The following is a 72,089-nucleotide window of genomic DNA, read 5'->3' on the forward strand; positions in this document are numbered from 1 at the left end:
CAGATTCGGACTTTGACTCGACATATATTTTATATCTAGTTGTATATAAGATATATTTTGTTATTGTGGTTTTGTATGTCCATATTTGCTATATATTAAATTGTTTGATATTTCGTATTTGTTATAAACGTGTGTATTCCTATCGTTCCATTCCTTTTTCCTTTCCTTTGAATTATTCATGATGTTATGGCGAGATTTGATTAAATTTTCGAATTGTAGGTTATCCTGATTGAATATAGTATTATGTCGTGATTTATTAATTAATTTGGGGGTAACTTAGGTTAATTAGTTCTTCATAGTTTATCCTTAGTGGAATTATGAAATTATAGGTTATGTTGTACTTTTTATATTTACTATTTCGTTAGAGTACCTATTTTAACTTTATTATCTCTTATTTGCCCTCGTACACTAATTCTCTATATATGACTACATTTAATTAATCTTTTATTAAACAGTTTCCATTTTTGTTGTATCGTGCGTCCGTTTTTAATATTCAAATTCTTACTGGCGTATCGTCTTTTCGTTACGGCACGTGCGTAGTGCGGGACGTAACAGTATGATGGCATTTTGCGCACGATTCGGCTTGTTCCGACAATGAAACAGGAGTGCATTACATTCGGCGCTAAAAATGGAGTGAAAAGAGCGCTTGCACATCGAAATATCTCAAACGGGATCGAAATAACAGCGTTTCATAGGCAAAATCACGGTATGATGGCATTTTGCGCACGATTCGGCTTGTTCCGACAATGAAACAGGCGTGCATTACATTTGCCATGTAAAATAGAGTGAAATGAGCACTTATGCGTCGAAATATCTCCAACGGGAAGGAAATGACGCTTAGTTTTCGTCTAAATCGACGATATTATCGCGATTTACGATCTGTTGGGCTTGATTCGACACTGAAATCTGAGTACATTACTTTTGGCGTGTAGAATGGAGTGAAATGAGCCCCTAAACGTCGAAATATCTCCAACGGGAAGGAAATGACGGCTAATTTTCGTCAATATCGATGAAATTGTCGCGATTTGCGAGCTGTTGTGCTTGTTTCAACGCTGAAACCGGCGTGCAGTACATTTGGCGCGTAAAATGGAAAGAAAAGAGCGTTTGGACGACGAAATATCCGAAACGGGAAGGAAATAACGCTTAGTTTTCGTCAAAATCGACGATATCATATCGATTTGCGAGCTGTTGGGATTGTTTCGACGCTGAAACTGGCGTGCAATAATTTTGGCTTGTAAAATGGAGTGAAATGAGCGCCTAAACGTCGAAATATCTCGAACGGGAAGAAAATGACGGTTAGTTTTCGTCAAAATCGACGAAATCATCATAATGTGCGAGCTGTTGTGCTTGTTTCGACGCTGAAGCTGGCGTCCATTACTCTTGGCTTGTAAAATAGAGTGAAATGAGCTCTAAAACATCGAAATATCTCCAACAGGAAGGAAATGACGGCTAGTTTTCGTCAAAATCGACGAAAGCATCGCGATGTGCGAGCTGTTGGGCGCGTTTCTACGCTAAAGCTGGCGTGCAGTACATTCGGCGTGTGAAATCGAGTGAAATGAGCGCTTAAATGTCGAAATATCTCCAATGGGAAGGAAATGACCGTTGGTTACCGTCAAAGTGGAAGAAATCGTCGCGATTTGCGAGCTGTTGTGCTTGTTTCTACGCTGAAATCAGCACGCAGCGCATTCGGCGTGTAAAATGGAGTGGAATGAGCGCTTAAACGTCGAAATATCTCCAACGGGAAGGAAATGACGGCTAGTTTTCGTCAAAATCGACGAAATCTTCGCGATTTGCGAGCTATTTTGCTTGTTTCGACGCTTAAACGGTAGTGCATTACATTTGCAGTGTAAAGCGGAGTTCAACAAGCACTGAAACGTCGAAATATCTCCAACGGGAAGGAAATGACAGTTAGTTTTCGTCAAAATCGACGAAATCATCGCGATTTGCGAGCTGTTGGGCTTGTTTCGACGGTGAAACGGGAGTTACGTATTCGTTTGTTTAATTCAAATTAAATGTAATATTTTGTTTAATTTATTTTCCGTTTGATTTTGAATTTAATCGGAAGGGAAATATTGAAATGATATTATTGTGTATGAAATATTGATTTAGATTTCTGATTAATACGGTAGTTGCTGCCACCAGAAATAGTTTAAGCACTATTTCAAAAAATTTTTTTTTATTACTATTATTATTATTATTTTCCACAAGTTAAGAGTATTAGTGTGTGATGGGTATTGTTCGCCTATAGTGTCTTTGGTAAATAGATTGAATTCCCAGTCTGGAAGTGCCTCTGTAAGCACCTTCTTGGCTGTAGGAAGACAAATCTTTGTACCTTCGTCTGTCGTGTATTTTCGGTAACTACTAGATTGAATTCCCAGTTTGGAAGTGCCTCTGTAAGCACCTTCTTGGCTGTAGGAAAACAAATCTTTGTACCTTCGTCTGTCGTGTTTTTGTTACTTCGTAAGTGATTATCCAATAGTTTACGTTTAATGGGTACCGTTAACTAACGTTTAATGCAACTGGCAAACGAATTCCACTTTTCGGCTAACTTGCTATGTGCAGGGTTACTGGCACGGGAAAGGATTAAAGCTGGGTACAATAAATATTTGTCCTCGTTGAACGGATTTTTATTTGAATGTAGAATTGCTTAGATTATTACCTATATATATATGTGTGTGTGTGTAGATGTATATTTTAGTGTTAGAGGAGGTAGAACAAGAATTTTTTGCCTTGCTGGATTGGATAGGAATGTGAAATTTTTCGTTGTTTGATATAAATTTATTTTTACATTTGCCTTCTTCTTCTCTTTTAATTTCGCTATAGTAGTTTGTCGTTAGAACCGAAGCTCAGTTCATTTGCTACGATGGATTCTATTGCCACGATTTTCTTGCCTTTTGAGTTTAATAATCGAGGATGATTCTAACGATCCTCTCTGTGTGGGACTCGTGTGATTTCGCAAGCCTTGCCCAAAGACGAGCAATATTCTGCCAACAATGGGAGGAGGAATGCGAACATCAGTGGGTGTTTCAGTAGCTGAAAACACCGTTTGCACGAGCCAACCCAGCGGACAACCCCATAGTCGCGACTCTCTTTTCTTGCCTGAACAACTAAAGACCCCGAAACGCAAAATGCTATACAAAATTTGTAAACGTAATGATGAGCGCAATAACGAACGTAATAATGAGCACGATATGGTACGTAAATAATAATGAGCCGTAATAAGAATGAGCGCTGCTCTATGTTGCTACGCTTATTTATAATGCCATCCCCCACGGGGTGGTGGTCCACTGGGGGTACGCTTCCGTGGGAATCGGGATGTTGCAGTTTGGGTTTCTTGAAATCGTACGTGAGAGAATGTAAGTTCCATATTTCGACTAAGTTCCCATCGGTCCTAGGAAGCTTGAGGCATTCCATGCTGATATAGTCTTTTCTCGAGAAACTTCCACGTTGGTGCCGTGGGAATTACCTGTGTTTCTTCGGCGCGTGCAAGGGCTGGCGGCTGCAGCATTATTATCATTTCGATGTTTGCTCGGGCAACACGCGCAATTCCGCTGCTCTCCCACAACAAGGACCTCCTCCTTCGAGTTATTTTGCGTAAGATTGGATATTTGCATATTATGGTTGTTTTTGTGATTTTGATCCTTTTCCCTTTTTTTTTGTTGTTTCCCTAGGCTTCGGTGATAGACGTTTGAACAATGTTTGCGGAGTCATTTCCATCAGAGTTTCCTATCCAGACTTCTCTGGTGCGTATTTAATCTTGTTTTTAGTCCGCTTGATTCGTCCTGTTTCGTTTTATTTAAACTATACTGTGCTGTTTTCAGCGCAAGCGAAAGAGGGATTCCGAAGAACCCATGGGCGACTCGGGAAGACCCATCAAACGCATGCGGCCCTGTGATGAACCACAAGTACCAGAGTGGTTGGAGGAACTATTCGACATTGGTGCCGAGGCCGTGGATTTCCCGTCGGAATTGAGCTTTGACGATTTTGTTACTGTCGATGAGAGTTTCTTCGATGCAGAGACCGTAGTATTGGAGTGGGAACCCCCTCTGGTTGAAGTAGTTGATACCGATCGTTGTGTAAAAGTTCGTTTTGCAAATGAAATTCCCGGAGAGGTTTTGGAGGCACATCTTCGTCACCATGCTTCTGGGAGAGAGGGATATATATATAGGGATATATATATATATATATATATATATATATATATATATATATATATATATATATATGTCGGGTTGTCATTAGAATTTGTATTACGAAATGTTTCTTCATTTGAATTAGCCATCGTTTTACAAAACAGAGAATATATTTACACGAACAAACAGGGTTTTACAAAATATTATGAATAATGAATTTTTGTAAATGATATGATTAATTAACAAATGATAAATTAATTATTAATTATATTAAAGAATAATAAGTTTTATCGAACAATAATAGGAACGAATAATATATCTTACGAATTACTAATTTAACGAATAATGAAAGTTAACGATTGATAAATTTACAAATATTAAATTTAATTTATGCTTTAAACAAAGATCCGGGGTTCAAACGAATCCACGGTCAACGGGAAAACTTTAAACAATTTTATAACACAAAAATACGTTTGCTGAATCACTCGGTAAATTACTCGATGTATCACTTTTCAAGGCAATCTCACGAATGAATATCTGATTAAAATCTTTTTCGTTATACGACTGCATTTGTTTGTTATGTTCTCGCTGGAAACATCGAGAAGGTTCCAAACGTTGTTGCTAAGCAATATCTGTCAAAAGTTTGTTGTATACTCTTTGGAAACATCGAGAAAGATCCAAACGCCGATACTAGGCAATTTCTGTCTTCATGAAGCAAAACGTTTATCCCGTGACCGTGGCTACGTTCAGCGACCAGTTGTCACCTCGAACCCACTTTCACTTTTCACAAATGTCAAACAATTGCAGATGACAATTACTTAATTACAGTTACGATAAAATCTAAACTAAAGCATTAAAAGGCTTCCTCAAAATTGCATAGGGAAGACTCCGGTTTTTTCATTTCATCTCCGACATATATATATATATATATATGTCGGGTTTACATTAGAATTAGGGTTAGGGGCGTGAAACGAATCTTCGTTTGGGTTACACGGTGTCGTTATGCAATAGAGGAGACATTGACTAGTGCAAATACGATTATTATAGAACCGGACAAGTAACCGTGGTAGTTAGGTACTCGACAAACTAATGACAATGATCCTAGGTTCAATAACGAATCCGCGGTCGACGGGATGATAGATGAACGTACTCACAAAATCTAAGTCGGACGCGTAATATTCACTGGTCGTAAAGGGTTACTCCTTTCATCAATGCGATCGCGAGCGAGAATGTCTTTCCCGTCCCGATCATGCCACAGAGGAAAACTATAATGGGGTGTGTCTAAGGACACGAGATCATCGGATTCGTCGAGAAAAGCCTTCGTTCAGAAAGTAAGGGAAATTAGCGTTGCTGCTAATTGGTCAATCTCCATATCGGTGGTTAGAAAAAGATGCTAGCCGCCTTCGAGAGAAAGTTGCTAGTGGGAGACGCCGCTCGTTGAAAAATATGTCTCCCCTATCTTCCCGTAGTTGGGACAAAGACCGTTTGTCTGTTTGAAGGTCTTTAGTTGACTAAATCTTAAGATTTATAACGGGCCCTCGAGCTAGCCGAACATGTACTGCGGAGACGCATCGACATCTGGCAATCATCTTACTCGAAGAATAGGGTCTGCGTGTGGCGAGCCACGGGACAGAAACCGTTGGAATGTTTACTGTCGCATGCCGCCACGAATACTTCTTCTAAGGAGAGCTATAGAATTACTCCATACCTTTGTTAGACAAAGCGTTCAATCCCGTGACCGCGGCTACGTTCGGCGACTGACTGTCGCCTCGAGCCCAAGCTCATTATCACAACTCTCGAACAATTACAATCGGATTGAATAACTACAATTGTTCAATTACAGCTATAGTAGACTCTAGGTTACAATGTTGCGGGATTATCCAAAATTCCAAAGGCTCCGGTGTTCTTTCATCTCCGACATATATGTATATATGAAATCAAATGATTTTTTTTTATTTATTTGTTGAAATTACAATCAATTCTCGCGTTGAGAATTTTCAGTAATTTTTCTGGCGTGGCGCAGTGACATGGCTGTTTATTTACAATAAGTTAATACTTATTATAGATAGGTATAATTTATAATCTATAAGTATTATAAGTAAGTGCATATGCTTAATTTGTATAATTAAATGAATCTAACGTTTAAGTCTAGCGGGTAGTGCCTCTTCAGCCTGCGAATCTGGTCCGTCGTATCGAGTAGTCCAGTGATTAGGGGGTTTCGGTGTTTGTTGATTCTTTTGCTGTATCTGTCGCTATATTTTGCTATTTCCTCTTTGACGGTGGGTATCTTGAGGTCGCGGTGTATTGTTTCATTGGTTACATACCAAGGTGCGTCAATTAGGGATCTTAGCGTTTTCGATTGAAAGCGTTGGAGTATTTCAATGTTGGAGTTACTTGCTGTTCCCCATAGTTGGATTCCGTAGGTCCAGACAGGTTTTATTACGGTCTTGTAGAGAGTAATTTTATTCTGTAGATTTAGTTTGGAGCGTCGGCCCGTGAGCCAATAGAGTTTTTTTAGTTTGTCCTTTAGTTGCTTCCTTTTATCTGAGATGTGTGTCTTCCACGTTAGTCTCCTGTCCAGGGTCATGCCCAGGTATCGGACTGTGTCCCTGCTAGGAACTGTTGCATTGTTGATGGTGACCTGGGGGCAGGTTTGTTTTCGGAGCGTGAAGGTTACATGTGAGGATTTCTTTTCGTTGACTTTGAAGCCCCATTTGTGAAACCACTTTTCCATGGAGTCGAGACTTCGCTGGAGAGTGGATGAGGCTATTACCGGGTCTGCGTGGGAAGCTAATAGCGCTGTGTCGTCTGCAAATGTCGCTATTGTTATATCGTTTGATATAGGTAGGTCGGCAGTGTAGATGGAGTACAGTAGGGGTCCGAGGACACTACCTTGGGGTATGCCGGCTTCTATTGGGAATGTTGCGGAAGTGGCGTCTAGGTATTTAACCATGAATTGTCTATTGGTCAGGTAAGATTTTAGGATGGAGTAGTAGGGGTGGGGTAGGATCTTTTTAAGTTTGTATAGTAGCCCTTCATGCCATACTTTATCGAATGCCTGTTGGATGTCTAGGAAAACCGCTGAGCAATATTTTTTCTTTTCGAGTGTTTGGCTGATCGTATGAGTTAAGCGGTGGATTTGCTCTACTGTAGAATGATGTTTTCGGAAGCCGAATTGGTGATCTGGGAGTGTTTTCAAGTTCTCTAGGATTGGAAGGAGTCGGTTCGTGAGCATCTTCTCGAATAGTTTGGACAGGGTAGGTAAAAGACTGATTGGGCGATAGGAGCAGGTTTCGTGTATCGGTTTACCGGGTTTAGGGATGAGGGTAATCAATGAGATTTTCCAAGCCTTAGGATAGTGTTCCAGGCGAAGGATAGCATTAAAAATCGATGTGATGAGTGCTATCCCTTTTGAGGGAAGTTCCTTGATTGCTCTATTGCCTATTAGGTCGTGTCCTGCTGCTTTCTTGGGGTTTAGGCGACTGATTGTTTCTATAGTCTCAGCAGAGGAGAAGGGTTCGATAGGAGGGGACATTTGGAAGGGGGTGTGTAGGTATTCAGTAACGTCCGCGGCGGCTTGGGGGGAATGGGGTTTGAATACTTTTGACAAGTGTTTTGCAAACAGGTCGGCTTTTTCTATAGGGCTTCGCGCCCATCCACCTTGCGGACGGCGGATAGGTGGGATTATTTGTGGGGGGCGTGTGAGTTTCCTGGAGGCCTTCCATAGTGAGTAGTTGGTGTCGGCTGTGGGCGATAAGCTGGCGAGGTATTTATGGAAGCAGTCGTTTTTATAGTTTGTTAAGGTTCTGGTTAGCTTTCTAGTTGCGTTGTTAAGTTTGCGTTTGTCCTCCGGTGTTCTGTGGGTCTGCCATACTCTTCTTAGTCTACGTTTTTCTGCTATTTTTTTTAGTATGTATTGTGGATATTCTTGTTTGCTGTTAGTTGGCTTTGTCGGTGTGGAGAGGCGGATTGCGTTTATTATGCTCGTGTTTAAGTATTCCGTGGCTGCTTCGATATCTTCCTTTGTTTTTAGTGGGGTGAAGGCTGAGGTTGAGTGTGTAAAGACTTCTCTGAAGAGCTGCCAGTTGGTGTGTTGGTTGTGAATGGAGCCATAGGTGTATTCTCGATAATTGTTGAACTGACTGTTGCTAGCACGGGGGAATGATCAGAAGAGAGATCAGCCGAGGAGTTGTTTCGACGTGTCTTGATGAAATATTTTTAGTTACGAAGAAGTCGAGAAGGTCGGGTATTTTGTTGGTGTCAGTGGGCCAGTATGTGGGTTCGCATGTGGTGAGGTAGTTGAGGTTGTTGGTTATTATGCTGTTTAAGAGGTTTTTGCCTCTTGCTGTAACCAGTCTGCTGCCCCATTGGATGTGCTTGGCGTTATAGTCTCCTCTAACTATGAATCTGTTGCCCAGGGTGTCCAGGAAGTTATCAAAGTCTTCTTTGGCGATTGAGTGTCTGGGAGGGCAGTATACTGCTGAGGTGGTGATTGAGCCATGACAGTCTTCTATTGCTACGTTTGTTGCTTGGAGGTAGTCTTTCTGGAATGGTGGGAGTTCGTAGTGCTTAATACTTGCTTTGATTATTATTCCGGTGCCACCGTGGGCCTTTCCGCTGGGGTGTTGGGTATGGTAGAATTTGTAACCATTTATTTTCAGGTAGCTCTTCTCGGTGAAGTGGGTTTCCGATACGAGCATTACGTCGATTTGCTGGTGTTTTAAGAAGAGTTCTAGTTCACGTTTGTGTTGCGCTAGACCGTTGGCGTTCCAGAGAGCTATGCGCTTTGGTTTTATTTTGAGTCGGGGCGTGCTAATTTTTCCACGATGAGTGTTAGTAGCGATAGCAAGTGATTTATTTGCTCCGATTGTTTCTCTATTAGCTTTTCGAGCCTTGAGGAGTTGTCTGCGTTTGGTGGGTTGGGGACACTGTTTTGGGGAAGGTTCCTTTGGCTGTTCGGGTTATTTTGGATGCCTTGTACTGCTTGGGCATAGGAGGTTGAGGTGGCGATGAATTTGGTAGGACTGGGTGTTTGGTTGGTTGAGGGGGTTGGGGTAGTCGTGAATTTCGGCGGGCTGGGTGTTTGGTTGGATACCTCTTTTGCTCTGAGCTTAGGGTACCTGTTCGTGTATAGTGTTTTATATGCTGGGCAGCCTTTGTAGTTGGCAGGGTGGTCCCCTTGGCAGTGGATGCATTTCGCTGGGGTTTCCGGTGATTTGGCGCACTGATCTGTGGAGTGAGAGCCTGCGCATTTAACGCAGCGGAAAGTATGGTTGCAGTATTTCTGCGTATGACCGTACCTTTGGCACCTTTTGCACTGCACTATTTCTTTTTTCACGAGCGGTGGTTCGATCTTTACTATCGCGTTCATTACGCGACTGATGTTGTATATTTCCTTGTTGTTCGGTTTTTGTTTAATGTCTAGGAAGAATAAGGATAACGGGTCTTTCGAGACTCTATGCCTTATATTACTTACGTTGATGACTTCGTGGCCGAGTTTTGAGAGTTCGTATTTTAGTTCGTCTATGTCTGCTGAGTGGTGTGTGTTTCGTAGGACCACCCGGAAAGGCCTTTCCTGTTTGAGTTGGTAGGTGTGGAAGTTGGCGTTCAGGGTCCTGAGTGTCTTGGTGAGTTTTCTGTAAGCTTCTGGGTTCGTCGGTAGTATTTTCACCTTGTTGTTGCTTATCTTAAGGTTATATTCCTCCTTGCTGGTATCTCTCTCTAGGGACTTGATCATTGTCTGTATGTCAATGACGTCGTCCAGAAATATTGGTGGGGGAGGGGGGATTCTCTGTGAGTGTTGGTATGGTGGCGGTTCTACGATTTCCATGGCGTCGTTTGAGGATTCCAATACGGCGAACCTGTTGTGTGTGTTTATTTGCGTTGCTGTTTCTATTTTCCTTTTCTTTGTAGTGTTAGCGTCGTTAGTGCGGAGAGTTCTGCTACACTTCTGCCACGGGGGGGGGGGGGGGGGGGGGGGGGGTAGCACGGGATAGCTGCGAGTCTGCTCCGGAGAGCCTGGTCGCGGTTACTGGGCCATCATCGAGCTAGTTAATTCGGAATGAACAACTAGTCGTGAGGCTGTGAGGCTAGTATTCGGGTTGGGGTTAGGTGCGTGGGATTTTCTTCTCCCTAGAGGGACACTTAGCTGCGTTCTCTTTCGACGGTTGGGCGACACGTGTTGTTTTCGAACTACGCTGGGCACTAGAGACACGTCTGCACGCTTCGGCACTCCACAGCGAACTGAAATCAAATGATTGACACATAACCTCAAATACACAACACTATATCGCTAAAGAATCTAAATGAAAATCACTTTGCCAGAAACATATACATATATACGTGTGCGTGTGCGTGTTCTATCTTATTAAAAGAAGTTAATATAGAATAAATAATTGACATTTCATTTCGTATAAATACTACATGGCCAGGACCACCCCGTGGGGGATGGCATTATAAATAAGCGAAGCAACATAGAGCAGTGTGCATTATTCTTGGTTCATCATTATAGTGATCATTGTTATTGCCGTTCACGTTCGCTCACTATTACATTCAAAGATTTGTATAAGTATTTTGCGTTTCTGGGTCTTTAGTTTTCGGTAAAGAAAAGAGAGTCGCGATTAAGTAAAAGAAAATTTTAAGTCCTCATTGCGGTATTAATTCAGTTAGCGAGTTGTTCAGTCTGTATCGAAATAGGTAAATAAAGTAAAGGTTGATAGAAAACTATATTCGAGTTCAAATAATAAACCCAACAAACTTCGACGATCACCGGAGCAGCTGAAGTAATGGCACCCGACAGCACCTTCTCCTCAAGGTAAGAAAATTAATTTTGAAAATTTCGTCTTCTCTGATAATTTCGTTGCACTCGAGAATCAATCCAGAACTTCCTATCATCAATCTCGTTTTATTTCCGTGAAGGGTTTTGAGAATAGAATCATTGTTTAAACTTTAAACAAACGTAAAAATAAATTTATATAAAACAACGAAAAATCTCACATTCCTATCCAATCCAGCAACGCTAAAATATATATATCCAGCTAATCAAATATATATATAGGTAATAATCTAAGCAATTCTACATTCAAATAAAAATCCGTTCAACGAGGAAAAATATTTATTGTACACAGCTTTAATCCTCTCCCGTGCCAGTATCCCTGCGCATAGCAGGTTAGCCGAAAAGTGGAATTCGTTTACCAGTTGCATTAAGCGTCAGTTAACGCTACCCGTTAAATGTAAAAAAAAAAAAAAAAAAAATAATAAAAATAAAATATTTTGAAATAGTCCTTAGACTATTTCTGGTTGCAGCAACTACCGTATTAATTAGAAATTTAAATCAGTATTACATACACAATAATATCATTTCAATTTATTTCGCTTCCGATTAAATTCAAACTCAAACACAAAAAAATTTTCAGTAAAATTTAAACTTAAGACTTGATCGATTTAAACAAATTGATACGTAACAGACGGCTATTTTTCGTCAAAATCAACGAAATCTTCGCGATTTGCGAGCTATTTTGCTTGTTTCGAAGCTGAAACGGTAGTGCATTACATTTGCAATGTAAAACGGAGTGAAATGAACGCATAAACGTCGAAATACCTCCAACGGGAAGGAAATGACAGTCAATTTTCGTCAAAATCGACGAAATCTTCGCGATTTGCGAGCCAATTTGCTTGTTTCAACGCTTAAACGGTAGTGCATTGAATTTGCACTGTAAAACGGAGTGAAATGAGCGCTTAAACGTCGAAATACCTCCAACGGGAAGGAAATGACAGTTAATTTTCGTCGAAATCGACGGAATCTTCGCGATTTGCGAGCTGTTTTGATTGTTTCGACGCTTAAACGGTAGTGCATTGCATTTGCACTGTAAAATGGAGTTCAACGAGCGCTTAAACGTCGAAATATCTCCAACGGGAAGGAAATGACGGCTATTTTTCGTCAAAATCGCGATTTGCGAGATATTTTGATTGTTTCGACGCTGAAACGGAAGTGCATTGCATTTGCAGTGTAAAACGGAGTTCAACGAGCGCTTAAACATCGAAATATCTCCAACGGGAAGGAAATGACGGCTAGTTTTCGTCAAAATCGACCAAATCATCGCGATTTGCGAGCTATTTTGCTTGTTTCGACTCTTAAACGGTAGTGCATTATATTTGCAGTGCAAAATGGAGTGAAATGAGCGCTTAAACATCGAAATATCTACAAGCGGATAGAAATGACGGCTAGTTTTCGTCAAAATCGACGAAATTGTCACAGACGAAATTCGAGCAGCAGTATATAACAAACTGAAATTCCGAATGCCTTATCGCGTGTGACCGTCCGGTCAGCATCCGTTCTCAGCCGCCTGAGTGGCATTCGATCACTCCAGCCGTTCTCCGAATTTTACATTAAGCATAAACAAAATCTTCTCTCACTCCAACGAATGGAAGAATATAAATGCTCCCTTCAAAATCATCCAGTCAGTCTAAAAAATTCTTAACTAATCCAAGTATCGAAAGTGTATCATCGCGAACCGAAAAATTGTATAAATTGAGTAAAAAATAAAAAGAACTTTATCTCCTTTTCGGAAATTAACAAGTTCCTTATTTTTACCTTAATTTTACACGACGAAATCATCGCGGTTTGCGACCTGTTTCGCTTGCTTCGACGCTGAAACGGAAGTGCATTGCATTTGTAGTGTAAAACGGTGTGAAATGAGCGCTTAAACGTCGAAATATCTCCAACGGGAAGGAAATGACGGCTATTTTTCGTCAAAATCGACGAAATCATCGCGATTTGCGAGTGTCACGTCCCGCGCTCCGCACGCGTCGTAACGAGAACAAGAAAACTATTCTATACAAAACGCGCGAATAAAGATTTGAATACACAAACGAACACACGGCGCTACGAATCTAAAGGAAGGATTAACAAAGCGAGGGCGACTAATAAATCCAATCGGTATAAAATAAAATAAATAAAACCAGCTAACGGATTGAACGAGTTACGAACCAAACAAATAAATCAGGAAATAAGAATAACTACAAAAGGGGAAATAATTGAAACGCCAGAAATACAAGTATATATAAATATATTTTAATCAATCAACTTGGAGAGTTACATACAAGTATAAACATATATGCTAGGCATGTAATAAATTAGTAAATATTAGAGTTAGCGCTTATAATACTATGCAATAAATACAATATTATCAATTTATGAAATATAAGTATATACAAAGTTAAAAACTAATAGTCTAACGAATACATAAAACATACAATATTGTATTATTAAAGAAATAAAAGTTACATTGTCAGAAACATATATATATGTGTGCGCATTCTATTAAACAGATACATATTTGAAACTAGCCTACGTTCCGGTAAAGAATTATAAAATAAGAACTACATTACGAAACATGCATGTCTATATATAAATATATAAATTATATTCTAAACTAAACTACTATTAATGTATGATCTTTCTACATTATTGATTCAAATCGATAATCTAAGATACATACTTAAAACTAGCCTACGTTCCGGTAAAGAGTTATAAAATAAGAACTACGCTACGAAACATGCATGTCTCTATACAAACATATAAAAATCTATATTCTAAACTACTACTAATCTATGTGCATTCTACAATCTAAAATACATACTTAAAACTAGCCTACATGCCGGTAAAGCATTATAAAATAAGAACTACATTATGAAACATGCATGTCTCTATATAAACATATAAATAATCTATTTTCTAAACTAAAACTACTATTAATAATCTACAAAAGAAATAGAACACACAACGCAACACTTGGGACTAAGCGACAATGTCGATAGCCCAAACGCTCAAAATAATTAACACCGCAACGACCTGAGTAATTGCATACAGAAATTCTATCATCAAACACAAATATGTAAACACACACTAAACGCACAATAATCTAGAAACAAAACCTTCAATACTATGTTGTCACAATACAAGATATATATGTATATATGAAATCAAATGATTGACACATAACCTCAAATACACAACACTATATCACTAAAGAATCTGAATGAAAATCACTTTGCTAGAAATATATACATATATACGTGTGCGTGTGCGTGTTCTATCTTATTAAAAGAAATTAATATAAAATAAATAATTAACATTTCATTTCGTATGAACATTACATGGGCAAGAGAAATGTGCATATAAATACGTATATATATATATATATATATATATATATATGTATGTGTGAGTGCATATGTTTTATATTATCGAATACCCTATAAAGTGGACTAATCAAAACAATAAATAACGCAATCGAGGAATTGCAAAGCATTGGCCATACTGAAGTGACACACGACATAAACATATATATATGTACGTATATTCACACGAGTTATACTATTGTCACTTTAAAACAATATTAATAAGTGAATGTTCTGATTGCGGTAGAATAAGGAAAAACGAGCGACAGACAAAAATTACTTCAATATCAAACAAAACTAAAGACCCGTCACTAAAAACTTTACTGATGACATTTATGAGCGGCCATGTTGGATTTACACGCATCATGGCGACAGGAATATTAGGGATTAATGGAAGTCAGGCGCGAGAAACAAATCATGAAAACACATTGTTAACACTTTTCTTTAATAAATTTTATGCGCAACTACAAATGTAAAAATATATATATATATAATTAATTAAAAAGGGGGGCAATATAACATTAAAAAAAAAAAAATAGATAATCTAACACTATCACATTTAAAATATATATATATATATTGAACACAAAACAAAATATATCAAAAAATTAATAATAATAAGGAACATCAAACAGCGAACCAACGAAATTGAAGCAGCTACACTAAATCAAAATCGAAGCAAGGAGCTCCGGGATAAAGTTCGCTGAACTCACGCATACACCAATAGCCCACAACAGGGGAAATTCCCTTTCTCCCAGAAGCATGGTGACGATGATGTGCCTCCAAAACCTCTTCGGGAATTTCATTAGCAAAACGAACTTTCACGCAACGATCGGTATCAACGATTTCAACCAGAGGGGGTTCCCTCTCCAATACGACGGTCTCTGCATCGAAGAAATTCTCGTCGAAAGTAACCAAATCGTCAAAGCCCAATTTCGACACGGTCTCGGCATCAATGTTGAATAGTTCCTCCAACCACTCTGATACTCGTGGTTTATCACAGGGCCGCATGCGTTTGATGGATCCTCCCGAGTCGCCCATGGGTTCTTCGGAATCCCTCTTTCGCTTGGGCTGAGAACAACACGGTATATTCTAAATAAAACGAAACAGAACGAATCAAGCAGACTAAAAACAAGACTAAATACGTACCAGGGAAGTCTGGAAAGGAACCTCTGATGGAAATGCCTCCGCAAACATTGTCCGAACGTCGATCACCGAAGCCTAGGGGAACAACAAAAAAGGGAAAAAACATTAAGATCACAAAACAACCATAATATGCGAATATCCAAACTTACGAAAAATAACTCAACGAAGGAGGTCCTTGTTGTGGGAGAGCAGCGGAGTTGCGCGTGTTGCCCGAGCAAACATTGAAATGATAATGATGCTGCAGCCACCAGCCCTTCCACGCGCCGAAGAAACACCGGTAATTCCCACGGTACAGCACGTGGAAGTTTCTCGCGGAACGGACTAGATTAGCGTGGAATGCTTCAAATCTCCTAGACGCTAGCTCAGCAGAAACACCGGACTGATAGAAACTAAGTCGAAATACGGAATTTACATTTTGTCACGTACGATTCCAAGAAGCCCAAACTGCAACATCCCGATTCCCACGGAAGCGTACCCCCAGCGGACCACCACCCCGTGGGGGATGGCATTATAAATAAGCGTAGCAACATAGCGCAGCGTTCATTAGTTTGTTCATAATTCTTGCGATCGTTTGTTATTACGGCTCATTATTCTTTGCGTTCGTTATTGCGCTCATCACTGCGTTTAGAAATTTTGTATTGTATTTTGCGTTTCGGGGTCTTTAGTTTTTTCGGTAAAGAAAAGAGAGTCGCGACTAAGTAAAAGAAAATTTTATCTTTGAAGTCCTCATTTCATCGTTTAGACACAAACGCGCATTGTAATTGCGGTATTAATCCAGTTAGTAAATTGCTCAGTCTGTATTAAAATAGATAAATAAAGTAAGAGTTGATAATAAACTACATTCGAGTTCAAATAATAAACCCAACAAAAACTTCGACGACCACCGGAGCGGCTGAGGTAATGGCACCAGACAGCACCTACTCCTCAAGGTAAGAAAATTAATTTTGAAAATTTCCTTCTTCTCTGATAATCTCGTTGTCCTCGAGAACTGAATTAGAACTTCCTATCATTGATCTCGTTTTATTTTCGTGAACGGTTTTGAAGATAGAATCATTGTTTAAACTGTAAACAAAGGAGTTGTCCGCTGTGTCGGCTTGTGCGAACGGTGTTTTCAGCTACTGAAACATCCGCTGATCTTCGCATTCCTCCTCCCACTGTTGGTAAAATATTACCCGTCTTTGAGCAAGGCTTGCGAAATCACACAAGTCCCGCACAGAAAGGACTATTAAATACATCGTCGGAATCGATCGAAAATTAAGAACAATACCGGCATTGCTATTAACCGATATTCTTGCCATCATTGCATGCGACTGTAAGAGAGAAATAACAGAACAATTTCCCTTCGAAAATTTAACCAAGAGATCGTTCGCTGCGTTGGCTTGTGCAAACGGTGTTTTCGATTATCGAAAACAGCCATCGATCTTCGCATTCCTCCTCCCACTGTTGGTAAAATATTACCCGTCTTTGGGCAAGGCTTGCGAAATCACACGAGTTCCACGCAGAGAGGATCGTTAGAATCATCCTCGATTATTAAACTCAAAAGGCAAGAAAATCGTGGTAACAGAATCCATCGTAGTAAATGAATTGAGTTTCGGTTCTAACGGCAAACTACTACAGCGAAATTAAAAAAGAAGAAGAAGTCAAACGTAAAAATAAATTTATATAAAACAACGAAAAATCTTACGTTCCTATCCAATCCAGCAACGCTAAAATATAAATATCCAGCTAATAAAATATATATACAATAACCTAAGCAATTCTACGTCGAAATAAAAATCCGTTCAACGAGGAAAAATATCCATTGTACCCAGCTTTAATCCTCTCCCGTGCTAGTATCCCTGCGCATAGCAGGTTAGCCGAAAAGTGAAATTCATTTACCAGTTGCATTAAGCGTCAGTTAACGCTACCCATTAAACGTAAAAGAAAATAATAAAAAAAAATATATATATAAAATATTTTGAAATAGTCCTTAGACTATTTCTGGTGGCAGCAACTACCGTATTAATTAGACATCTAAATCAGTATTAAATACACAGAAATATCATTTCAATTTATTTCCCTTCAGATTAAATTCAAACTCAAACTATAAAAAAAAAAAAATTTTCAGTAAAATTTAAACTTAAGATTTGATCGATTTAAACAAATAGATACGTAACACGAGCTATCTTGCTTGTTTCGACGCTCAAACGATAGTGCATTGCATTTGCACTGTAAAACGAAGTGAAATGAGCGCTTAAACGTCGAAATACCTCCAACGGGAAGGAAATGACAGCCAATTTTTGTCAAAATCGACGAAATCTTCGCGATTTGCGAGATATTTTGATTGTTTCGACGCTTAAACGGTAGTGCATTGAGTTTGCACTGTAAAACGGAGTTCAACGAGCGCTTAAACGTCGAAATACCTCCAACGGGAAGGAAATGACAGTCAATTTTCGTCAAAATCGACGAAATCTTCGCGATTTGCGAGCCAATTTGCGTGTTTAAACGCTTAAACGGTAGTGCATTGAATTTGCACTGTAAAACGGAGTGAAATGAGCGCTTATACGTCGAAATACCTCCAACGGGAAGGAAATGACAGGCAATTTTCGTCAAAATCGACGAAATCTTCGCGATTTGCGAGCTATTTTGATTGTTTCGATGCTTAAACGGTGGTGCATTGCATTTGCACTATAAAATGGAGTTCAACGAGAGCTTAAACGTCAAAATATCTCTAACGGGAAGGAAATGACAGTCAATTTTCGTCAAAATCGACGAAATCTTCGCGATTTGCGAGCTGTTTTGATTGTTTCGATGCTTAAACGGTAGTGCATTGCATTTGCACTGTAAAATGGAGTTCAACGAGCGCTTAAACGTCGAAATATCTCCAACGGGAAGGAAATGACTGTCAATTTTCGTCAAAATCGACGGAATCGTAGCGATTTACGAGCTATTTTGATTGTTCCGACGCTTAAACGGTAGTGCATTGCATTTGCACTGTAAAATGGAGTTCAACGAGCGCTTAAACGTCGAAAAATCTCCAACGGGAAGGAAATGACGGCTATTTTTCGTCAAAATCGACAAGATCATCGCGATTTGCGAGCTATTTTGCTTGTTTCGACGCTTAAACGGTAGTGCATTACATTTGCAGTGTAAAACGGAGTGAAATGAGCGCTTAAACGTCGAAATACCTCCAACGGGAAGGAAATGACAGCCAATTTTCGTCAAAATCGACGAAATCTTCGCGATTTGCGAGCCAATTTGCTTGTTTCAACGCTTAAACGGTAGTGCATTGCATTTGCACTGTAAAATGGAGTTCAACGAGTGCTTAAACGTCGAAAAATCTCCAACGGGAAGGAAATGACAGTTAATTTTCGTCGAAATCGACGGAATCTTAGCGATTTGCGAGCTATTTTGATTGTTTCGACGCTTAAACGGTAGTGCATTGAATTTGCACTGTAAAGCGGAGTGAAATGAGCGCTTAAACTTCGAAATATCTCCAACGGGAAGGAAATCAAGGCTATTTTTCGTCAAAATCGACGAAATCTTCGCGATTTGCGAGCTATTTTGCTTGTTTCAACGCTTAAACGGTAGTGCATTGAATTTGCACTGTAAAACGGAGTTCAACGAGCGCTTAAACGTCGAAATACCTCCAACGGGAAGGAAATGACAGCCAATTTTCGTCAAAATCGACGAAATCTTCGCGATTTGCGAGCTATTTTGATTGTTTCAACGCTTAAACGGTAGTGCATTGAATTTGCACTGTAAAACGGAGTTCAACGAGCGCTTAAACGTCGAAATACCTCCAACGGGAAGGAAATGACAGTCAATTTTCGTCAAAATCTACGAAATCTTCGCGATTTGCGAGATATTTTGATTATTTCGACGCTTATGTCACAGACGAAATTCGAGCAACTGTATATAACAAACCGAAATTCCGAACGCCTTATCGCGTGTGACCGTCCGGTCAGCACCCGTTCTCAGCCGCCTGAGTGGCATTCGATCACTCCAGCCATTCTCCGAATTTTACACTAAGTATAAACAAAACCTTCTCCCACTCCAACGAATGGAAGAATATAAATGCTCCCTTCAAAATCATCCAGTCAGTCTAATAAAAAAATTCTTAACTAATCCAAGTATCGGAAGTGTATCATCGCGAACCGAAAAAATTGTATAAATTGAGTAAAAAAATAAAAAGAACTTAATCTCCTTTTCGGAAATTAACAAGTTCCTTATTTTACCTTAATTTTACACGACACTTAAATGGTTGTGCATTGCATTAGCACTGTGAAATGGAGTTCAACGAGTGCTTAAACGTCGAAATATCTCCAACGGGAAGGAAATGACGGCTATTTTTCGTCAAAATCTACGAAATCTTCGCGATTTGCGAGATATTTTGATTGTTTCGACGCTTAAACGTTGTGCATTGCATTAGCACTGTGAAATGGAGTTCAACGAGTGCTTAAACGTCGAAATATCTCCAACGGGAAGGAAATGACGGCTATTGTTACGTATCAATTTGTTTGTTTAAATCGATCAAATCTAAGGTTGAATTTTACTGAAAAAAATTTTTTTTTTTTTTTTTATAGTTGAGTTTGAGTTTTGAATTTAATCGGAAAGGAATTAAATTAAAATGATATTATTGTGTATTTAATTCCGATTTAGGTTATTAATTAATACGGTATTTGCTGCCACCAGAAATAGTCCAAAGACTATTTCAAAAATATTTTATATATATATTTTTTTTTATTATTTTCTTTTGCGTTTAATGGGTAGCGTTAACTGACGCTTGATGCAACTGGTAAACGAATTTCACTTTTCGGCTAACCTGCTATGCGCAGGGATACTAGCACGGGAGAGGATTAAAGCTGGGTACAATGAATATTTTTCCTCGTTGAACGGATTTTTATTTCGACGTAGAATTGCTTAGGTTATTGTATATATATTTTATTAGCTGGATATTTATATTTTAGCGTTGCTGGATTGGATAGGAACGTAAGATTTTTCGTTGTTTTATATAAATTTATTTTTACGTTTGACTTCTTCTTCTTTTTTAATTTCGCTGTAGTAGTTTGCCGTTAGAACCGAAACTCAATTCATTTACTACGATGGATTCTGTTACCACGATTTTCTTGCCTTTTGAGTTTAATAATCGAGGATGATTCTAACGATCCTCTCTGCGTGGAACTCGTGTGATTTCGCAAGCCTTGCCCAAAGACGGGTAATATTTTACCAACAGTGGGAGGAGGAAGGCGAAGATCGATGGGTGTTTTCGATAATCGAGAACACCGTTTGCACAAGCCAACGCAGCGAACGATCTTTTGGTTAATTTCCCGAAGGGGGGATTGTTTTGTTATATCTTTCTTATAATCGCATGCAAGAATGGCAAGAATATCGGTTAATAGCAATACCGGTATCGTTCTTGATTTTCAATTGACCCCGACGATATATTTATTAGTCCTTTCTGAGCGGGACTTGTGTGATTTCGCAAGCCTTGCCCAAAGATGGGTAATATTTTACCAACAATGGGAGGAGGAATGCGAAGATCAGTGGGTGTTTCAGTAGCTGAAAACACCGTTCGCACAAACCGACACAACGGACAACTCCTTTGTTTAAAATTTAAGCAATGTTTCTATCTTAAAAACCGTAAATGAAATCGATGATAGGAGGTTTTGATTCAATTCTCGAGGACAACGAGATTGCCAGAGAAGAAGAAAGTTTTTTAAATTTAATTTGCTTACCTTGAGGAAAAGGTGCTATCGGGTGCCATCACTCCAGCTGTCCCGGTGATCGTCGAAGGTTGTTGGGTTTATTATTTAATCTCGAATATAGTTTTCTATCAACCTTTACTTTATTAAACTATTTCGATACAAATTGAGTGACTTGCTAACTGAATTGATATCGTAATGAAGACTTAAAATTTTACTTTATTTAATCGCGACTCTCTTTTCTTTATCGAAAAACTAAAGACCCCGAAACGCAAAATACTTATACAAATTTCTAGACGCAAAGAATAATGAGCCGTAGTAACAAACGATCGCAAACTAATGAACGAATAATGAACTGAAGAACGAAAAAAGAATTAAAGAACGAATAATGCACGAATAAAGAACGCCGCGCTATGTTGCATCGCTTATTTATAATGCCATCCCCCACGGGGTGGTAGTCCGCTGGGGGTACGCTTCCGTGGGAATCGGGATGTTGCAGTTTGGGCTTCTTGGAATCGTACGTGACAAAATGTAAATTCCATATTTCGACTTAGTTTTTTATCAGTCCTGTGTTTCCGCTGAGCTAGCGTCTAGGAGATTTGAAGCATTCCACGCTGATCTAGTCCTTTCCGCGAGAAACTTCCACGTGCTGTACCGTGGGAATTACCGGTGTTTCTTCGGCGCGTGGAAGGGCTGGTGGCTGCAGCATCATTATCATTTTAAAGTTTGCTCGGGCAACACGCGCAACTCCGCTGCTCTCCCATAACAAAGACCTCCTCCTTCGAATTGTTTTGCGTAAGTTTGGATGTTTGCATATTAAGATTGTTTTGTGATTTTGATTGTTTTTCCCTTTTTTGCTATTTCCTTAGGCTTCGGTGATCGACGTTCGAACCATGTTTGCTGAGTCGTTTCTATCAGAGGTTCCTTTCCAGACTTCCCTGGTACGTATTTAGTCTTATTTTTAGTTCGTTTGGTTCGTCCTGTTTCGTTTTATTTAAAATATACCGTGTTGTTTCCAGCCCAAGCGAAAGAGGGATTCCGAAGAGCCCATGGGCGACTCGGGGGAACCCATCAAGCGCATGCGGCCTTGTGATGGACCACGAGTGTCGGGGAGTTTGGAGGAACTGTTTTACATTGGTGCCGAGGCTGTGTCGAAATTGGGTTTTGACGATTTGGTTACTTTCGACGAGAATTTCTTTGATGCGGAGACCGTCATATTGGAGAGGGAACCCCCTCTGGTTGAAATCGTCGATACCGAGCGTTGCGTGAAAGTTCGTTTTGCGAATGAAATTCCCGAAGAGGTTTTGGAGGCGCATCTTCGTCACCATGCTTCTGGGAGAAAGGGAATTTCCCCTGTTGTGCGCTATTGGTGTATGTGTGAGTTCAGCGAACTTTATCCCGGAGCTCCTTGCTTCGATTTTGATTTATTGTAGCTGCCTCAATTTTGTTGGTTCGCTGTTTTGATGTTCCTTATTATTATTAATTTTGTGTTCAATATGTGTATATATATATATATATATATATATTTTAGTCTGATAGTGTTAGGTTATCTATTTTACATTTGTTAATTTTTTAATTTTTATATTTCCCCCCTTTTATTTAAATATATATATATATTTTTTTATATTTGTAGTTGCCCATAAAATTTATTAAAGAAAAGTGTTAACAATGTGTTTTCATGATTTGTTTCTCGCGCCTGACTTCCATTAATCCCTAATATTCCTGTCGTGTAAATCCAACATGGCCGCTCATAAATGTCATCAGTAAAGTTTTTAGTGACGGGTCTTTAGTTTTGTTTGATATCGAAGTAATTTTCGTCTGTCGCTCGTTTTTCCTTATTCTACCGCAATTAGAACATTTATTTATTAATATTATTAAATAGTATAACTCGTGTGAATATACGTATATATATGTCGGAGATGAAATGAAAACCGGAGCCTTCCCTATGCAATTTTGAGGAAGCCTTTTAATGCTTTAGCCTAGATTTTATCATAACTGTAATTAAGTAATTGTCATCTGTAATTGTTTGACATTTGTGAAAAGCGAAAGTGGGTTCGAGGTGACAACTGGTCGCTGAACGTAGCCACGGTCACGGGATAAACGTTTGCTTGATGAAGACAGAAATTGCCTAGTATCGGCGTTTGGATCTTTCTCGATGTTTCCAAAGAGTATACAACAAACTTTTGACAGATATTGCCTAACAACAACGATTGGAACCTTCTCGATGTTTCCAGCGAGAATATAACAAACAAATGCAGTCGTATAACGAAAAAGATTTTAATCAGATATTCATTCGTGTGATTGCCTTGGAAAGTGATACATCGAGTAATTTACCGAGTGATTCAGCAAACGTATTTTTGTGTTATAAAATTGTTTAAAGTTTTCCCGTTGACCGTGGATTCGTTTGAACCCCGGATCATTGTTTAAAGCGTAAATTAAATTCAATATTTGTAAATTTATCAATCGTTAATTTTCATTATTCGTTAAATTAGTAATTCGTAAGATATATTATTCGTTCCTTTTATTGTTCGATAAAACTTATTATTCTTTAATCTAATTACTAATTTAATTTATCATTTGTTAATCAATCATATCATTAACAAAATTCATTATTTATAATATTTTGTAAAACCTTGTTTATTCGTGTAAATATATTCTCTGTTTTGTAAAACAATGGCTAATTCAAATGAAGAAACATTACGTGATTCAAATCCTAATGACAACCCGACATCAGAAGTGGGATAAAGCCCAAGTGTCACTTTGGAACAACTCATGAAAATCATGAACCAGATGACTCAGCCTAGGGAGCAAAAGTCGAGTATGGAACCTAAGGATGTAATGTTACCACGTTTTGATCCTGAAGGCACGGGCGCTGATCCATCCGCGTGGTGCTCATATACAGATGTGATTTTGAAAGACTATCCGATGCAAGATAGTGTGTTACTTTCTGTTTTAAATCGTGCCCTAAAGAGATCTGCTGCACATTGACTTTCACAAATAGTGCGCGGTGGAAAGCTTTCCTGGCCAACGTTTAAGGAACAATTCCTTTCGCGTTTTGGTGGCAGAGAGACAGCCGCCTCGGCATTAATAAGGGTGTCCAGAGAACGACCGTCGGAGACCGAAACTCTAGGAGCTTATGGTAGTCGCCTCCGTTCCATGTTGCAGATGAAGATGCAAGATTTAACGATGCCCGAAGTATTCAATGCCTTTACTCTTTATATGCTAAACTCACAAGATCAACGCTTTCATCGATTAACGCTCGCAAATAATATCAAGACGGAGGAACAATTTTATGATGAAATGAGAGCTCATCCTTACAACGATCTGCCGGCAACTTTGTTAGGAAACACATCGGAGGAACCTGAAGTTAAACGACGCAAGTTATCGCATTACCGGGTGAAGTGTCATTATTGTGGTACTCTTGGACACAAAATAACGGAGTGTCGCAAGAGGATGCGTAGTGAACAGCGGAAGGATACAAAGGATACAAAGGATACACTACACCAGGAAAGAAACCGTCCAGCTTCATCGTCCAAGGTGGTTTGCTTCAAGTGTCATGCGGAGGGCCATATCGCACCTGATTGTCCACAACTGCAGAACAGAAAATCCGGCTTCAAGAATGAACGTCGAGTCGACTCCTGTGTGGTAGAGCCTCCAGCTGGTAAATTAAGTCATCTGGGTGAGTCGTACCCATTTTATTTCGATTCCGGAGCCGAATGCTCATTAATCAAAGAATCCGTAGCTTTGAAATTTTCTGGCAAACGAACGACTGATGTAGTAATAATGCGAGGCATAGGGAATACTTGTGTTAACAGTACATCTCAGATTTTATCCACTGTATGTATTAACGGTTTTACATTGGAGATAACTTTTCATGCCCTTGCTGATAATTACTTAAAATACGATATCATGATTGGTCGTGAAATTTTGAGCCAAGGTTTTGACGTGAATGTTACACGAAACAGTGTCGATATTTGTAAGACAAAAATAGTTAACGCTTGTAGCAGAGTCGTGGAAGATGTGATCAACATTAATGAGGTCGACACTGATGTAGTTGGTAACGATAAAGATCGATTGATTTCTGTTCTCGAGAAATACAAAGAGTCATTTATTACGGGTTTTCCGCGGAATCGTGTAAATACGGGTCAATTAGAAATTCGTTTAATTGATCCCAACGTTACCGTGCAACGAAGTCCTTATAGACTCAGTGAGGAGGAGCGGGGAATAGTTCGAGAGAGGATAGGTGAACTGATCCGAGCAAAAATCATAAGACCGAGTAATTCACCATTCGCAAGCCCTATATTACTTGTTAAAAAAAAGAACGGTTCAGATAGATTATGTGTAGATTACCGAGCTTTAAATAAAAACACCGTCGCGGATCGGTACCCTCTTCCTCTCATAGCTGACCAGATCGCGAGACTGAGAAGGGCGAAATACTTTATAAGCCTGGATATGGCCAGCGGGTTTCATCAAATTCCTATTCACCCGAATTCGACTGAATATACCGCGTTCGTTACTCCCGATGGTCAATATGAATACATGACGATGCCGTTTGGATTGAAGAATGCACCGTCTGTTTTTCAGAGGGCCATTTTCAATGCCTTAGGTGATCTTGCTTATTCATATGTTGTCGTTTATTTGGATGATGTTTTAATTATTGCCGATACGATAGATCAGGCGTTAGAAAGATTAAACACCGTCCTAGATACCCTTGTAAACGCCGGATTCTCTTTTAACTTTTCTAAATGTTCTTTCTTGAAGACGTCAGTACTTTATCTGGGTTATGTGATTCATAACAGAGAAGTCAGACCAAACCCAGGTAAAGTACAAGCCTTGAACTCTTTGCCCGCACCAACGACTGTTACACAGCTCCGGCAATTCATTGGTTTAGCTTCTTACTTTCGAAAATTTGTTCCTAAATTCTCACAGGTAATGAAATCTTTGTATGCTCTCACTTCCGGTAGCAAGAACATAAATTGGACGGATAAACATGAAAAAATTAGGCAAAAAGTAATTTCTATTCTGATCAATGAGCCGGTGCTAATGATTTTTGACCCCAAATATCCAATAGAACTACATACGGATGCTAGTTCCGAAGGATTTGGGGCTATCTTAATGCATAGGGTCGAAGGTAAAAATAGAGTAGTTGAGTATTATAGCAAGCGGACTAGCCCTGCGGAATCTAGATATCATTCTTATGAGTTAGAAACGCTGGCAGTGGTAAACGCCATCAAGCATTTTCGTCACTATCTGCACGGTCGGGAATTTCTTGTTGTCACTGATTGTAATTCTCTGAAGGCATCCAGTGACAAGGTACATTTAAATGACAGGGTTTACAGATGGTGGGCTTACCTGCAAACTTTTACCTTTGACATTATGTATCGGGAAGGCAAACGAATGGCTCATGTAGATTTCTTTTCGAGAAACCCCGTAGATCTGGATCATCGTACGATCAACAAAATTGTAGAGAAAGAAATCAATCTATCTGAAATCTCCGATGATTGGTTGTTAGCAGAACAACGTCGCGACCCACAAATCTCTGAGATCGTCCGTAAGCTGCAAAATGAAGAGCTCGCGGAAGATATTGCGAATACGTATGAATTACGGTCCGGTACACTCCATCGTAAAATACAGAGAAAAGAAAGAACTCTTTGCTTGCCCATTGTCCCAAGGGGTTTCAGGTGGTCCGTCATTAATCATGTGCATCAGTCCATTATGCACTTAGGTTGGGATAAAACGCTTGAGAAACTATACGAGTATTACTGGTTTGAGGGAATGGCGAAATATGTTCGCAAATTTGTTGAGAACTGTCATGCTTGTCGAGTTTCGAAGGCTAGTTCAGGTAAAGTTCAAGCTGAACTACATCCCATACCTAAGATCAGCATACCCTGGCATACGGTACACATGGATATAACGGGTAAATTAAGTGGTAAGAGTGACTCGAAGGAGTATATCATTGTTTTGGTTGATGCTTTCACAAAATTTGTATATCTGCATCATACTCGTAAATTAGATTCCTTTAATACCATTATAGCACTTAAGTCCGCTATATTTTTATTCGGCAATCCCTGCCGGGTAATAGCAGATCAAGGAAGGTGTTTTACGGGTAAAGATTTCCAAAATTTCTGCCAGAATAGACATATTAGACTTCACTTAATAGCAACCGGTTCGAGTAGGGCCAACGGTCAGGTAGAGCGTGTTATGAGTACGCTGAAAAATATGTTAACGACGGTGGAAACGACTGGGCGATCTTGGCAAGACGCGATTGGGGAGATACAATTAGCTTTGAATTGCACTACCAATCGTGTAACCAAATCAAGTCCTCTGGAATTATTAATTGGGAAGGCAGCTAGGCCCTATGGTTTATTGTTGCCTGATAATATTGAGGAAAAGGAAGTAGACATCTTCAATGTAAGGCAACAAGCGATACGGAACATAGAGACTTGCGCCAGTTATGATAAAGACAGGTTTGACAAAACGAAAGCGAAGATAGTTAAGTTTAATCTCGGTGACTTTGTGTTACGTAAGAACGAGGAGAGAAACCAAACAAAGCTAGATCCGAAATTCAAGGGTCCATTCGTGATAACGGAAGTTTTAGAGGGGGATAGATATACTTTAAAAACTCTAGATGGCAAACGGTCATATAAGGATAGACACGACAAGTTGAGAAAGATGCCAGATGGTTGTATTCCTGCTGAGTTGGATGTCTGCGGTGATGACAGCGACGGTGATAATAACGATGCGAGCACATTGATCTCTGGGAATCATTAACGCCGCATTGTGGTCATAGTAATATACCCAGTGTAGTGTATGCGCCTTTTATAATTCTCCCAGTGTAGTGTATGCGCCTTTTATAATACTCCCAGTGTAGTGTATGCGCCTTTTATAATTCTCCCAGTGTAGTGTATGCGCCTTTTATAATACTCCCAGTGTACTGCTTGTATTTTTATAATATCCTCACTGGTGCCCTGCGCTTTCTATAATATCCTCACTGGTGCCCTGCGCTTATTATAATATCCTCACTGGTGCCCTGCGCTTTCTATAATATCCTCACTGGTGTCTTGTGCTTTTTGTTATGCATCCAACGTGGTTATGTGATTCAACAAACTGAGATCTTTGTGTGGAGTCGAAAATGATCTGTTGTGTCATTGCGGTCTGACTGGTGACTTACGGAGTGCAACTGGCACTTTGAATACAAACTATAACACTAATTTGAGTTCTTTTTCATTTCCTTGCTTGTCAAATTTTCGAACAGAGCTTTGTTGCTGAATTGGACCCTTGACTTATTTGGAACATCTAATCGAATGGTAAATAATATCAGTTACACCGAGTCTAATGTTAAAAACTCTGTATTTTAGCTGCACACGAGGACGTGTGATAGTCAGTATGGCTGTGTCGGAGATGAAATGAAAACCGGAGCCTTCCCTATGCAATTTTGAGGAAGCCTTTTAATGCTTTAGCCTAGATTTTATCATAACTGTAATTAAGTAATTGTCATCTGTAATTGTTTGACATTTGTGAAAAGCGAAAGTGGGTTCGAGGTGACAACTGGTCGCTGAACGTAGCCACGGTCACGGGATAAACGTTTGCTTGATGAAGACAGAAATTGCCTAGTATCGGCGTTTGGATCTTTCTCGATGTTTCCAAAGAGTATACAACAAACTTTTGACAGATATTGCCTAACAACAACGATTGGAACCTTCTCGATGTTTCCAGCGAGAATATAACAAACAAATGCAGTCGTATAACGAAAAAGATTTTAATCAGATATTCATTCGTGTGATTGCCTTGGAAAGTGATACATCGAGTAATTTACCGAGTGATTCAGCAAACGTATTTTTGTGTTATAAAATTGTTTAAAGTTTTCCCGTTGACCGTGGATTCATTTGAACCCCGGATCATTGTTTAAAGCGTAAATTAAATTCAATATTTGTAAATTTATCAATCGTTAATTTTCATTATTCGTTAAATTAGTAATTCGTAAGATATATTATTCGTTCCTTTTATTGTTCGATAAAACTTATTATTCTTTAATCTAATTACTAATTTAATTTATCATTTGTTAATCAATCATATCATTAACAAAATTCATTATTTATAATATTTTGTAAAACCTTGTTTATTCGTGTAAATATATTCTCTGTTTTGTAAAACAATGTGTTGTGTGTCACTTCAGTATAACTGATGTTTTGTAATTCTTCGATTGCATTATTTATTGTTTCGAGTAGTTTATTTTATAGAGTATTCGATAATGTAAAACATATGCACTCACACATACATACATATATATATATACATATATATATATATATATATATATATATATATAAACGTATTTATATGCATATTTCTCTTGCCCATATAGTGTTCATACGAAATGAAATGTTAATTATTTATTTTATATTAATTTCTTTTAATAAGATAGAACACATACACGCACGCGTATATATGTATATATTTCTGGCAAAGTGATTTTCATTCAGATTCTTTAGTGATATAGTGTTGTGTATTTGAGGTTATGTGTCAATCATTTGATTTCATATATACATATATATCTTGTAGTGTGACAACATAGTATTGAAGGTTTTGTTTCTAGATTATTGTGCGTTTAGTGTGTGTTTACATATTTGTGTTTGATGATAGAATTTCTGTATGCAATTACTCAGGTCGTTGCGGTGTTAATTACTTTGAGCGTTTGGGCTATCGACAGGTTGTCGCTTAGTCCCAAGTGTTGCGTTGTGTGTTCTATTTCTTTTGTAGATTATTAATAGTAGTTTTAGTTTAGAAAAATAAATTATTTATATGTTTATATAGAGACATGCATGTTTCATAATGTAATTCTTATATTATAATGCTCTACCGGCATCTAGGCTAGTTTTAAGTATGTATTTTAGATTGTAGAATGCACATAGATTAGTAGTAGTTTAGAATATAGATTTTTATAAGTTTGTATAGAGACATGCATGTTTCGTAATGTAATTCTTATATTATAATGCTCTACCGGCATGTAGGCTAGTTTTAAGTATGTATTTTAGATTGCAGAATTTACATAGATTAGTAGTAGTTTAGAATATAAATTTTTATAAGTTTGTATAGAGACATGCATGTAATTCTTGTATTATAACTCTTTACCGGAGCGTAGCCTGTATCTTAGATTGTCGATTCGAGCGTACATTAATAGTAATTTAGTTTATAATATAATATATATATAGACATGCATGTTTCGTAATGTAGTTCTTATTTTATAATTCTTTACCGGAACGTAGGCTAGTTTCAAATATGTATCTGTTTAATAGAATGCGCACACATATATATATATATATGTTTCTGACAATGTAACTTTTATTTCTTTAATAATACAATATTGTATGTATTAGTTTTTAACTTTGTATATACTTATATTTCATAAATTGATAATATTGTATTTATTGCATAGTATTATAAGCGCTAACTCTAATATATACTAATTTATTACGTGCCTAGCATATATGTTTATACTTATATGTAACTCTTCAAGTTGATTGATTAAAATATATTTATATATATACTCGTATTTCTGGCGTCTCAATTATTTCCCTTTCTGCAGTTATTCTTATTTCCTGATTTGTTTGGTTCGTAACTCGTTCAATCCGTTAGCTGGTTTTATTTATTTTATTTTATTTTATACTGATTGGATTTATTAGTCGCCCCTCACTTTGTTAATCCTTCCTTTAGTTTCGTGGCGCCGTGTGTTCGTTTGTGTATTCAAATCTTTATTCGCGCGTTTTGTATAGAATAGTTTTCTTGTTCTCGTTATGCGCGTGCGGAGCGCGGGACGTGACACCCCCGCCCTTGGAGTTCAAATTTCCAAAGGAAATTTGACTGATGGTGTCTCTGAGTTCGCTCAAGGCGGATGTAGATGGCGTTGGTTGTTGAGTGACTACTGGTGTTATCGATATTCCTCTAGGTTGTGCCGTTTGATCATCGATATTTCGTTTTCCTTTGAGGTATAGTAGCAGGTGGGTAACTGAGCCGCATATTGCTCCTAATAGGGCGATTCCACATCCGTAAGTTTCACGTAACTGGTATCCGTGTATGGCTATATCTATTATCGTCTTGATTAATTTAAATATTACAAGTATTCCAAATATTGCTGCACTGACAGTTCCAAATTCCATAAAACCATTCCATAAGCTTGATACGGTATTTTTTGCTATTGTCGTTAATGTGTTTTCGTCCATTATTCCCAGAATGTTTACTGTTCCAGGGACGATTGTTTTTCCTGTTGCTCCTCTGGCCAATGTGTTCAAAACTGCAGATTTTTCTGCCGGGAACATGACGTGGTCCCGAAGTGCATCAAGGTCCTTTTGGGTGTATATTCCGCTCGTGGCCAACGACGATGGTGCTGAATATTGCCACGTTTGACGTACGTCCGGGCGGAGTTCCTGTGGTGCAATTGTTTCCGTGGGTTTTGGTACGAATTTGTGCCAGAGTCCGTCAATATTGTATAGTGTAGGTAGTACCGCGCTACATTCTCTGTGGTTTCCGTGTTGCGTTAGAATGTGTGTTTTTGGCGTTAAAAATGCGGTGCGATTCCCTTGCCAAACAGGTAGTTCCGAGTAGCATTCTGTTGTATGTCGTACTTTTACTTGTACCGGAATGCATTTGACTATGTGGACTGCTTCTCCTGCGATCAGAGCCATGTGTCCTGGGGTTTTGGTTATGGTGTATGCAAATTCATCGGGCAGTAAGATTGCTAAGCTTAAAGCATTCTCTATTAGTTTCTTTTGCGTGGTACATCTTTGTGTCAGTATATCATGGTATAATGTTGTCATTTGTCGTTTAATATGTTTCTCTACGTAAATGAATTTTGAGTTGACGTATGCGAATATGTCCAAGTTTTCGACTGCTGTCTTTCTTTTGGAGACGAACGTATTTCCTCTTGTTGTTTCTAATAGGAACAATTTGGGGTGTTCGGTGGATAGTAGGGTATATCCACACAGTGGCTGTTCTCCGGTTTTAGTCAGTGCAAATGTTACTTCCTGCGTTGTTAGCGCGTAAACTGGTTGTGCTGATTCTCTGTTGGTTTTTATTTCCTGGATCCTTGTAGCAATTCCTTCATATAGTACATCGTACTGATCAAATTTGCATGGTGAGGGTGGTTGTGGTTGCCAATAAGTGTATCCGTCTTCAGCGTCTAGACAGTTTCCTTCGCTAAAGGTACATACCGTTCCTGATTTCAGTAGAATTTTGTTCGCCTCGATCCGTACTGGCACGACTGCTGATTTTAAACTTATCCTCACTGTTGCTTGTACAATGACCTTTTCCCAGCTCCCGTATGGGTCTACATACTGTGTTCCCTGGCAGCTGCCGTCGTCTGTTAGCTTGCCGGCTAGGACAAGCGACCTTGTTTCTGTTGCATTATCCTTTAGACCAACTATAAGGTTTTGTGGTCCGAGTGAAAACGTGCCGTCTTGGTGCATCCTTGCACATTGTTGGGCGGTTGTTTCATGGAGGTATTCGGCGAATCCGTTATACACTGCCGACGTGTGAGAATGCATGCCACAGTAATATACAATTCGAGTTATTTGCACCTTGCATTGCCTTACGTTGGTAAATTCAAATTCTGAGAGTTGAAGTAATTGTATATAAATATCTTGGGTTTCAGTCAATGTAGGCTGTATGCTGCAATCCCCGATGGAGTTTAGAGAGATAGTGGTAACATTGAGGTGGTTGCCGTTGCAGTCATATCCTACCAGGCCGTATGTTATTTTGATGAGGGTGAGTATGATGACTAGGTGGTTCATCTTCCTATCAACAATTTATTAAATTGTTTCTTACTCTCGGGTTTATTAGAAATAAGAATAACCTTTTATTATTATTATTAATTTATATATATAAAAAGTTTATATTTATATATATTTTTTTTCCTCTCCCCCTTTTTTTTTTTTTTTTTTTACAATTATAGCTTGCTTTGAATATATATATATATATATATATATATATGTGCGTGTAATGGTAAATATAACGACTTGTTTTACGAGTCACTTGGATTATCAATAGATATCGCCTACTTTACAACATGCATGTATATATATATTGGTAAACATTAAGTGAAAGTTATGTGCATAGTTATAAATGTCATTTGTTTACAGGTGGATAGCATCAGTGTTTGGTCTTGTGCGTAGCATACAAGTACTTCACAGTTCTACGGCGCGGATCACTGTTCCTTGAACTAAAAAGTTTCTTTCAAGGTGAGTTAGATTAGTGTAAACGATCATGCATTGGAGGCATGATATAGCGGGTTGTAGGTCCGCTAGGTTTATATCACACATGCGACAGTATGATATTCGTGTTCTTGCAGGTACTCCGCATATGAAATGAGTGGGTGGGTCATCACATAGGTCCTGGTCGTCTGGATCTAGGTTATCGAAACAGTCTTGACAAAGATGTCCGTTATCTAAATGGTAGACAGAACGTATCAACCGAACACAGAGGCAAGATTGGACATCCTCCGTCGCTTCCAGATCAAATGCGGGTACAAGCCCGTCTGAGTCTTCTATGTTAGGGTTGATGAACTCGCCACCTGCTCTGTACATAGATATGAGAACAGTTTATATATATATTTTATAAATTTTATAAGTTTTGTTCGGACCTATCCTGTATGTGGTATAATATAATATGTTATGGTTATGTTAGTTGTTATTATATATATTTTCCTTATCTCTCTCCCCTTCTTTTTTTTCTCTTTTTTTTATATTTTTTTGTTCAGTACCTAGCATTACCATTATAATGCTGTATTACATTGTATTGGCTATTATATGTATTGGGGTGCGTATGTGTGGGGTGCGCGTGACGAATTTTCAACATGGTCGCTTGCGTGTATCGTTTGTTTAATGTCGACAATAGCGTGTTGTTGAAATAGTGAATTTGTTATTATAATTTATTTTATAGTGTTTCTGTAATATTGTTTTGTGTTTCATGATATTGTGTGTGTCGATATCGTGTGCTACCTTAATACGATAGCATGGATTGTGTTGTTTTCGAATTTCGATAGTTATTGTTTTGATTATACGTGACTCGCATTTATATAAATCTCATTTAATTTACTTAATGTTTTTTTTTTTTTTGTATTGCGTATTGTGTTACTAGATATTTTGTGTAACGCAACTTTATTCTTTTGCACCGAGTTCAGTTATGTTGTTAATATTTAGTTAGTCTATCTTGATTAATTTCTAACCTATTCCTGTGTTTATTAACCTCTCTTATTTTTCCTATTAATTTATTATTGCATGTACTTGCTATTTGCTATTATTTTGTGTATGATATGAGTTAGTTCCCTTATTAGTGATTAAAATCTACTTGTTAGATTAACATTGTCTGTAATTCTTCAGGTTCTACTCTTTCGATGCTGCATCACTTACCTAGAGCATTCCCACAACATCATCTGATTCTTCGATATGCCTTAAATACTTACTACGGTTGGCTTCAATCGTCTTATATCTGTGGCCATAAAGGTACTGTTTAGTTTATTTAATTTAATATGTGTATAATGCATTGTGTGTGCGGCCGCTATTGTGCATTACAAAATCCGCTTCTACATATTAGATATAATAATATAACAATACTACGTAGATTAATACATAATAAAATATCCTTTTACTTTCAATTAATCTATCTTAATTATTTTCTAACCTCTTTCTACACTTATCAGCTACTTTATTTCTTCTTGTTAATCTGCAAAATTCATGCATGTACACTTCCTTGTATGGTGATTAATTGCTCACGAGGTAAGTAGCACCTTCACTGTTTTGGTCACTCGTTGAACTAACACGTTTTACATTCAAACAGTAGTCGGAGCATTTGTAATAAACTTCTTTTTCTTTTCAGGTTTCCGCTATCTGTGTTGTTCGACGAACAGTGCCATGCTTCCATAGTATTATTATAACATTTAGTAATGTTGTATTTTGCATTAAGGCAATTGAAGTTAATTTGTTCATTTATTTTCAGCTGGCTGTCGTACATGGTGTTCCGCAAACAGAGATCCATAACCTATTTTGCACGTAAACCTTCTCGTGTGATGATTACTTGTTCACAAGGTAACTTTCACTTCCACTCTTTTAATTATTTATTGAATCAACACGGTGTATATTCAAACAATAATTGGAGTACACATAATAATTTTCCCTTTTTTTTCTTTTAGGTTTTCGCTATCTGTATTATTCGACAAATGGAGTCGCACTTCCTTTTAATTTATCCACAATATAGTTATAACACTTGGTAACCTTGTATTTTGCACTGAGACAATTGAAACTAATTTATTCACTTATTTTAGGTAGCTGTCATACATTATGTTCCACGAACAACGATCCATAACCTGTACTTGCACGTACACTTCCTTATTTGTTGATCACTTGTTCTTAAGGTAACTTTCACTTTCACTCATTTAGTTATTTATTAAATCAACATGTTTTATATTCGAACAATAATTAGAGTATACATAATAATTTTTTCCTTTTCTTTTAGGTGTTCGATATCTGTATCGATGAACAGCACTACAACATACACTACTGCACTACGTTGCCCACTGAAATCACTTTACTCATTGCTTATTTTGGTTATGCGCTAGTTTTAGTTTGTTTAAGTGCACCGTTCGCGGAATCCCTTTTACTTCAATCTTGACGTTTTGGTTCTGCAAGATTTCTAGCACTTTATATGGTCCAGTATATTGGTCGGAGAATTTTCCTTTACTGGGTTCTTTTAGTAAATATATCGAATCTCCTACCTTAAAATCCTGGGGGTTGATTCGTCGGTCGTAATATTCTTTTGATCTTAGTTTGGATTTTATTAAATTTTCTCTTGCCATTCGTTGTACGGTGTTAATTTTATCGAACAGGTCTTCGAGATATTCTGCGTATGTCGGTTCTAAGTTCTCTTCGATTATCACTTCACCTGTAGGTTCTCTGGCTAAATGTCCAAAAACTAATTCGTGCGGGGAGAATTTCGTTCCTTCGTGTACAGAGGTATTATAGGAAAACATAGCTAACTCTACCCATTCGTCCCAATTTCTGGAATTTTCAATATATAGTTTGAGATATTCAATCAGTACGTGGTGAGATCTTTCAATTGAACCGTTACTTTGTGGGTGATATGCCGTCGTGGTATATTGTTTGATGCGGAATCTCTTTGCTACTTTCTTCATTAGTGAGGATGTAAAATTCGTTCCTTGATCAGTGAGAATAGCTCTCGGTGACCCGAAACGACAAATAAATCGCTTTACAAAAACGTCCGCTATCTCGGCTGAAGAGATTCCTCCTAGTGGAATCCCAATTGAGTATTTTGTTAATAAGTCTTGGATAGTTAATATATATTCGTTTCCCTTTTGGGTTTTTGGTAATGGACCTACAATATCCATACTAACCTTATCGAACGCTTTACCTGGTGTGTCTGTAAGTACCATTGGTTGTTTTGCTTTTATTCTTGTGAGTTTCTTCAATTGACATTCCTTACATGTTCTTACGTAATCTTGAATTTCCCTTTTCATATTTTCCCAATAGTAGTGTTGTCGTATTCTTTGATAAGTTTTGGTAATTCCTTTGTGTCCTGTTACGCTTGATTCATGTTTTTCTCGTATTATGTTGTTCCGCGTTTCCACAGGTGGAGTAATTACTTGCCCAGTGCAAATGGTGATGGTTAAGGTTTTTTCCATAAATATTTCTTTTAATTTTCTGATTGTATATCGCCAGGGTATTTCCTCCAAGTTTCCTTTGCTAATGCTAAACGAAGTTAACTGTTTTTCATTCACTACGTCTAATAGAGATCTTAGCGAGTTTAATAAATTTTCTGGTGTTATTGGAATATTTCTATTTTCCTTTATCGGTAGGGATATAATGTATTTTCCAGAATCGTAATTCAATCTTGCTTTCTCTAACATTAAATCTTCGTAACGAGGCAATTTTCCCGTTTCCTTCATTTCTAAGGCTCCTTTGTCTATCGGTTTGCCGTGTATATCTATAAATACTACTTTATGGTCACTTACTCTCGCAATTGAGTCTCGGGTTTCCGAAGTTTTTAGTTCCGCAATTATCGTAGGTCTCGTGTCCTTTTCTTGTTGTTGAATTAGTTCTGGAACTACAGTGGAGGTTTCCTTTTCGCTTGTCGTGTCCGTGTCTTCTTTTTCTCGATTGGTTATTTCTCTATCTGTACTTACATCGATTTCTGTTAGTGCTTGGTCTAAATATTTTATGGGGGTTTCTTCTATTGTAAAATGTTTTCGGGTAAAACCCTTTCCTTGATTTTTAGAATCACTGGATTGAGGCAAGACGTGTGGTTTAGCTTCGAATATGGGAGAATCTTCGGTTGACGTATCCAGTTTAAATCTTTTTGAGACATGCGTATCCTTTTCTCGTTGTGGAGTTAGTTTTGGAATTTCGGCGGAGGGTTCTTCTTCGCTTGTTACGTCCATGCGCCTTTTTCCTTGATCAGTTATTTCTCTATTTGTGTTTACGTCGAGTTCGGTTAGTGCTTCGTCGAAATATTTTACGGGTGTTCTTTCCAGTGTAAGATGCTTTCGAGTAGAAATTTTTCCTTGTTTTGTAAGATCAGTGGATTGAGATAGGACGCGTGGTTTGGCTTCGAACACGGGAGAGTCTTCCGTTGACGTGTCTATTTCGAATCTTTTTGGGACAGGATAGCGAATCGGTGAGACTTCCTCTCTTTTCCTGATTGGTAAACAAACTTCCGGAGGGTTCCTAGATAGTGCGTCTGCGTCTGCGTTCTTTGTATACAATATCAAATTCAAAGTCCGATAATTTTAATTTCCATTTCCAGATTCTGGAAGTAGGATCTTTGATAGAATGCATCCACACTAAAGGTTTATGATCGGTTACGATAGTGAACTTTCTTCCGTAAAGATACGGTCGGAAATGCATTGCGCTGTAAACAATTGCCAGACACTCCTTTTCTATGGTAGAGTAGTTTTGTTCGGCGGAATTTAATAGTCTTGAGGCATACGTAATTGGCAAATCCTTTCCAATTGGCCCTTGACTCAGTACACCGCTTATTGCGTATCCCGATGCGTCTGTGGTAAGGTTAATGGGTTTAGAAAAGTCTGGATATTGTAGAATGGGTTTCGTCATTAACGCTGTTTTTAAATTATTGAATGCATCTTCTTGATTTTCCGTCCATTTGAAGGGAGTATCCTTCTTTAATAGTTGTGTCAATGGTTTCGCGACCTTGGAGAAATCGGGTATAAATCTTCTGTAATATCCTGCTAGTCCCAGAAATTGTTTGATATTTTTCGCCTTCTTTGGTCGTGGAAATTTTGATACGGCTTCGACTTTCTTTGGATCGGGTTTCACGCCATCCTCACTAATTATATGTCCCAAATAATTCACCTCATGTCGTAAAAATTCACACTTATCGGGTTGTAATCGTAATTTGGCTGTCCTCAGTCTTTCCATTAATTTATTAAATTTAATTTCGTGTTCCTGGAGAGACCTGGAATAAATCACTATGTCATCCAGATAGACGAATAGTTCTATTCCTTGCAGACCCGATAATACTGAGTTCATTAAACGTTGAAATGTTGCTGGGGCATTTTTTAATCCAAAGGGCATTCTTTTGAATTGAAAATGTCCGTATGGTGTCGAAAATGCCGTTTTGTGGGCATCCTCTTGCGACATACGGATCTGGTGAAAGCCTGATGCTAAGTCAAACGTGGAAAAATATTTTGCACTTCCTAATTGATCCAATATTTCTGTAATGTTGGGTAATGGGAAGGCATCGCCAATCGTTTTATCGTTCAATTTTCTATAATCGATAACTAATCTCCAGCATTTATTTCCTTGCGAATCGGGTTTTTTGGGCACAATCCATAACGGGGAGTTATATGGAGATATTGATGGTTCCACTACGTCCGTATCTAGTAATTCTTGAATCTGTCGATTTATCTCTTCTCGATGTATTGGTGGATATCGATACTGTTTGGTATTGATTGGTATATTATCCGTAGTAATTATTCTATGTTCTAGAACTTCAGTTGCTTCCAATATATCTCCTGGAATATGAAATCTATCTTGATTGTTACGAATCAATTTTTTACATTTTCCTTTTCTTCTTCGTTCAAATGTTCGAGTCGTAGTAACTCATTTATTTTATCGTATCTACTTTCCTCCGATCTTAGAACTGTATTGCACGCTGTCCTAGGAAGCGGGGTGGGGGGCGGGGGGGATTTTCAAATTCTTTAATTACCATCGTTGGTGTTGTAAATTCGTAATTTCTTGAGGTAGTATTTATTACTCTTATATAGCCTTTTCCTTTATGATTCCTCACAACTGCATTTCCAAAATAGATTCCCTTGTTCGGTTCGATTCTTGGAATAAATCCCTCTTTTATCTCTGGATTAGCGATATTAATTGAACACGTTATTATACTTCGCTTCGGTATAATTATTTTCTCCTTAGTGTCGAAGGGAATATAAATATTTCCCCATTTGATATGTTTTTCTTCATAATCTAAACGAGCTTTACAACCTGCAAAAAATTCGGATCCTAAGATTCCGTCTTGATCGATTAGCAATGAATCGTCGACTACATGGAAAATAACCGGATGGCCCGCAACCTGTATTACCGTCTGCCCTAGGGAGACCAGGCTCGTTGCCGTAATTCCTCGCACTTCAATTAATTCTTTCTCGTCGATGATGGCTGAATCGGGTAAAGCAGGTTTCTTGATAATATTGATTTCCGATCCAGAGTCTAACAATAAACTCGTTTTAGTTTTTAGATTTGGGGAAACTATTCGTGCAGTTGGGGTCGTTGGAGAATCGTTAAATTTTACTGAAATAATTCGGAGAGGTCGCCTTCCGAATCTGAATTCAACTCTTGATGATTTTCCTTCGCCGGTTGTTTGTGCTTCGCTCTTTCCCTTTTGTCTTGAGATTCTGGATTCTCTGTCTGTGGCCTTGTTTGGTTGTGGGATGACTCCCCCACAGTATTTAGTGGCTGTTCGTTCGATCTTATTGTCGGCCTTGCGTTCGCTCCGTCTCTCGTTATGGGTGGTGGAGCTGATCTCGCGTGAGTGGCTGCTCTCGTCCTGTTTGTTGCCGTCGGCGCCGGTCGCCTGATTGCCACTTGTATTCTTGGGCGATTCGGCGTATTGTTCCCTCGTGGCTCGCCCCATTCTCCCGAAGGACGTGTTTGGTTTCCCGACGGTCTCGAAGCGTAGGGTACGATTAATCCGGCGTCTACTCGGGCTTTAAATTTGTAACAGTCCTTCACTAAATGTCCGGGTTTTTTACAATAATTACACATGATATTTTGTCTATTAGTATTCGGAAAATTCTGCGATGGAGGTACTGATCTTCGATCTTGGCGGTTGTTTGTGATATTGTTATTAGTGTTCGAGGGACGTGCGTTATCGCGTCTGTAATAGTTCGAGGGTGTCGGTCGATGGGGTCGCGTTCTGTCGGTTATTTGTCTCAATTCGTGTGTTGCTTTAACGGCTTGTCGATACGCATCTTCTAAAGTATGGTACCCAGCTATTTTTACTCGTACATATACCTCGTTCGGAAGTCCTTTAACGAAAGCTTCTCTCGTTTCCCAATCTATAGTATCTTGTACGTCGGGGGATATGATGCCGTAGTCGCCTCTTTCTCCGTCCATTATTGCTAATCTAAGATTTCTAACGCGATCCATATAATCTAATATATCTTCCCCGGGTCGTTGAAATATCGTTCCTAATTCTCCTTTATATTCGTTAAGAGATTTCTTTGGGCCGAATAGATCCTTTAATTTGTTTCCGAAATCATTTAAACTCATTAATTCCGTGTCTTCGATGGCGAGGAACGCGTGTCCACGAAGCTTATTTACTAACAATTTTACCAATTGAGGTTCTTGATATCTGGGAATCATATTTCGCGCGCGTTCACAAGCTCTTAAAAAATGGAATACCGATGGTCGATATCCGTCAAACACTGGCACCGATTCGAACGCGTCTTTTAGCTTAATTGGTTGGGTATGTCCACCTGTCTGGACTGTTTCCTGTTGCGCTGTCGGCGGCGATCTGGGTGTTTCAGGTTCCTGTTTTATTTTAAGTTCGAATAATCCGCTTTGTAATTCGGCGAGTTTTGCACTCATATCGCGAAAGTTCGCATCCCATGCTTTAAGCTCTTCCGACAATGTCAAAACCATTTCTTCGTCTAACGATTCTACTACAGTCGCCATTGTTTCTTAAATATATATATATTTTATTAATCAAGCGTGACAACTTTAATCTACTATGGAGCGTGTCGAATCGTTTAAACCAACTTTAATCCTCCGCGAATCGTATCCCACCGCTGCCACCAAAAATTTATAACTACTAATCTGTTACGTATCAATTTGTTTGTTTAAATCGATCAAATCTAAGGTTGAATTTTACTGAAAAATTTTTTTTTTTTTTTTTTTTTTTATAGTTGAGTTTGAGTTTTGAATTTAATCGGAAAGGAATTAAATTAAAATGATATTATTGTGTATTTAATTCCGATTTAGGTTATTAATTAATACGGTATTTGCTGCCACCAGAAATAGTCCAAAGACTATTTCAAAAATATTTTATATATATATATTTTTTTTTATTATTTTCTTTTGCGTTTAATGGGTAGCGTTAACTGACGCTTGATGCAACTGGTAAACGAATTTCACTTTTCGGCTAACCTGCTATGCGCAGGGATACTAGCGCGGGAGAGGATTAAAGCTGGGTACAATAAATATTTTCCACGTTGAACGGATTTTTATTTGAATGTAAAATGGGTTAGGTTATTATGTATGTATATTTGGTTAGCTAGATATATATATTTTAGCGTTGCTGGATTAGGTAGAAATGTGAGATTGTTGTTGTTTTATCTAAATTTATTTTTTTCGTTTGACTTCTTCTTCTCTTTTAATTTCGCTGTTAAGACCGAACTCAATTCATTTACCCCGATGGATTCTGTTGCCACGATTTTCTTGCCTTTTGAGTTTAGCTATCGAGGATAATTCTAACGATCCTCTCTGCGTGGAACTCGTGTGATTTCGCCAGCCTTGCCCAAAGACGGGTAATAATTTACCAACAATGGGAGGAGGAAGGCGAAGATCGATGGGTGTTTTCGATAATCGAGAACACCGTTTGCACAAGCCAACGCAGCGAACGATCTTTTGGTTAATTTCCCGAAGGGGGGATTGTTTTGTTATATCTTTCTTATAATCGCATGCAAGAATGGCAAGAATATCGGTTAATAGCAATACCGGTATCGTTCTTGATTTTCAATTGACCCCGACGATATATTTATTAGTCCTTTCTGAGCGGGACTTGTGTGATTTCGCAAGCCTTGCCCAAAGATGGGTAATATTTTACCAACAATGGGAGGAGGAATGCGAAGATCAGTGGGTGTTTCAGTAGCTGAAAACACCGTTCGCACAAACCGACACAACGGACAACTCCTTTGTTTAAAATTTAAGCAATGTTTCTATCTTAAAAACCGTAAATGAAATCGATGATAGGAGGTTTTGATTCAATTCTCGAGGACAACGAGATTGCCAGAGAAGAAGAAAGTTTTTTAAATTTAATTTGCTTACCTTGAGGAAAAGGTGCTATCGGGTGCCATCACTCCAGCTGTCCCGGTGATCGTCGAAGGTTGTTGGGTTTATTATTTAATCTCGAATATAGTTTTCTATCAACCTTTACTTTATTAAACTATTTCGATACAAATTGAGTGACTTGCTAACTGAATTGATATCGTAATGAAGACTTAAAATTTTACTTTATTTAATCGCGACTCTCTTTTCTTTATCGAAAAACTAAAGACCCCGAAACGCAAAATACTTATACAAATTTCTAGACGCAAAGAATAATGAGCCGTAGTAACAAACGATCGCAAACTAATGAACGAATAATGAACTGAAGAACGAAAAAAGAATTAAAGAACGAATAATGCACGAATAAAGAACGCCGCGCTATGTTGCATCGCTTATTTATAATGCCATCCCCCACGGGGTGGTAGTCCGCTGGGGGTACGCTTCCGTGGGAATCGGGATGTTGCAGTTTGGGCTTCTTGGAATCGTACGTGACAAAATGTAAATTCCATATTTCGACTTAGTTTTTTATCAGTCCTGTGTTTCCGCTGAGCTAGCGTCTAGGAGATTTGAAGCATTCCACGCTGATCTAGTCCTTTCCGCGAGAAACTTCCACGTGCTGTACCGTGGGAATTACCGGTGTTTCTTCGGCGCGTGGAAGGGCTGGTGGCTGCAGCATCATTATCATTTTAAAGTTTGCTCGGGCAACACGCGCAACTCCGCTGCTCTCCCATAACAAAGACCTCCTCCTTCGAATTGTTTTGCGTAAGTTTGGATGTTTGCATATTAAGATTGTTTTGTGATTTTGATTGTTTTTCCCTTTTTTGCTATTTCCTTAGGCTTCGGTGATCGACGTTCGAACCATGTTTGCTGAGTCGTTTCTATCAGAGGTTCCTTTCCAGACTTCCCTGGTACGTATTTAGTCTTATTTTTAGTTCGTTTGGTTCGTCCTGTTTCGTTTTATTTAAAATATACCGTGTTGTTTCCAGCCCAAGCGAAAGAGGGATTCCGAAGAGCCCATGGGCGACTCGGGGGAACCCATCAAGCGCATGCGGCCTTGTGATGGACCACGAGTGTCGGGGAGTTTGGAGGAACTGTTTTACATTGGTGCCGAGGCTGTGTCGAAATTGGGTTTTGACGATTTGGTTACTTTCGACGAGAATTTCTTTGATGCGGAGACCGTCATATTGGAGAGGGAACCCCCTCTGGTTGAAATCGTCGATACCGAGCGTTGCGTGAAAGTTCGTTTTGCGAATGAAATTCCCGAAGAGGTTTTGGAGGCGCATCTTCGTCACCATGCTTCTGGGAGAAAGGGAATTTCCCCTGTTGTGCGCTATTGGTGTATGTGTGAGTTCAGCGAACTTTATCCCGGAGCTCCTTGCTTCGATTTTGATTTATTGTAGCTGCCTCAATTTTGTTGGTTCGCTGTTTTGATGTTCCTTATTATTATTAATTTTGTGTTCAATATGTGTATATATATATATATATATATATATTTTAGTCTGATAGTGTTAGGTTATCTATTTTACATTTGTTAATTTTTTAATTTTTATATTTCCCCCCTTTTATTTAAATATATATATATATTTTTTTATATTTGTAGTTGCCCATAAAATTTATTAAAGAAAAGTGTTAACAATGTGTTTTCATGATTTGTTTCTCGCGCCTGACTTCCATTAATCCCTAATATTCCTGTCGTGTAAATCCAACATGGCCGCTCATAAATGTCATCAGTAAAGTTTTTAGTGACGGGTCTTTAGTTTTGTTTGATATCGAAGTAATTTTCGTCTGTCGCTCGTTTTTCCTTATTCTACCGCAATTAGAACATTTATTTATTAATATTATTAAATAGTATAACTCGTGTGAATATACGTATATATATGTCGGAGATGAAATGAAAACCGGAGCCTTCCCTATGCAATTTTGAGGAAGCCTTTTAATGCTTTAGCCTAGATTTTATCATAACTGTAATTAAGTAATTGTCATCTGTAATTGTTTGACATTTGTGAAAAGCGAAAGTGGGTTCGAGGTGACAACTGGTCGCTGAACGTAGCCACGGTCACGGGATAAACGTTTGCTTGATGAAGACAGAAATTGCCTAGTATCGGCGTTTGGATCTTTCTCGATGTTTCCAAAGAGTATACAACAAACTTTTGACAGATATTGCCTAACAACAACGATTGGAACCTTCTCGATGTTTCCAGCGAGAATATAACAAACAAATGCAGTCGTATAACGAAAAAGATTTTAATCAGATATTCATTCGTGTGATTGCCTTGGAAAGTGATACATCGAGTAATTTACCGAGTGATTCAGCAAACGTATTTTTGTGTTATAAAATTGTTTAAAGTTTTCCCGTTGACCGTGGATTCGTTTGAACCCCGGATCATTGTTTAAAGCGTAAATTAAATTCAATATTTGTAAATTTATCAATCGTTAATTTTCATTATTCGTTAAATTAGTAATTCGTAAGATATATTATTCGTTCCTTTTATTGTTCGATAAAACTTATTATTCTTTAATCTAATTACTAATTTAATTTATCATTTGTTAATCAATCATATCATTAACAAAATTCATTATTTATAATATTTTGTAAAACCTTGTTTATTCGTGTAAATATATTCTCTGTTTTGTAAAACAATGGCTAATTCAAATGAAGAAACATTACGTGATTCAAATCCTAATGATAACCCGACATATATATGTAATATCGTGATATAATGTGTTTACAAAGAGTGGACAATAGAGATGTTAATCAGACAGAAAAAGACGATTGTTGTTCAACCTGAACTATTCACGCCAAACGCACAGAAAACAGCGCAATCCACACTCTCTCGGCAACGCCACTCGCAACCTCTGTCTCCGCTCAGCTCGCACTCTGCTTCTCGACTCGCACTCTCTGCTTTTCGACTAACGCTCTGGTTGTTGCCGCATTCTGTTGTCTTTTTCCTAGGCCCACCGCACACGTGTTCTGCAGACGCTCGTGGCCAGGGTCACGTAGGTCTTTTCCACGAAACTATGCACTTGAAAAGACCGATGACACATTGATGGGCCCGACGGCGCTTCGGCTCTCGCGACATTGTTCATAGTTCACCCGATATTTCTTAGGCCTTTCGTCCACGATACTACATATATATGTTTATGTTGTGTGTCACTTCAGTATAACTAATGTTTTGTAATTCTTCGATTGCATTATTTATTGTTTCGAGTAGTTTATTTTATAGAGTATTCGATAATATAAAACATATGCACTCACACATACATATATATATATATATATATATATATATATATATATATATATATATATATATATATATATATATATATATATATATATACGTATTTATATGCATATTTCTCTTGCCCATATAGTGTTCATACGAAATGAAATGTTAATTATTTATTTTATATTAATTTCTTTTAATAAGATAGAACACATACACGCACGCGTATATATGTATATATTTCTGGCAAAGTGATTTTCATTCAGATTCTTTAGTGATATAGTGTTGTGTATTTGAGGTTATGTGTCAATCATTTGATTTCATATATACATATATATCTTGTAGTGTGACAACATAGTATTGAAGGTTTTGTTTTTAGATTATTGTGCGTTTAGTGTGTGTTTACATATTTGTGTTTGATGATAGAATTTCTGTATTTTTACTCAGTATTTATTTATTATTCTGTATTTTTAATTACTCAGGTCGTTGCGGTGTTAATTACTTTGAGCGTTTGGGCTATCGACAGGTTGTCGCTTAGTCCCAAGTGTTGCGTTGTGTGTTCTATTTTTTTTGTAGATTATTAATAGTAGTTTTAGTTTAGAAAAATAAATTATTTATATGTTTATATAGAGACATGTATGTTTCATAATGTAATTCTTATATTATAATGCTCTACCGGCATCTAGGCTAGTTTTAAGTATGTATTTTAGATTGTAGAATGCACATAGATTAGTAGTAGTTTAGAATATAGATTTTTATAAGTTTGTATAGAGACATGCATGTTTCGTAATGTAATTCTTATATTATAATGCTCTACCGGCATGTAGGCTAGTTTTAAGTATGTATTTTAGATTGTAGAATTTACATAGATTAGTAGTAGTTTAGAATATAAATTTTTATAAGTTTGTATAGAGACATGCATGTAATTCTTGTATTATAACTCTTTACCGGAGCGTAGCCTGTATCTTAGATTGTCGATTCGAGCGTACATTAATAGTAATTTAGTTTAGAATATAATATATATATATATATATATATATATATATATATATATATATATATATATATATATATATATGTCGGGTTGACACTGGGAATGGGGTTGTGGGCGTCAAATGAATCTTCTCGAGGATTAGCCATTGATACGGTACGCACAGGCGTAGTTTATTACAGTGATGGAATTATTACAGTCTTAACAATTGATCACGGCGGTTCGGCACTCGCGACACTAGTGACGATGCTCTCGGGCTCAATAACGAATCCGCGGTCAACGGGATGACAACAGGACGTAGCCACAAAGTCTAAGTCTGAGAATGATCACTGATTGCGAAGGCGTTACTCTTCGATCGATGAGATCGCGAGCGAGAATGCCTTTTCCGTCCCGATGACGCCACACAGGAAAACCATAACGGGGTGTGTCCAAGGACACGAGATCATCGGATTCGTCGAGAAAAGCCCCCGCTCAGAAAGTGTTGCTGCTAATTGGTCAATCTCCATATCGGTGGCCAGGAAAGGATGCCAGCCGCCCTCGAGGGAAAGCTGCTAGTGGGAGACGCCGCTCGTTAAAAAAAATATGTCTCCCCTATCTTCCCGTAGTTGGGACAAAGACTGTTTGTCTGTTCGAAGGACTTTAGTTAACAAAACCTTAAGATTTATGACGGGCCCTCGGGCTAGCCGAACATGTGCTGCGGAGACGCATCGACATCTGGCAATCATCTTACTCGAAGAATAGAGTCTGCACGTGGCGAGCCACGGGACAGGAACCGTTGGAATGCCTACTGTCACGTGTCGCCACAAATATTTCTTTTAAGGAGAGCTATAGAATTACTTCATACCTCTGTCAGGCAAAGCGTTCATCCCGTGACCGCGGCTACGTTCGGCGACTGACTGTCGCCTCGAGCCCAAGCTCATTATCACAATTCTCGAATAATTACAATCGGGTTGAATAACTACAATTGTTCAATTACAGCTATGGTAGACTCTAGGTTACAATGTTGCGGGGTTATCCAAAATTCCAAAGGCTCCAGTGTTCTTTCATCTCCGACACGGCCATCCTGACTATCACACGTCCTCGTGTGTAACTAAAATATCGTATTTCTTACATTAGATTCGATACAACTGACATTATTTGCGATTTAGCTAAATGTCCAAGTAAGTCAAGGGTCCAGTGCAATAACAAAGTTTCGTTCGGAGGTTTGACAACAGAAAAATAAAAGAGAATAGGAATTTGTAATGTTATAATTTGTATTCAAAGTGTTAGGTGCGTTCTGTGAGTCGCCAGTCAAACCGTAATGACACAACAGATCATTTTCGATTTCGTACACCGGTGAACCTCAGTTTGTTGGATCATATTGCCACGTTGGGTGCATTACACCCAGAAAGCACGTAAGCCCACTCAACGGGTTACAACAAAAACACCTCAACCCTCTCAACGGGTTACAACAAAAACACATCAACCCTCTCAACGGGTTACAACAAAAGCGCATCAACCCTCTCAACGGGTTACAACAAAAGCGCATCAACCCTCTCAACGGGTTACAACAAAAGCGCATAAAACCACTCGGTGTACTACTATGACCGCAACGCAGTGTTAATGATCCTCTGAGGTCAGTGTACTTGCATCGTTATTATCACCGCCGTTGTCATCACCGCAGACGTCTAACTCAGCAGGGACGCAACCTTCTGGCATTTTTCTCAGTCTGTCGTGTCTGTCCTTATATGATCGTTTGCCGTCTAAGGTTTTTAGGGTATATCTATCTCCTTCCAAAATCTCGGCTATTACGAATGGACCCCTGAATTTCGGATCTAACTTCGTCTGGTTTCTTTCCTCGTTTTTACGTAACACGAAATCGCCAAGGTTGAACCTAACTATTTTAGCTTTGTTTTTGTCGAACCTATCCTTATCGTATTTGGCGCTTGCTTCTATATTCTTTATCGCCTGCTGTCTTACATGGGAGATATTTACCTCTCTTTCTTCGATACTGTCTGGTAGGGATAAGCCGTAGGGTCTCGCTGTTTTACCGATCAGTAGTTCCAACGGGCTTGACTTAGTCACGCGGTTGGTGGTACAATTTAAGGCCAGTTGTATTTCCCCGATCGCGTCTTGCCAGGACCGCCCGGTGGTTTCTATTGTTGTGAACATGTTTTTTAGCGTACTCATAATACGCTCTACCTGCCCGTTGGCCCTACTAGCTCCGGTCGCAATTAAATGGAGTTTAATGTGTTTATCTTGACAAAAGTCTCGAAATTCTTTGCCCGTAAAACATCTTCCCTGATCCGCTATTATCCGGCAGGGACTGCCGAACAAAAATATAGCGGACTTAAGCGCTTTAATGGTGTTAATGGAGTCTAACTTACGGGTATGGTGCAAGTATACGAACTTGGTGAAGGCGTCGGCCAACACAATGACGTATTCCTTCGAATCGTTTTTACCGCTTAGTATGTCCATATGAACCGTATGCCAAGGTATACTGGTCTTAGGTATGGGGTGTAATTCGGCTTGTACTCTACCCGAACTTGCCTTTGAAACTCGACAAGCATGACAGTTCTCTACGAATTTGCGAACATACTTCGCCATTCCTTCGAACCAGTAATACTCGTACAGTTTCTCAAGCGTTTTATCCCAACCTAAGTGCATAATGGACTGGTGCACATGGTTAATAACAGACCACCTAAATCCTCTCGGAACGATGGGCAGGCAGAGAGTTCTACCTTTTCTCTGTATTTTACGATGAAGGGTGCCGGACCGTAACTCATACGTATTCGCGACGTCTTCCGCGAGCTCTTCGTTCTGCAACTTATTAACGATTTCGGAGATTTGCGGATCGCGACGTTGTTCCGCTAATAGCCAATCCTCGGAGATCTCGGCCAGATTAATCTCTTTCTCTGCGACCTTGTTTATCATACGGCGATTCAAGTCTACGGGGTTTCGCGAAAAGAAATCTACGTGGGCCATTCGTTTACCCTCTCGATACATGATGTCAAAATCGAATGCTTGCAAATAAGCCCACCACCTATAAACCCGGTCGTTTAAGTTTACTTTGTTGCTGGAGGCTTTCAAAGAATTACAGTCGGTAACTACTAAGAATTTCCGTCCATGTAGGTAGTGTCGGAAATGCTTGACGGCGCTTACTACTGCTAGTGTCTCCAGTTCGTACGAATGATACCTAGATTCTGCGGGACTGGTCCTTTTACTATAATATTCGATGACTCTGTTTTCCTTTTCGACTTTGTGCATTAAAATAGCTCCATACCCCTCCGAACTAGCGTCGGTATGTAGCTCTATGGGACGATTGGGATCAAATATCATTAACACCGGTGCGTCGGTCAGAACGGAAATTATCTGTTGTCTTATTTTTTCGTGCCTGTCCGTCCAAGTTACGTGCTTGTTACTAGAAGTGAGTGCGTACAAGGGTTTCATCACTTGTGAAAATTTAGGGATAAATTTTCGGAAGTAAGAGGCCAAACCTATAAACTGCCTAAGCTGTGTGACGGTCGACGGTGCAGGTAAAGAATTCAAAGCTTGTATTTTTCCCGGGTTTGGACGAACTTCTCCGTTACGAATTACATATCCCAAATAAGGTACCGACGTTTTCAGAAAAGAACATTTAGCGAAATTGAAAGAAAATCCGGCGTTTACGAGAGTGTTTAGTACAGTGTGCAACCTTTCTAGAGCTTGATCTATTGAGTCGGCGATTATTAGAACGTCGTCCAAATAAACAACGACATACGAATAAGCGAGGTCGCCTAAGGCCTTGAAAATGGCTCTCTGGAAAACGGCTGGTGCATTTTTCAACCCAAACGGCATCGTCACGTATTCGTATTGACCGTCGGGGGTAACGAACGCAGTATATTCCATCGAGTTAGGATGAATGGGAATCTGATGAAACCCGCTAGCCATGTCCAGGCTAATGAAGTATCTCGCACTCTGCAATCTCGCGATTTGGTCAGCAATAAGGGGTAAGGGATACCGATCCGCGACCGTATTTTTATTCAGCGCTCGAAAGTCTACACACAATCTGTCTGAGCCGTCCTTCTTCTTCACGAGTATCATAGGGCTCGCGAACGGCGAATTACTAGGTTTTACGATTTGTGCTTTCATTAATTCGTCTATTCTCTCGCGTACTATTCTTCGCTCTTCCTCGCTAAGCCTGTAAGGGCTTCTCTGCACGGTGACGTTGGGATCAATTAGCCGTATTTCCAACTGACCCGTACTGACGCGAGTACGCGGGAAACCCGTAATGAATGATTCTTTAAATTTTTCGAGAACAGAGATTAATCGATCTTTGTCGTTACCGATCACATCAGTGTCAACCTCGTTAATGTTGACCGCATCTTCCGCGACTTTACCACAAGCGTTAACGACCTTTGTTTTACAAATAACGAGGCTATTTTGCGTGATATTTACGTCGAATCCCTGGCTCAAAATCTCGCGACCAATCATGATGTCGTATTTTAGGTAATCGTCGGCAAGGACATGAAAAACTATCTCCAAGGTAAGACCGTTAATACAAACAGTGGACAAAATCTGAAGTGTACTCTTAATACAAGTATTCCCGATCCCCCGCATCACTACCACATCGGTTATTCTCTTACCCGAAAATTTCGAGGCTAGGGACTCTTTGATTAACGAACACTCGGCCCCAGAATCAAAGTAAAATGGATACGACTCACCCAGATGGCTTAATCTACCAGCAGGAGCTTCCACTACACAGGAGTCGATCCGGCGTTCGTCAATGGAATCGTAGTTTCTTTTCCGCGATGATGGGCATTTAGGCGCGATATGTCCCTCCTCGTGGCATTTGAAGCAGGTCACCTTCGACGATGCGGCTGGTCGTTTTTCCTTCGGGTTTCGTATATCCTGCTCCTTCCCCGTTTGTATTTGCAGGCGACACTCCGTTCTCTTATGTCCGAGAGCACCACAGCGGTAGCACTTAGTCCGAGGAACTGATAGCCTGCTTCGTTTAGCTTCAGGTTCCGTTAGTGAATTTCTTGGCGAAAATGTCGGCTGATCGTTGTAAGGGAGAATCCTCATTTCGTCATGAAATTGGTCCTCCGTCCTGATATTATTCGCGAGCGTTAGTCGCCGAAAGCGTCGATCTTGTGAACTCAGCATATAAAGGGCGAAGGCATTGATCACTTCGGGCATCGTTAAATCTTGCAACTTCATCTGCAGCATGGAGCGGAGGCGACTACCGTGCGCTCCCGGGGATTCAGTCCCCGACGGTCGTTCTCTGGATATCCTTATTAACGCCGAAGCGGCTGTCTCTCTGCCACCAAAACGCGAAAGAAATTGTTCCTTAAACGTTGGCCAGGTAAGCTTTCCACCGCGCACCATTTGTGAAAGCCAATGCGCAGCAGGACCCCTTAGGGCGCGATTTAGAGCGGAAAGTAACGCACTATCTTGCATCGGGTGGTCTTTCAAAATCAAATCAGCATGAGAGCACCACGCGGATGGATCGGCGCCCGCACCTTCGGGGTCAAAACGTGGTAACGTTACATCCTTAGATTCCGTACTCGGTCTTTGCACCTCCGGTTTGTGCGCTAGCGTCTGAATTAACTCGCGCATAAGGACCATTTGCTCTTGTAGCACTTTAAACGGTTCTGATCCCACTTCTGATGTCGGGTTGACACTGGGAATGGGGTTGTGGGCGTCAAATGAATCTTCTCGAGGATTAGCCATTGATACGGTACGCACAGGCGTAGTTTATTACAGTGATGGAATTATTACAGTCTTAACAATTGATCACGGCGGTTCGGCACTCGCGACACTAGTGACGATGCTCTCGGGCTCAATAACGAATCCGCGGTCAACGGGATGACAACAGGACGTAGCCACAAAGTCTAAGTCTGAGAATGATCACTGATTGCGAAGGCGTTACTCTTCGATCGATGAGATCGCGAGCGAGAATGCCTTTTCCGTCCCGATGACGCCACACAGGAAAACCATAACGGGGTGTGTCCAAGGACACGAGATCATCGGATTCGTCGAGAAAAGCCCCCGCTCAGAAAGTGTTGCTGCTAATTGGTCAATCTCCATATCGGTGGCCAGGAAAGGATGCCAGCCGCCCTCGAGGGAAAGCTGCTAGTGGGAGACGCCGCTCGTTAAAAAAAATATGTCTCCCCTATCTTCCCGTAGTTGGGACAAAGACTGTTTGTCTGTTCGAAGGACTTTAGTTAACAAAACCTTAAGATTTATGACGGGCCCTCGGGCTAGCCGAACATGTGCTGCGGAGACGCATCGACATCTGGCAATCATTTTACTCGAAGAATAGAGTCTGCACGTGGCGAGCCACGGGACAGGAACCGTTGGAATGCCTACTGTCACGTGTCGCCACAAATATTTCTTTTAAGGAGAGCTATAGAATTACTTCATACCTCTGTCAGGCAAAGCGTTCATCCCGTGACCGCGGCTACGTTCGGCGACTGACTGTCGCCTCGAGCCCAAGCTCATTATCACAATTCTCGAATAATTACAATCGGATTGAATAACTACAATTGTTCAATTACAGCTATAGTAGACTCTAGGTTACAATGTTGCGGGATTATCCAAAATTCCAAAGGCTCCGGTGTTCTTTCATCTCCGACATATATATAGACATGCATGTTTCGTAATGTAGTTCTTATTTTATAATTCTTTACCGGAACGTAGGCTAGTTTCAAATATGTATGTGTTTAATAGAATGCGCACACATATATATATGTTTCTGACAATGTAACTTTTATTTCTTTAATAATACAATATTGTATGTATTAGTTTTTAACTTTGTATATACTTATATTTCATAAATTGATAATATTGTATTTATTGCATAGTATTATAAGCGCTAACTCTAAAATGAGGCTGGAGAAAGGAGAGTCGTGCATTTCGTCCCGGGACTACCGGTGGACTCGTCAGTAAGGCTATGCCCGGTAGTCCCTGCCTTAGACGTAGAGGGAGTCTCGCTAGGTGCGGTATTTATATCAATCGCTCGTATATTCGACCGCTAGCGAGTTAAAACAGACAGACTCGTTGTCGTCGTAGCCCTCTAGTGTTGGCGGTTGGTACCCGCGGATCGCCCGGGAGGTGTTGCGCCGCGTTGATGCCTCGACCTGTCGGCGTCCTGTTGATACCGATCCGCCACAAATATATACTAATTTATTACGTGCCTAGCATATATGTTTATACTTATATGTAACTCTTCAAGTTGATTGATTAAAATATATTTATATATATACTCGTATTTCTGGCGTTTCAATTATTTCCCACTCTGCAGTTATTCTTATTTCCTGATTTATTTGTTTGGTTCGTAACTCGTTCAATCCGTTAGCTGGTTTTATTTATTTTATTTTAATTTATACTGATTGGATTTATTAGTCGCCCCTCACTTTGTTAATCCTTCCTTTAGTTTCGTGGCGCCGTGTGTTCGTTTGTGTATTCAAATCTTTATTCGCGCGTTTTGTATAGAATAGTTTTCTTGTTCTCGTTACGGCGCGTGCGGAGCGCGGGATGTGACACTATTTTTCGTCAAAATCTACGAAATCTTCGCGATTTGCGAGATATTTTGATTGTATCGACGCTTAAATGGTTGTGCATTGCATTAGCACTCTGAAATGGAGTTCAACGAGTGCTTAAACGTCGAAATATCTCCAACGGGAAGGAAATGACGGCTATTTTTCGTCAAAATCGCGATTTGCGAGATATTTTGATTGTTTCGAAGTTTAAACGGTTGTGCATTGCATTAGCACTGTGAAATGGAGTTCAACGAGTGCTTAAACGTCGAAATATCTCCAACGGGAAGGAAATGACGGCTATTTTTCGTCAAAATTTACGAAATCTTCGCGATTTGCGAGATATTTTGATTGTTTCGACGCTTAAACGGATGTGCATTGCATTAGCACTGTGAAATGGAGTTCAATGAGTGCTTAAACGTCGAAATATTTCCAACGGGAAGGAAATGACGGCTATTTTTCGTCAAAATTTACGAAATCTTCGCGATTTGCGAGATATTTTGATTGTTTCGACGCTTAAATGGTTGTGCATTGCATTAGCACTGTGAAATGGAGTTCAACGACTGCTTGAACGTCGAAATATCTCCAACGGGAAGGAAATGACGGCTATTTTTCGTCAAAATCGCGATTTGCGAGATATTTTGATTGTTTCGACGCTTAAACGGATGTGCATTGCATTAGCACTGTGAAATGGAGTTCAACGAGTGCTGGAACGTCGAAATATCTCCAACGGGAAGGAAATGACGGCTATTTTTCGTCAATATTTACGAAATCTTCGCGATTTGTGAGATATTTTGATTGCTTCGACGCTTAAATGGTTGTGCATTGCAATAGCACTGTGAAATGGAGTTCAACGAGTGCTTAAACGTCGAAATATCTCCAACGGGAAGGAAATGACGGCTATTTTTCGTCAAAATTTACGAAATCTTCGCGATTTGCGAGATATTTTGATTGTTTCGACGCTTAAATGGTTGTGCATTGCATTAGCACTGTGAAATGGAGTTCAACGAGTGCTTAAACGTCGAAATATCTCCAACGGGAAGGAAATGACGGATATTTTTCGTCAAAATTTACGAAATCTTCGCGATTTGCGAGATATTTTGATTGTTTCGACGCTTAAATGTTTGTGCATTGCATTAGCACTGTGAAATGGAGTTCAACAAGTGCTTAAACGTCGAAATATCTCCAACGGGAAGGAAATGACGGCTATTTTTCGTCAAAATTTACGAAATCTTCGCGATTTGCGAGATATTTTGATTGTTTCGACGCTTAAATGGTTGTGCATTGCATTAGCACTGTGAAATGGAGTTCAACGAGTGCTTAAACGTCGAAATATCTCCAACGGGAAGGAAATGACGGCTATTTATCGTCAAAATCGCGATTTGCGAGATATTTTGATTGTTTCGACGCTTAAACGGATGTGCATTGCATTAGCACTGTGAAATGGAGTTCAACAAGTGCTTAAACGTCGAAATATCTCCAACGGGAAGGAAATGACGGCTATTTTTCGTCAAAATTTACGAAATCTTCGCGATTTGCGAGATATTTTGATTGTTTCGACGCTTAAACGGATGTGCATTGCATTAGCACTGTGAAATGGAGTTCAACGAGTGCTTAAACGTCGAAATATCTCCAACGGGAATGAAATGACGGCTATTTTTCGTCAAAATTTACGAAATCTTCGCGATTTGCGAGATATTTTGATTGTTTCGACGCTTAAATGGTTGTGCATTGCATTAGCACTGTGAAATGGAGTTCAACGAGTGCTTAAACGTCGAAATATCTCCAACGGGAAGGAAATGACGGCTATTTTTCGTCAAAATTTACGAAATCTTCGCGATTTGCGAGATATTTTGATTGTTTCGACGCTTAAATGGTTGTGCATTGCATTAGCACTGTGAAATGGAGTTCAACGAGTGCTTGAACGTCGAAATATCTCCAACGAGAAGGAAATGACGGCTATTTTTCGTCAAAATTTACGAAATCTTCGCGATTTGCGAGATATTTTGATTGTTTCGACGCTTAAATGGTTGTGCATTGCATTAGCACTGTGAAATGGAGTTCAACGAGTGCTTAAACGTCGAAATATCTCCAACGGGATGGAAATGACGGCTATTTTTCGTCAAAATCGCGATTTGCGAGATATTTTGATTGTTTCGACGCTTAGACGGTTGTGCATTGCATTAGCACTGTGAAATGGAGTTCAACGAGTGCTGGAACGTCGAAATATCTCCAACGGGAAGGAAATGACGGCTATTTTTCGTCAATATTCACGAAATCTTCGCGATTTGTGAGATATTTTGATTGCTTCGACGCTTAAATGGTTGTGCATTGCAATAGCACTGTGAAATGGAGTTCAACGAGTGCTTAAACGTCGAAATATCTCCAACGGGAAGGAAATGACGGCTATTTTTCGTCAAAATTTACGAAATCTTCGCGATTTGCGAGATATTTTGACTGTTTCGACGCTTAACCGGATGTGCATTGCATTAGCACTGTGAAATGGAGTTCAACGTGTGCTTAAACGTCGAAATATCTCCAACGGGAATGAAATGACGGCTATTTTTCGTCAAAATTTACGAAATCTTCGCGATTTGCGAGATATTTTGATTGTTTCGATGCTTAGACGGTTGTGCATTGCATTAGCACTGTGAAATGGAGTTCAACGAGTGCTGGAACGTCGAAATATCTCCAACGGGAAGGATATGACGGCTATTTTTCGTCAATATTTACGAAATCTTCGCGATTTGTGAGATATTTTGATTGCTTCAACGCTTAAATGGTTGTGCATTGCAATAGCACTGTGAAATGGAGTTCAACGAGTGCTTAAACGTCGAAACATCTCCAACGGGAAGGAAATGACGGCTATTTTTCGTCAAAATTTACGAAATCTTCGCGATTTGCGAGATATTTTGATTGTTTCGACGCTTAAACGGATGTGCATTGCATTAGCACTGTGAAATAGAGTTCAACGAGTGCTTAAACGTCGAAATATCTCCAACGGGAATGAAATGACGGCTATTTTTCGTCAAAATTTACGAAATCTTCGCGATTTGCGAGATATTTTGATTGTTTCGACGCTTAAATGGTTGTGCATTGCATTAGCACTGTGAAATGGAGTTCAACGAGTGCTTAAACGTCGAAATATCTCCAACGGGAAGGAAATGACGGCTATTTTTCGTCAAAATTTACGAAATCTTCGCGATTTGCGAGATATTTTGATTGTTTCGACGCTTAAATGGTTGTGCATTGCATTAGCACTGTGAAATGGAGTTCAACGAGTGCTTGAACGTCGAAATATCTCCAACGGGAAGGAAATGACGGCTATTTTTCGTCAAAATCGCGATTAGCGAGATATTTTGATTGTTTCGACGCTTAAACGGATGTGCATTGCATTAGCACTGTGAAATGGAGTTCAACGAGTGCTTAAACGTCGAAATATCTTCAACGGGAAGGAAATGACGGATATTTTTCGTCAAAATTTACGAAATCTTCGCGATTTGCGAGATATTTTGATTGTTTCGACGCTTAAATGGTTGTGCATTGCATTAGCACTGTGAAATGGAGTTCAACGAGTGCTTGAACGTCGAAATATCTCCAACGGGAAGGAAATGACGGCTATTTTTCGTCAAAATCGCGATTAGCGAGATATTTTGATTGTTTCGACGCTTAAACGGATGTGCATTGCATTAGCACTGTGAAATGGAGTTCAACGAGTGCTTAAACGTCGAAATATCTTCAACGGGAAGGAAATGACGGATATTTTTCGTCAAAATTTACGAAATCTTCGCGATTTGCGAGATATTTTGATTGTTTCGACGCTTAAATGGTTGTGCATTGCATTAGCACTGTGAAATGGAGTTCAACGAGTGCTTAAACGTCGAAATATCTCCAACGGGAAGGAAATGACGGATATTTTTCGTCAAAATTTACGAAATCTTCGCGATTTGCGAGATATTTTGATTGTTTCGACGCTTAAATGTTTGTGCATTGCATTAGCACTGTGAAATGGAGTTCAACAAGTGCTTAAACGTCGAAATATCTCCAACGGGAAGGAAATGACGGCTATTTTTCGTCAAAATTTACGAAATCTTCGCGATTTGCGAGATATTTTGATTGTCTCGACGCTTAAATGGTTGTGCATTGCATTAGCACTGTGAAATGGAGTTCAACGAGTGCTTGAACGTCGAAATATCTCCAACGAGAAGGAAATGACGGCTATTTTTCGTCAAAATTTACGAAATCTTCGCGATTTGCGAGATATTTTGATTGTTTCGACGCTTAAACGGTTGTGCATTGCATTAGCACTGTGAAATGGAGTTCAACGAGTGCTTAAACGTCGAAATATCTCCAACGGGAAGGAAATGACGGCTATTTTTCGTCAAAATCGCGATTAGCGAGATATTTTGATTGTTTCGACGCTTAAACGGATGTGCATTGCATTAGCACTGTGAAATGGAGTTCAACGAGTGCTTAAACGTCGAAATATCTTCAACGGGAAGGAAATGACGGATATTTTTCGTCAAAATTTACGAAATCTTCGCGATTTGCGAGATATTTTGATTGTTTCGACGCTTAAATGGTTGTGCATTGCATTAGCACTGTGAAATGGAGTTCAACGAGTGCTTGAACGTCGAAATATCTCCAACGGGAAGGAAATGACGGCTATTTTTCGTCAAAATCGCGATTAGCGAGATATTTTGATTGTTTCGACGCTTAAACGGATGTGCATTGCATTAGCACTGTGAAATGGAGTTCAACGAGTGCTTAAACGTCGAAATATCTTCAACGGGAAGGAAATGACGGATATTTTTCGTCAAAATTTACGAAATCTTCGCGATTTGCGAGATATTTTGATTGTTTCGACGCTTAAATGGTTGTGCATTGCATTAGCACTGTGAAATGGAGTTCAACGAGTGCTTAAACGTCGAAATATCTCCAACGGGAAGGAAATGACGGCTATTTTTCGTCAAAATTTACGAAATCTTCGCGATTTGCGAGATATTTTGATTGTTTCGACGCTTAAATGGTTGTGCATTGCATTAGCACTGTGAAATGGAGTTCAACGAGTGCTTAAACGTCGAAATATCTCCAACGGGAAGGAAATGACGGCTATTTATCGTCAAAATCGCGATTTGCGAGATATTTTGATTGTTTCGACGCTTAAACGGATGTGCATTGCATTAGCACTGTGAAATGGAGTTCAACAAGTGCTTAAACGTCGAAATATCTCCAACGGGAAGGAAATGACGGCTATTTTTCGTCAAAATTTACGAAATCTTCGCGATTTGCGAGATATTTTGATTGTTTCGACGCTTAAACGGATGTGCATTGCATTAGCACTGTGAAATGGAGTTCAACGAGTGCTTAAACGTCGAAATATCTCCAACGGGAATGAAATGACGGCTATTTTTCGTCAAAATTTACGAAATCTTCGCGATTTGCGAGATATTTTGATTGTTTCGACGCTTAAATGGTTGTGCATTGCATTAGCACTGTGAAATGGAGTTCAACGAGTGCTTAAACGTCGAAATATCTCCAACGGGAAGGAAATGACGGTTATTTTTCGTCAAAATTTACGAAATCTTCGCGATTTGCGAGATATTTTGATTGTTTCGACGCTTAAATGGTTGTGCATTGCATTAGCACTGTGAAATGGAGTTCAACGAGTGCTTGAACGTCGAAATATCTCCAACGAGAAGGAAATGACGGCTATTTTTCGTCAAAATTTACGAAATCTTCGCGATTTGCGAGATATTTTGATTGTTTCGACGCTTAAATGGTTGTGCATTGCATTAGCACTGTGAAATGGAGTTCAACGAGTGCTTAAACGTCGAAATATCTCCAACGGGATGGAAATGACGGCTATTTTTCGTCAAAATCGCGATTTGCGAGATATTTTGATTGTTTCGACGCTTAGACGGTTGTGCATTGCATTAGCACTGTGAAATGGAGTTCAACGAGTGCTGGAACGTCGAAATATCTCCAACGGGAAGGAAATGACGGCTATTTTTCGTCAATATTTACGAAATCTTCGCGATTTGTGAGATATTTTGATTGCTTCGACGCTTAAATGGTTGTGCATTGCAATAGCACTGTGAAATGGAGTTCAACGAGTGCTTAAACGTCGAAATATCTCCAACGGGAAGGAAATGACGGCTATTTTTCGTCAAAATTTACGAAATCTTCGCGATTTGCGAGATATTTTGATTGTTTCGACGCTTAACCGGATGTGCATTGCATTAGCACAATGAAATGGAGTTCAACGAGTGCTTAAACGTCGAAATATCTCCAACGGGAATGAAATGACGGCTATTTTTCGTCAAAATTTACGAAATCTTCGCGATTTGCGAGATATTTTGATTGTTTCGATGCTTAGACGGTTGTGCATTGCATTAGCACTGTGAAATGGAGTTCAACGAGTGCTGGAACGTCGAAATATCTCCAACGGGAAGGAAATGACGGCTATTTTTCGTCAATATTTACGAAATCTTCGCGATTTGTGAGATATTTTGATTGCTTCGACGCTTAAATGGTTGTGCATTGCAATAACACTGTGAAATGGAGTTCAACGAGTGCTTAAACGTCGAAACATCTCCAACGGGAAGGAAATGACGGCTATTTTTCGTCAAAATTTACGAAATCTTCGCGATTTGCGAGATATTTTGATTGTTTCGACGCTTAAACGGATGTGCATTGCATTAGCACTGTGAAATGGAGTTCAACGAGTGCTTAAACGTCGAAATATCTCCAACGGGAATGAAATGACGGCTATTTTTCGTCAAAATTTACGAAATCTTCGCGATTTGCGAGATATTTTGATTGTTTCGACGCTTAAATGGTTGTGCATTGCATTAGCACTGTGAAATGGAGTTCAACGAGTGCTTAAACGTCGAAATATCTCCAACGGGAAGGAAATGACGGCTATTTTTCGTCAAAATTTACGAAATCTTCTCGATTTGCGAGATATTTTGATTGTTTCGACGCTTAAATGGTTGTGCATTGCATTAGCACTGTGAAATGGAGTTCAACGAGTGCTTGAACGTCGAAATATCTCCAACGGGAAGGAAATGACGGCTATTTTTCGTCAAAATCGCGATTAGCGAGATATTTTGATTGTTTCGACGCTTAAACGGATGTGCATTGCATTAGCACTGTGAAATGGAGTTCAACGAGTGCTTAAACGTCGAAATATCTTCAACGGGAAGGAAATGACGGATATTTTTCGTCAAAATTTACGAAATCTTCGCGATTTGCGAGATATTTTGATTGTTTCGACGCTTAAATGGTTGTGCATTGCATTAGCACTGTGAAATGGAGTTCAACGAGTGCTTAAACGTCGAAATATCTCCAACGGGAAGGAAATGACGGCTATTTTTCGTCAAAATCGCGATTTGCGAGATATTTTGATTGTTTCGACGCTTAAACGGTTGTGCATTGCATTAGCACTGTGAAATGGAGTTCAACGAGTGCTTGAACGTCGAAATATCTCCAACGGGAAGGAAATGACGGCTATTTTTCGTCAAAATTTACGAAATCTTCGCGATTTGCGAGATATTTTGATTGTTTCGACGCTTAAATGGTTGTGCATTGCATTAGCACTGTGAAATGGAGTTCAACGAGTGCTTAAACGTGGAAATATCTCCAGCGGGAAGGAAATAACGGCTATTTTTCGTCAAAATTTACGAAATCTTCGCGATTTGCGAGATATTTTGATTGTTTCGACGCTTAAATGGTTGTGCATTGCATTAGCACTGTGAAATGGAGTTCACCGAGTGCTTAAACGTCGAAATATCTCCAACGGGAAGGAAATGACGGCTATTTTTCGTCAAAATTTACGAAATCTTCGCGATTTGCGAGATATTTTGATTGTTTCGACGATTAAATGGTTGTGCATTGCATTAGCACTGTGAAATGGAGTTCAACGAGTGCTTGAACGTCGAAATATCTCCAACGAGAAGGAAATGACGGCTATTTTTCGTCAAAATTTACGAAATCTTCGCGATTTGCGAGATATTTTGATTGTTTCGACGCTTAAATGGTTGTGCATTGCATTAGCACTGTGAAATGGAGTTCAACGAGTGCTTAAACGTCGAAATATCTCCAACGGGATGGAAATGACGGCTATTTTTCGTCAAAATCGCGATTTGCGAGATATTTTGATTGTTTCGACGCATAAATGGTTGTGCATTGCATTAGCACTGTGAAATGGAGTTCAACGAGTGCTGGAACGTCGAAATATCTCCAACGGGAAGGAAATGACGGCTATTTTTCGTCAATATTTACGAAATCTTCGCGATTTGTGAGATATTTTGATTGCTTCGACGCTTAAATGGTTGTGCATTGCAATAGCACTGTGAAATGGAGTTCAACGAGTGCTTAAACGTCGAAATATCTCCAACGGGAAGGAAATGACGGCTATTTTTCGTCAAAATTTACGAAATCTTCGCGATTTGCGAGATATTTTGATTGTTTCGACGCTTAAACGGATGTGCATTGCATTAGCACTGTGAAATGGAGTTCAACGAGTGCTTAAACGTCGAAATATCTCCAACGGGAATGAAATGACGGCTATTTTTCGTCAAAATTTACGAAATCTTCGCGATTTGCGAGATATTTTGATTGTTTCGACGCTTAAATGGTTGTGCATTGCATTAGCATTGTGAAATGGAGTTCAACGAGTGCTTAAACGTCGAAATATCTCCAACGGGAAGGAAATGACGGCTATTTTTCGTCAAAATTTACGAAATCTTCGCGATTTGCGAGATATTTTGATTGTTTCGACGCTTAAATGGTTGTGCATTGCATTAGCACTGTGAAATGGAGTTCAACGAGTGCTTGAACGTCGAAATATCTCCAACGGGAAGGAAATGACGGCTATTTTTCGTCAAAATCGCGATTAGCGAGATATTTTGATTGTTTCGACGCTTAAACGGATGTGCATTGCATTAGCACTGTGAAATGGAGTTCAACGAGTGCTTAAACGTCGAAATATCTTCAACGGGAAGGAAATGACGGATATTTTTCGTCAAAATTTACGAAATCTTCGCGATTTGCGAGATATTTTGATTGTTTCGACGCTTAAATGGTTGTGCATTGCATTAGCACTGTGAAATGGAGTTCAACGAGTGCTTATACGTCGAAATATCTCCAACGGGAAGGAAATGACGGCTATTTTTCGTCATAATCGCGATTTGCGAGATATTTTGATTGTTTCGACGCTTAAACGGTTGTGCATTGCATTAGCACTGTGAAATGGAGTTCAACGAGTGCTTGAACGTCGAAATATCTCCAACGGGAAGGAAATGACGGCTATTTTTCGTCAAAATTTACGAAATCTTCGCGATTTGCGAGATATTTTGATTGTTTCGACGCTTAAACGGATGTGCATTGCATTAGCACTGTGAAATGGAGTTCAACGAGTGCTTAAACGTCGAAATATCTCCAACGGGAATGAAATGACGGCTATTTTTCGTCAAAATTTACGAAATCTTCGCGATTTGCGAGATATTATGATTGTTTCGACGCTTAAATGGTTGTGCATTGCATTAGCACTGTGAAATGGAGTTCAACGAGTGCTTAAACGTCGAAATATCTCCAACGGGAAGGAAATGACGGCTATTTTTCGTCAAAATTTACGAAATCTTCGCGATTTGCGAGATATTTTGATTGTTTCGACGCTTAAATGGTTGTGCATTGCATTAGCACTGTGAAATGGAGTTCAACGAGTGCTTGAACGTCGAAATATCTCCAACGAGAAGGAAATGACGGCTATTTTTCGTCAAAATTTACGAAATCTTCGCGATTTGCGAGATATTTTGATTGTTTCGACGCTTAAATGGTTGTGCATTGCATTAGCACTGTGAAATGGAGTTCAACGAGTGCTTAAACGTCGAAATATCTCCAACGGGAAGGAAATGACGGCTATTTTTCGTCAAAATCGCGATTTGCGAGATATTTTGATTGTTTCGACGCTTAAACGGATGTGCATTGCATTAGCACTGTGAAATGGAGTTCAACGAGTGCTAAAACGTCGAAATATCTCCAACGGGAAGGAAATGACGGCTATTTTTCGTCAAAATTTGCGAAATCTTCGCGATTTGAGAGATATTTTGATTGTTTCGACGCTTAAGTGGTTGTGCATTGCATTAGCACTGTGAAATGGAGTTCAACGAGTGCTTGAACGTCGAAATATCTCCAACGAAAAGGAAATGACGGCTATTTTTCGTCAAAATTTACGAAATCTTCGCGATTTGCGAGATATTTTGATTGTTTCGACGCTTAAATGGTTGTGCATTGCATTAGCACTGTGAAATGGAGTTCAACGAGTGCTTAAACGTCGTAATATCTCTAACGGGAAGGAAATGACGGCTATTTTTCGTCAAAATCGCGATTTGCGAGATATTTTGATTGTTTCGACGCTTAAACGGTTGTGCATTGCATTAGCACTGTGAAATGGAGTTCAACGAGTGCTTGAACGTCGAAATATCTCCAACGGGAAGGAAATGACGGCTATTTTTCGTCAATATTTACGAAATCTTCGCGATTTGTGAGATATTTTGATTGCTTCGACGCTTAAATGGTTGTGCATTGCATTAGCACTGTGAAATGGAGTTCAACGAGTGCTTGAACGTCGAAATATCTCCAACGGGAAGGAAATGACGGCTATTTTTCGTCAATATTTACGAAATCTTCGCGATTTGTGAGATATTTTGATTGCTTCGACGCTTAAGTGGTTGTGCATTGCAATAGCACTGTGAAATGGAGTTCAACGAGTGCTTAAACGTCGAAATATCTCCAACGGGAAGGAAATGACGGCTATTTTTCGTCAAAATCGCGATTTGCGAGATATTTTGATTGTTTCGACGCTTAAACGGTTGTGCATTGCATTAGCACTGTGAAATGGAGTTCAACGAGTGCTTAAACGTCGAAATATCTCCAACGGGAAGGAAAAGACAGCTATTTTTCGTCAAAATTTACGAAATCTTCGCGATTTGCGAGATATTTTGATTGTTTCGACGCTTAAATGGTTGTGCATTGCAATAGCACTGTGAAATTGAGTTCAACGAGTGCTTAAACGGCGAAATATCTCCAACGGGAAGGAAATGACGGCTATTTTTCGTCAAAATCGCGATTTGCGAGATATTTTGATTGTTTCGACGCTTAAGCGGATGTGCATTGCATTAGCACTGTGAAATGGAGTTCAACGAGTGCTTGAACGTCGAAATATCTCCAACGGGAAGGAAATGACGGCTATTTTTCGTCAAAATTTACGAAATCTTCGCGATTTGCGAGATATTTTGATTGTTTCGACGCTTAAATGGTTGTCCATTGCATTAGCACTGTGAAATGGAGTTCAACGAGTGCTTGAACGTCGAAATATCTCCAACGGGAAGGAAATGACGGCTATTTTTCGTCAAAATTTACGAAATCTTCGCGATTTGCGAGATATTTTGATTGTTTCGACGCTTAAATGTTTGTGCATTGCATTAGCACTGTGAAATGGAGTTCAACAAGTGCTTAAACGTCGAAATATCTCCAACGGGAAGGAAATGACGGATATTTTTCGTCAAAATTTACGAGATCTTCGCGATTTGCGAGATATTTTGATTGTTTCGACGCTTAAATGGTTGTGCATTGCATTAGCACTGTGAAATGGAGTTCAACGAGTGCTTAAACGTCGAAATATCTCCAACGGGAAGGAAATGACGGCTATTTTTCGTCAAAATCGCGATTTGCGATATATTTTGATTGTTTCGACGCTTAAATGGTTGTGCATTGCATTAGCACTGTGAAATGGAGTTCAACGAGTGCTTAAACGTCGAAATATCTCCAACGGGAAGGAAATGACGGCTATTTTTCGTCAAAATTTACGAAATCTTCGCGATTTGCGAGATATTTTGATTGTTTCGACGCTTAAATGGTTGTGCATTGCATTAGCACTGTGAAATGGGGTTCAACGAGTGCTTAAACGTCGGAATATCTCCAACGGGAAGGAAATGACGGCTATTTTTCGTCAAAATTTACGAAATCTTCGCGATTTGCGAGATATTTTGATTGTTTCGTCGCTTAAATAGTTGTGCATTGCATTAGCACTGTGAAATGGAGTTCAAGGAGTGCTTAAACGTCGAAATATCTCCAACGGGAAGGAAATGACGGATATTTTTCGTCAAAATTTACGAAATCTTCGCGATTTGCGAGATATTTTGATTGTTTCGACGCTTAAATGGTTGTCCATTGCATTAGCACTGTGAAATGGAGTTCAACGAGTGCTTGAACGTCGAAATATCTCCAACGGGAAGGAAATGACGGCTATTTTTCGTCATAATTTACGAAATCTTCGCGATTTGCGAGATATTTTGATTGTTTCGACGCTTAAATGTTTGTGCATTGCATTAGCACTGTGAAATGGAGTTCAACAAGTGCTTAAACGTCGAAATATCTCCAACGGGAAGGAAATGACGGCTATTTTTCGTCAAAATTTACGAAATCTTCGCGATTTGCGAGATATTTTGATTGTTTCGACGCTTAAATGGTTGTGCATTGCATTAGCACTGTGAAATGGAGTTCAACGAGTGCTTAAACGTCGTAATATCTCCAACGGGAAGGAAATGACGGCTATTTTTCGTCAAAATCGCGATTTGCGAGATATTTTGATTGCTTCGACGCTTAAATGGTTGTGCATTGCATTAGCACTGTGAAATGGGGTTCAACGAGTGCTTAAACGTCGGAATATCTCCAACGGGAAGGAAATGACGGCTATTTTTCGTCAAAATTTACGAAATCTTCGCGATTTGCGAGATATTTTGATTGTTTCGTCGCTTAAATGGTTGTGCATTGCATTAGCACTGTGAAATGGAGTTCAAGGAGTGCTTAAACGTCGAAATATCTCCAACGGGAAGGAAATGACGGATATTTTTTCGTCAAAATTTACGAAATCTTCGCGATTTGCGAGATATTTTGATTGTTTCGACGCTTAAATGGTTGTCCATTGCATTAGCACTGTGAAATGGAGTTCAACGAGTGCTTGAACGTCGAAATATCTCCAACGGGAAGGAAATGACGGCTATTTTTCGTCAAAATTTACGAAATCTTCGCGATTTGCGAGATATTTTGATTGTTTCGACGCTTAAATGTTTGTGCATTGCATTAGCACTGTGAAATGGAGTTCAACAAGTGCTTAAACGTCGAAATATCTCCAACGGGAAGGAAATGACGGCTATTTTTCGTCAAAATTTACGAAATCTTCGCGATTTGCGAGATATTTTGATTGTTTCGACGCTTAAATGGTTGTGCATTGCATTAGCACTGTGAAATGGAGTTCAACGAGTGCTTAAACGTCGTAATATCTCCAACGGGAAGGAAATGACGGCTATTTTTCGTCAAAATCGCGATTTGCGAGATATTTTGATTGTTTCGACGCTTAAACGGATGTAAATTGCATTAGCACTGTGAAATGGAGTTCAACGAGTGCTTAAACGTCGAAATATCTCTAACGGGAAGGAAATGACGGCTATTTTTCGTCAAAATTTGCGAAATCTTCGCGATTTGCGAGATATTTTGATTGTTTCGACGCTTAAATGGTTGTCCATTGCATTAGCACTGTGAATTGGAGTTCAACGAGTGCTTGAACGTCGAAAAATCTTCAACGGGAAGGAAATGACGGCTATTTTTCGACAAAATCGCGATTTGCGAGATATTTTGATTGTTTCGACGCTTAAACGGTTGTGCATTGCATTAGCACTGTGAAATGGAGTTCAACGAGTGCTTGAACGTCGAAATATCTCCAACGGGAAGGAAATGACGGCTATTTTTCGTCAATATTTACGAAATCTTCGCGATTTGTGAGATATTTTGATTGCTTCGACGCTTAAGTGGTTGTGCATTGCAATAGCACTGTGAAATGGAGTTCAACGAGTGCTTAAACGTCGAAATATCTCCAACGGGAAGGAAATGACGGCTATTTTTCGTCAAAATCGCGATTTGCGAGATATTTTGATTGTTTCGACGCTTAAACGGTTGTGCATTGCATTAGCACTGTGAAATGGAGTTCAACGAGTGCTTAAACGTCGAAATATCTCCAACGGGAAGGAAAAGACAGCTATTTTTTAGCAAAATTTACGAAATCTTCGCGATTTGCGAGATATTTTGATTGTTTCGACGCTTAAATGGTTGTGCATTGCATTAGCACTGTGAAATGGAGTTCAACGAGTGCTTAAACGGCGAAATATCTCCAACGGGAAGGAAATGACGGCTATTTTTCGTCAAAATCGCGATTTGCGAGATATTTTGATTGTTTCGACGCTTAAACGGATGTGCATTGCATTAGCACTGTGAAATGGAGTTCAACGAGTGCTTGAACGTCGAAATATCTCCAACGGGAAGGAAATGACGGCTATTTTTCGTCAAAATTTACGAAATCTTCGCGATTTGCGAGATATTTTGATTGTTTCGACGCTTAAATGGTTGTCCATTGCATTAGCACTGTGAAATGGAGTTCAACGAGTGCTTGAACGTCGAAATATCTCCAACGGGAAGGAAATGACGGCTATTTTTCGTCAAAATTTACGAAATCTTCGCGATTTGCGAGATATTTTGATTGTTTCGACGCTTAAATGGTTGTCCATTGCATTAGCACTGTGAAATGGAGTTCAACGAGTGCTTGAACGTCGAAATATCTCCAACGGGAAGGAAATGACGGCTATTTTTCGTCAAAATTTACGAAATCTTCGCGATTTGCGAGATATTTTGATTGTTTCGACGCTTAAATGGTTGTGCATTGCATTAGCACTGTGAAATGGAGTTCAACAAGTGCTTAAACGTCGAAATATCTCCAACGGGAAGGAAATGACGGATATTTTTCGTCAAAATTTACGAGATCTTCGCGATTTGCGAGATATTTTGATTGTTTCGACGCTTAAATGGTTGTGCATTGCATTAGCACTGTGAAATGGAGTTCAACGAGTGCTTAAACGTCGAAATATCTCCAACGGGAAGGAAATGACGGCTATTTTTCGTCAAAATCGCGATTTGCGAGATATTTTGATTGTTTCGACGCTTAAACGGTTGTGCATTGCATTAGCACTGTGAAATGGAGTTCAACGAGTGCTTAAACGTCGAAATATCTCCAACGGGAAGAAAGTGACGGCTATTTTTCGTCAAAATCGCGATTTGCGATATATTTTGATTGTTTCGACGCTTAAACGGTTGTGCATTGCATTAGCACTGTGAAATGGAGTTCAACGAGTGCTTAAACGTCGAAATATCTCCAACGGGAAGGAAATGACGGCTATTTTTCGTCAAAATTTACGAATCTTCGCGATTTGCGAGATATTTTGATTGTTTCGACGCTTAAATGGTTTGTGCATTGCATTAGCACTGTGAAATGGAGTTCAACGAGTGCTTGAACGTCGAAATATCTCCAACGGGAAGAAATGGACGGCTATTTTTCGTCAAAATTTACGAGATCTTCGCGATTTGCGAGATATTTTGATTGTTTCGACGCTTAAATGGTTGTGCATTGCATTAGCACTGTGAAATGGAGTTCAACGAGTGCTTAAACGTCGAAATATCTCCAACGGGAAGGAAATGACGGCTATTTTTCGTCAAAATCGCGATTTGCGAGATATTTTGATTGTTTCGACGCTTAAACGGTTGTGCATTTGCATTAGCACTGTGAAATGGAGTTCAACGAGTGCTTTAACGTCGAAATATCTCCAACGGGAAGAAAGTGACGGCTATTTTTCGTCAATATCGCGATTTGCGATATATTTTGATTGTTTCGACGCTTAACGGGTTGTGCATTGCATTAGCACTGTGAAATGGAGTTCAACGAGTGCTTAACGTCGAAATATCTCCAACGGGAAGGAAATGACGGCTATTTTTCGTCAAAATTTACGAAATCTTCGCGATTTGCGAGATATTTTGATTGTTTCGACGCTTAAATGGTTGTGCATTGCATTAGCACTGTGAAATGGAGTTCAACGAGTGCTTGAACGTCGAAATATCTCCAACGGGAAGGAAATGACGGCTATTTTTCGTCAAAATCGCGATTAGCGAGATATTTTGATTGTTTCGACGCTTAAACGGATGTGCCATTGCATTAGCACTGTGAAATGGAGTTCAACGAGTGCTTAAACGTCGAAATATCTTCAACGGGAAGGAAATGACGGTTATTTTTCGTCAAAATTTACGAAATCTTCGCGATTTGCGAGATATTTTGATTGTTTCGACGCTTAAATGGTTGGCATTGCATTAGCACTGTGAAATGGAGTTCAACGAGTGCTTATACGTCGAAATATCTCAACGGGAAGGAAATGACGGCTATTTTTCGTCATAATCGCGATTTGCGAGATATTTTGATTGTTTCGACGCTTAAACGGGTTTGTGCATTGCATTAGCACTGTGAAATGGAGTTCAACGAGTGCTTGAACGTCGAAATATCTCCAACGGGAAGGAAATGGACGGCTATTTTTCGTCAAAATTTACGAAATCTTCGCGATTTGCGAGATATTTTGATTGTTTCGACGCCTAAATGGTTGTGTGCATTGCATTAGCACTGTGAAATGGAGTTCAACGAGTGCTTAAACGTGGGAATATCTCCAGCGGGAAGGAATGACGGCTATTTTCGTCCAAATTTACGAAATCTTCGCGATTTGCGAGATATTTTGATTGTTTCGACGCTTAAATGGTTGTGCATTGCATTAGCACTGTGAAATGGAGTTCAACGAGTGCTTAAACGTCGAAATATCTCCAACGGGAAGGAAATGACGGATATTTTTCGTCAAAATTTACGAAATCTTCGCGATTTGCGAGATATTTTGATTGTTTCGACGCTTAAATGGTTGTCCATTGCATTAGCACTGTGAAATGGAGTTCAACGAGTGCTTGAACGTCGAAATATCTCCAACGGGAAGGAAATGACGGCTATTTTCGTCAATTTTTCGAATCTTCGCGATTTGCGAGATATTTTGATTGTTTCGACGCTTAATTGGTTGTGCATTGCATTAGCACTGAGAAATGGAGTTCAACAAGTGCTTAAACGTCGAAATATCTCCAACGGGAAGGAAATGACGGCTATTTTTCGTCAAAATTTACGAAATCTTCGCGATTTGCGAGATATTTTGATTGTTTCGACGCTTAAATGGTTGTGCATTGCATTAGCACTGTGAAATGGAGTTCAACGAGTGCTTAAACGTCGAAATATCTCCAACGGGAAGGAAATGACGGCTATTTTTCGTCAAAATCGCGATTTGCGAGATATTTTGATTGTTTCGACGCTTAAACGGATGTGCATTGCATTAGCACTGTGAAATGGAGTTCAACGAGTGCTAAAACGTCGAAATATCTCCAACGGGAAGGAAATGACGGCTATTTTTCGTCAAAATTTGCGAAATCTTCGCGATTTGAGAGATATTTTGATTGTTTCGACGCTTAAGTGGTTGTGCATTGCATTAGCACTGTGAAATGGAGTTCAACGAGTGCTTGAACGTCGAAATATCTCCAACGAAAAGGAAATGACGGCTATTTTTCGTCAAAATTTACGAAATCTTCGCGATTTGCGAGATATTTTGATTGTTTCGACGCTTAAATGGTTGTGCATTGCATTAGCACTGTGAAATGGAGTTCAACGAGTGCTTAAACGTCGTAATATCT

The 72,089-nt window shown here is 39.3% G+C and overlaps 4 protein-coding genes and 2 long non-coding RNA genes across 8 annotated transcripts; 3 read left to right on the top strand and 3 right to left on the bottom strand.

Moving 5' to 3' along the window:
• Positions 1-13,184: 13,184 nt before the first annotated feature.
• On the bottom strand, positions 13,185-15,782 carry LOC126875015 (uncharacterized). Its single transcript, XM_050637637.1, has 3 exons — positions 15,611-15,782; positions 15,465-15,536; positions 13,185-15,386 (listed from the first exon to the last, which is right to left on the bottom strand). The coding sequence occupies exons 2-3, from the start codon at positions 15,510-15,512 to the stop codon at positions 14,973-14,975; spliced, it is 462 nt and encodes a 153-aa protein (XP_050493594.1). The 5' UTR covers positions 15,513-15,536; positions 15,611-15,782; the 3' UTR covers positions 13,185-14,972.
• Positions 15,783-20,172: 4,390 nt separating this feature from the next.
• On the top strand, positions 20,173-22,818 carry LOC126875019 (uncharacterized). Of its 2 annotated transcripts, XR_007693179.1 has the most exons (3): positions 20,190-21,940; positions 22,015-22,086; positions 22,165-22,818. It is a non-coding gene; the product is annotated as an uncharacterized LOC126875019 (long non-coding RNA). The 2 variants fall into 2 exon arrangements; XR_007693178.1 differs by having other exon boundaries at positions 20,173-22,086.
• An 11,647-nt stretch (positions 22,819-34,465) lies between these two features.
• Positions 34,466-35,018, bottom strand: LOC126875046 (uncharacterized). Its single transcript, XR_007693228.1, has 2 exons — positions 34,820-35,018; positions 34,466-34,627 (listed from the first exon to the last, which is right to left on the bottom strand). It is a non-coding gene; the product is annotated as an uncharacterized LOC126875046 (long non-coding RNA).
• Positions 34,526-35,881, top strand: LOC126875014 (uncharacterized). The gene is made up of 5 exons (XM_050637636.1): positions 34,526-34,641; positions 35,015-35,060; positions 35,135-35,223; positions 35,328-35,549; positions 35,651-35,881. The coding sequence occupies exons 1-4, from the start codon at positions 34,533-34,535 to the stop codon at positions 35,390-35,392; spliced, it is 309 nt and encodes a 102-aa protein (XP_050493593.1). The 5' UTR covers positions 34,526-34,532; the 3' UTR covers positions 35,393-35,549; positions 35,651-35,881.
• LOC126874975 (uncharacterized) lies at positions 35,727-39,348 on the bottom strand. The gene is given in 2 exon segments (XM_050637536.1): positions 35,727-37,902; positions 37,904-39,348. Coding segments are annotated over 2 exon segments (3,081 nt in total). The 5' UTR covers positions 38,809-39,348.
• A 2,917-nt stretch (positions 39,349-42,265) lies between these two features.
• On the top strand, positions 42,266-44,357 carry LOC126875010 (uncharacterized). 2 transcript variants are annotated; one of them, XR_007693166.1, is made up of 3 exons: positions 42,267-43,479; positions 43,554-43,625; positions 43,704-44,357. XR_007693166.1 is itself a non-coding variant. In XM_050637630.1 (2 exons), exons 1-2 carry the CDS (start codon positions 43,578-43,580, stop codon positions 44,115-44,117), a joined length of 462 nt encoding a protein of 153 aa, XP_050493587.1. In that variant the 5' UTR covers positions 42,266-43,577; the 3' UTR covers positions 44,118-44,357. The 2 variants fall into 2 exon arrangements, 1 of the variants encoding a protein (XP_050493587.1); XM_050637630.1 differs by having other exon boundaries at positions 42,266-43,625.
• The last annotated feature ends 27,732 nt before the right edge of the window (positions 44,358-72,089 follow it).

The sequence above is a fragment of the Bombus huntii genome, chromosome 17 (genome assembly GCF_024542735.1).
Source record: "Bombus huntii isolate Logan2020A chromosome 17, iyBomHunt1.1, whole genome shotgun sequence".
NCBI classification, from domain to species: Eukaryota; Metazoa; Arthropoda; class Insecta; order Hymenoptera; family Apidae; genus Bombus; species Bombus huntii.

Coding starts and splice junctions, on each gene's coding strand:
- LOC126875014 (XM_050637636.1), top strand. CDS start 34,533: ATGCTGCATCACTTACCTAGAGCATTCCCACAACATCATCTGATTCTT. Junction 34,642..35,014: donor TTATATCTGTGGCCATAAAG/GTACTGTTTAGT, acceptor TTTTCTTTTCAG/GTTTCCGCTATCTGTGTTGT. Junction 35,061..35,134: donor AACAGTGCCATGCTTCCATA/GTATTATTATAA, acceptor ATTTATTTTCAG/CTGGCTGTCGTACATGGTGT.
- LOC126875015 (XM_050637637.1), bottom strand. CDS start 15,512: ATGTTTGCGGAGGCATTTCCATCAGAGGTTCCTTTCCAGACTTCCCTG. Junction 15,387..15,464: donor TTCCTTTCCAGACTTCCCTG/GTACGTATTTAG, acceptor TGTTGTTCTCAG/CCCAAGCGAAAGAGGGATTC.
- LOC126875010 (XM_050637630.1), top strand. CDS start 43,578: ATGTTTGCTGAGTCGTTTCTATCAGAGGTTCCTTTCCAGACTTCCCTG. Junction 43,626..43,703: donor TTCCTTTCCAGACTTCCCTG/GTACGTATTTAG, acceptor TGTTGTTTCCAG/CCCAAGCGAAAGAGGGATTC.